The sequence below is a fragment of the Neophocaena asiaeorientalis genome, unplaced genomic scaffold (genome assembly GCF_003031525.2).
Source record: "Neophocaena asiaeorientalis asiaeorientalis breed wild unplaced genomic scaffold, Neophocaena_asiaeorientalis_V1.1 scaffold684, whole genome shotgun sequence".
Classification (NCBI taxonomy): Eukaryota; Metazoa; Chordata; class Mammalia; order Artiodactyla; family Phocoenidae; genus Neophocaena; species Neophocaena asiaeorientalis.
The window spans coordinates 3,116,344-3,188,432 of NW_020174048.1; the positions used below are offsets into that span (position 1 = coordinate 3,116,344).

At 38.9% G+C, this 72,089-nt stretch overlaps 2 protein-coding genes across 6 annotated transcripts; one reads left to right on the top strand and one right to left on the bottom strand.

The window, feature by feature from the left end:
* Nucleotides 1–1,396: 1,396 nt before the first annotated feature.
* ABHD13 (abhydrolase domain containing 13) lies at nt 1,397–20,152 on the bottom strand. Of its 4 annotated transcripts, XR_003004358.1 has the most exons (4): nt 19,900–20,036; nt 17,126–17,357; nt 4,354–6,627; nt 1,398–3,564 (listed from the first exon to the last, which is right to left on the bottom strand). XR_003004358.1 is itself a non-coding variant. In XM_024753996.1 (3 exons), the coding sequence occupies exons 2-3, from the start codon at nt 17,142–17,144 to the stop codon at nt 5,594–5,596; spliced, it is 1,053 nt and encodes a 350-aa protein (XP_024609764.1). In that variant the 5' UTR covers nt 17,145–17,357; nt 19,900–20,036; the 3' UTR covers nt 1,397–5,593. The 4 variants fall into 4 exon arrangements, 3 of the variants coding, with proteins under 3 accessions (XP_024609764.1, XP_024609765.1, XP_024609766.1); XM_024753996.1 differs by having other exon boundaries at nt 1,397–6,627; XM_024753997.1 differs by lacking the exons at nt 17,126–17,357; nt 19,900–20,036 and adding an exon at nt 6,741–7,142 and having other exon boundaries at nt 1,397–6,627.
* A 1,320-nt stretch (nt 20,153–21,472) lies between these two features.
* LIG4 (DNA ligase 4) lies at nt 21,473–29,234 on the top strand. 2 transcript variants are annotated; one of them, XM_024754033.1, is made up of 2 exons: nt 21,473–21,689; nt 25,389–29,234. In XM_024754033.1, the coding sequence occupies exon 2, from the start codon at nt 25,440–25,442 to the stop codon at nt 28,173–28,175; it is 2,736 nt and encodes a 911-aa protein (XP_024609801.1). In that variant the 5' UTR covers nt 21,473–21,689; nt 25,389–25,439; the 3' UTR covers nt 28,176–29,234. The 2 variants fall into 2 exon arrangements, with proteins under 2 accessions (XP_024609801.1, XP_024609800.1); XM_024754032.1 differs by having other exon boundaries at nt 25,412–29,234.
* Nucleotides 29,235–72,089: the final 42,855 nt, after the last annotated feature.

Sequence of the window (72,089 nt, forward strand, 5' to 3'; positions counted from 1 at the left end):
AACATGGAGGAGTGGGGTCAGTGGATTTGGACACCAGATCATAGACTATTCAATTATCAAGAATAAATGACAGGGAATTCCCTGGTGGTCCAGTGGTTGGGACTCCACACTCTCACTGCCATGGACCTGGGTCAATCCCTGGTCAGGGAACTAGAATCCACAAGCCACATAGGGCAGTCAAAAATTTTTTAAAAAAAGAATAAATGACAAAAAGGAGTCAGAACAATACCTGGTACATAACAAGCATTCAATTAAAATGTCAGCTATTATAAAATAATTCCAGGGACTGGTATGGTGATATGGTAATAGAGGAAAGGCTGGGAAAATAAATCTTATTGGAAAAGGAAACAGCAAGATCAGATATATCAGTTTCACTTCACGAGGAAGATGACTCCTAAATTTTTCTATAAAAGGCTGAGGAAAGAGGATGAGAAGTCTTATGAGGTTAATTAACTTCTACATTTTCCTACAGGAACATACATTTAACTACTTTGAAAAAAGTGTAGTTTCTTGTATATTCCTAATTTTCTATACATAGCCACTTTTAATTTCATTTCAATGTCTTAAATCAACTCCAACATGGATAAAAACAAATTGTTTCACTGAGTAAATGAGGGAATGTGCAATTGTCCTAGATTTAGAACTGGAGATACATTCAGATCCCAGCTCCATTCTGGGTAATCTTGAGCACATTACTGAATCACTCTGAGCTCGTTTATTATAAAATGGGAGTTTTATATGTAAATTACTAGACAGTTTGCTGTGAGGGTTCAATGACATTAGCACATTATACACTTGTAGGTATTCAAAAAGTATCTTTTCCCTCCCTTCCCCTTAATAAGACAGGAGTTACAGTCTCTAACCAGATCCAACTGCTCATCATCTTTAGGATGTAAAGCAGGAGTTGAAGAGTGAAATAGGAATGTGAAAAAATTATCACTTGAAAATAAGAACTAGTTATCTAAAGGATTCAGCTTGGTGATCTCTCAGGGAAGTACATGAGGGATGCTTCTTCCCACCAGATCTACCCATGGAAAAATGGTCTCCACTAGGTGAATTCTTCATCTGCACTTACAGGGGGCCATTTAAGGTTTCTCATACATTTCCTATCATCCAGCTGGTTGTGACACTATTTAAGCATGCAAATTTCTGGTTAAGGAAAGCAAGCTACAGCCCCCTAAAGGTCGAATGAATATTAGGCCATTTTTGTAATCATCCCAAATCATTAACACAGTATAATAAGAGAAAAAAAAGCATAATTTCATAAAAGGGCACTTTATGAAATCTCAAGACAACATGACCATGAACAGTTAAAATCTATTTATTCCTAGATTAATGTAACTAATCAAATGCTTTGGGTCTATGCATTCACCAGCAGTTCACATATAGAAAATATTTAATATTAGCCTAAATGAAATGTATGTGAGAGAAAAATACGAGGAAAGGGAAAATAAATCTAACTTCTACTTTTTATTCACACCATTAGTACAATAAAAATTAATTTCAGAACAAATTCAGGAGTTTATTTGATCATTAAGGAAGCTTTAATGTCCTACCATATAATCTAGGTTAATAGAAAAGACTGAATACAAACTATCTTAAGACATTAATCAAACTTTTAATGTATCAATTTATTGCATATGTCAGTACAGAAAAATAGAAAGTGTATTTTAAAAGAAATTTATTGTAAAAACACAAATGTAAATGTTTGCCTTTGCCATGATTAGCACATAATGTACTATAACATTCAGATTTGAGTTATAAAATTTTATCACTGCTTCAAATAAAATATGGCAAATAACAAAAATATGATTTACATTATGAAATGGGATTAACTTATTTTATCCTGAACGTATTTGAAGTTGAAAACAACTTGAATTTTCAGTATATGGAGTACTGACAGAAATTCTGTTATAAATGATGTTAAACAACACACACTCATCCCTGTTACATATGTATATATGACACTTTTCGTAAAAAAAGTGTCTCTTACACACAGTCCTATTGTTAAACTACATTTTTAAGACACAAAATATAAATGGAGGTATATTTGCACCATCTGGCAAAATGTGTTGACTACTATTAGGATGAATGCATTTATTTTGTCATACAAATGAATATACTATTTCTGATTAGCTGAGATGATGTGCGCATATGGCAATATAAGTCAACAGAAGTGCTTTTTATTTTCTACTCCGATTTTAAAAATATGTCTGTGCTCTGTCATTTCCCAACTTTACCTGAGTGATATGAAAATACATAAATTTAAGGATAATCCAAAAGCATTATGACTAATTCTTTTCACATTTCTTTCTCCATAATTGCTGTCAAACATAATAAGAAAAACAGAGAGGGGAGAGGTCAGTGGAGGTTTTCAGTATATCTCAATCATAGTCTAATTTAAAAAGTGACTTCTGCGACACCCTCTTTTAAGGTTTACCTTATTTATTCCTAACCTCAAGGACAGGACTCAGTCAAAAACTACACTTTGGCTGGGCTTGCATGATAGCTTACATAAAATTGAGTATGGCCTTCATTCTTTAATTCCACCAAACAAGCCCATACCCACCTCAAACCAAATCTTATAAACAAAAGAAATGAGTATGAAAGCATCAGGTGGTATGATTCTCAATAAATATTACGGTATCATTAATCTGGTGACGCATTACCAAAGGTAGAATTTGGGTTATTCTCAACTGTCTACAGTCATGAAAAGATAAATTTAAGCTGCCCCATAACAAATTTCAGAACACCATTTTAACGAAACCACCAATTTTACAGTCAAAGTGTTTGCAAAAACATAGGGTAGATGCAGTATCAGGTGCTCCAGTTGCCTTCTCCGTTAGAAACACCTTGAGTTCAAATGATCTGTTTTACATGTTATGCTTCCTTTTCACCAACCTCACCAGCTAATTATTTCCTAGATCTACATTTAAGAACGATGTCACATTTCCCTTTCCAGTTGTTTCTATCCTATTAGTATTCTTTTATCTGTTACAAATGATTTTTTCCTGTATTTTGTAATATCTTTTTTTAGGATCTTTTTTGCCATTTTACCCGCAATAATCCCTTTTAAAATAATGGATTTTGATCTCAACGGATTTTTTCTTGCCATATTTAAAATGACTCTAGGGTTTCCAAATTCCAGCAGCTTAATAACTTAAAAACTCATTCAGAAACTCTTACAGCTGCTCTTACATCAATGAGCCAGAAATTAATAAACAAGATGGACACACACCTATTCCCACTAAGAGATGAGTCCAAAATGAAGGTGTGACTCATGAAGAATTCACGTTTTATTAAGACCAATTGCTTTGGCCACAATATTAGACATGCTTTAAAAAAATGATGCCACAGGCTTCATGGACCCCTGATAATAGGAGTTTGTCTTCTACTCTCTTCCCATCTAAGGAACCAGTCTCAAATACAGAAGGAAACTAGGAAGGAAAGATGTGCTACAACCCTAGACACCTTTTCCTTTTGTTGCAGAAAGAAAGGCTCCTCAACCCAAAGAGGAGAATGAAGGTAGGGATGGGACACATGTACTCCACAACTTCTGAAGTCCTGGGTCAAAAAGAAGAGGGGGGGATTGTTAATAAACCTGGAGTACTAAAAAAAAAAAAAAAGCAGCATAAAACAAAACACTGATGAAGAAAAAGCTTTTTATACTTCATCAGCATAATATTTATAACTAAAGTTGATAAATTCCTCCATAGTGTACTAGACTAAATCATCACATGAAAACATAAGGTACTTTGTAAACTTTAAAGAATGATACAAGTCTAAGGTATGCCACGTAAACTCATGTCTAAACACACTACATTTTGTTGTATTAACGTTCTTGTTAATACATTACTAGTTAGGATAGTCATTCTACATAGCTATGATTGACAAGATGAAAAGTAGCCTTTAATTGTAGTGAATTTATAAATACAAAATACACCTTCCATGATACGCGTTTCCAACTTTTTTTAAAAACGCATGATGTTTTTACAATTTATAGAAAACATTATCCTTTAGAAATCATACTTGCTATAATTTATTTTTTTCTAAATACTGACATAAAGTGAATAAGAATGTTATTTGGCAAAAGTATTTCTAGCCCTATCTCTATGGAAAGAGCTTCAATTAAGGTCAAGATTACTGACCCATTATTTCTCTGCCCTAGCTGCTTGCACAAAGCCAATAAATATAGCTAAAATACTCAGAATATCATATGTTAAAGCTGACATAACATACAGAGCTCAATTACATCTAATTTTTGAGGACTGCTTGAAACAACTTAGCTTATATATCTTAAGGTAAATCCTGTAAGGATTAAGGGGCTCTTTTTTTAAATAAGATTTTTCTTACCTTCTATATGTCGAAATACTACTTCCCACTTACAGCCATTTATTTGTTAAATGTGGTCACAGGTTCTGTGATCAAAAGCTCTAGAGTTCCTTTATCCGCACATTCTCACATGTAGAAAATAAATAAGACTTCCTAAAGCTGTCTTTTGATGCAGTTCTTCTATTTCATAACTGAAACATCAGACCAAAGAATATAGTTTTCATTTACTTTTGTTTTTGTAACTTTTATTTTCAGAAAGTCCAATAAATGATATCCTGGCTTTAGTGGGACAGATATACCTAGATACTTGGACTTAAAAATGAAATGTGGGAATTCTTGTAAAATAGTATGTACAATAATGTAATGATAAGACTTCCTAATTCTTAAACAGATTCTAATCTTCATTATGACTGCTATTAGTGGTTCAGCTGTAGACTTACAAAATCGACAGAAGCTAAAATTCTCTTTGCCACCAAAATTACAAATGTTAAAAAGTTCAAATATGCACATCAAAGCTGCAGTAAAATTCTCAATTTCTATTTTTACATGCCATGATCCAGACTGTACCTAACAAAACACGGTACGTTTATATTGGAAAATGGGGTCCCATTTATTTGTAAGAAAAAGCTGGATCTCAGCATTCACCAGAGCAAAATTCAATGGCAACCTGCACATAGGCCTCAATTTCATTTCTTGCTAAAAACAAAATAGAGTTTACATAAAAATAGATATAACCCAGGTTACCATATACATTGGTATATGACCAGTATTTACATTAAAAACATTGCATTGCATAAGTCAAGGAATAAAATACCATCATGCATTTCATTTTTACGGTGAAAAATGCAATTACAGAACTAAGTTTGCTTACCATGATTGTCCCAATATTTACTAAAGGAATAATACCCAAAGGTTTCTTGTTTACATGTCTCCTTCCACACTTAGTCATTAATCTAAGTGTCATGTAGATTACACAACTTCAGCAACAAGAAACTTCTGAATATGCTATTATGATAGCATACTAAACTAAAGATATGGATACATAACCATATTGAAAGGTTCGATGAAAATGTATGAAATCCCAATAATTATAGTCCTTCAAATGTAAAAAACTATTTGGATCATTTTAAAGGAGCACTGAAGTCCTTTCAAAGTTTAATGTCACTCTTCAGACAAGTACAGATATAACACACTTCTAGAAAGGAACATTCTTTATCGTTCTGCACAAATTAAAATACAGTGCATTAATCAAAAAAAAACATTATATAATTGTTACATTAGATGAAGTTTTTGCCATTTCTTCAGGAGAATGACTCTTTATTACTTCTTTGATGAACTGTTCAAGGGCAGTGAAGTAACCCTGGCATTGCCATGTATCATTATGAGTTCCATCAGGAAAAATGGCTAATCTCTTAGTCCGAGATGGGGAAAGTTCATAAAGTTGCTTCATCATTACTGGTGGGATTAATTGGTCAGAGAGTCCAGAGATGAAAAGAGAAGGCATTCTGCACTGAGAGATTTTTCTGTAGGACAAAAATTTATTTTTGTAGCACCATAAAGGAAGGTAACGCATTGGAAAGAATGAAAATAAAGTGCTGGCCATATGCGGTATGCTTAAAAATGTGTTCTCCACCATAATGGCTGAAATCCTATGTGAATTTTCAGAGGCCAAATGAATAGCTACTGCCCCTCCCAAGGAACGGCCGAAAAGAAAAATTTTTGTTTTGTCAAGGTCAGGTCTGGTCATCACGTAGTCTAGCACAGCCTCAGAATCTAGGTAGAGTCCTTCTTCACTTGCTTCTCCTTCACTTTTTCCATATCCTCGATAATCAACAAGCAAAAGATTAACTTTGAGGTTAACCAACATAAGCAATGCATTCGGTAACCTGTGACCTATGTTGCCTGCATTCCCATGAAAATAAATTATAGTTGGGGAATAGGGCGAATTGTCTCCAGTGTATCTTATCAAAATAAGATTTAGACGCACTCCATCTTTGGTTCTGATGAAAATGTTTTCATGTGGAATACCAGTCGGCATGGGAACATAAAGGCGTGAAGAAGATGGCTGTTCTGGGAAATAAAGCAATACATCCTGGAATTTATAGAGAATACCTGCTATTGATATGAATATTAACAAAAGTAAGATAATGCCTCCATACAGATGGAAAGTCACTATTAAAGGTAAAAGAGAAATACGGCAGAGAGCCCAAGACCATGAAGCCAAAGCTATTAGCCATCTTTCAACAAAGTTCCACAGCATCCAGGACTTTTCCATTGTGGCTCTCCGTAAGCGTCCTGAAGAGAGACAGAGATAGGGAGAATCAGTAATTCAACATATATCTATTATTTTAAAAGTTAGATCCATGATGTAATAAATCATGGTACTAGGTGAATCCTTGGAAACCTACATCAATCCATCCACAAAATCGATTGTTCTAATTTTCTTCATTCCTTCAGTTCTCAAGGTCTCCTTTCTCCCTCCACTGCTGTATATATGAAACACAAATATTCATCAAACTATATTCATTTTCTTAAAAAAAATGCAGGTACTTTCATTCATGTATTCTCCTTGATTTGACAGAAAAATAAGTTGATGCCATGTTCCCAATTTTTTATATGAGGGAACAAACGCTCTGGAGCATAAGTAGATTGGCTGTGTCCCAGCTGTGCAGACAGAAGAGCCTGGAGACCAAGCAGCACGCTTCTAATGCTCCTGGTGCACCCACTGGTCAGCTAGGTAAGGTGAGGGCAACTTTTTAATTTGAGGTAAAACTGACATATACCATATTAATTTCAGGTGTACAACATAATGATTCAATATCTGTATATACTGCAAAATGATCACAATAAATCTAGTTAACATCCATCTCTATACATAGTTACAAAATCTTTTTCTTGTGATGAGAACTTTTAAGATCTACGCTTAGCAACTTTCAAACATTCAATACAGTATTAACTTGTCACCATGCTGTGCATAACATCCCCATGACTTATTTTACAACTGTTAAGTTTATACCTTTTGACCCACTTCTTTTATTTTGCTCACTACCCCCAGCTTCTGGCAACAACCAATATGTTCTCTCTATCTATGAGTATGGGGTTGTTTTGTTTGTTTTCAGAATCTACACATAAGTGAGATCATATAGTATTTGTCCTTCTCTGACTTACTTTACTTAGTATAATGCCCTCAAGATCTATTCATGTTGTTATATATGGCAAAATGTCCTCCTTTTTAATGGATGAATAATACTCCATTGTGTGTGTGTACGCACAGACACATCCCACATTTTCTTTATTCATTCATCCATCAATGAACACCTAGGTTGTCTCTGTATCCTGGCTATATAGTAAATAATGCTACAGTAAACATGGTGGTGCATATATCTTTTTGAGTTAGTGCTAAATTTCACGACTTTAATCCATTTTGAGTTAATTTTTCTGTATGGTGTAAAACAGTAGTCCAGTTTCATTCTTCCACATGTGGCTACCCAGTTTACCCAATATCATTTATTGAAGAAACTGTCCATTCCTCATTGTATATTCTTGGCTCCTTTGTCATAAATTGACATATTATGTGTGGGTTTATTTCTGGGCTCTCTATCCTGTTCCACTGATCTATGTGTTTGTTTTTGTGCCAATACCATACTGTTCTGATTACTATAGCTTTGTAATAGAGTTTGAAATCAGGAAGCATGATGTCTCCACCTTTGTTTTCCTTTCTCAAGAATACTTTGACTATTCAGGGTCTTTTGTAGTTCCATACAAATTTTAGGATTATTTGTTTTATTTCTGAGATAAACGCCACTGGAATTTTGATAGGGATTGTACTGAATCTGTAGACTGCTTTGGGCAGTATGAACAATATTAATTCTTCCAATCCATGAGTACCAAATACCTTTCCACTTTCTTGTGTATCCTTCAATTTCTTTCATTAATGTCTTATAGTGTTCAGTGTTCAATTCTTTTACCTCCTTGGTTAAATTTATTCCTTGGTATTTTACTCTTTCTTTAAATTGAAACATAGTTGACTTACAATGTTTTAGGTGTACAGCAGTGATTCAGTTATATATAGATACATACATACACACACACACACACACACACACATATAACTTTTTCAGATTCTTTTCCATTCTTTTCCATAATGTCATTACAAGATATTGAATGTATCTTGGGCTACATAGTAGGTCCTTGTTTATCTAACAGTGTATACCTGTTAATCCCAAATTCCCAATTTATCTCCCCCTCCTTCCCCTTTGGTAACCATAAGTTTGCCTTCTATATCTGTGAGTCTATTTCTGTTTTGTAAATAAACTCATTTGTATAATTTTTTTATATTCCACATATAAGTGACACCATACGGTGTCTTTCTCTGTCTGACTTACTTCAATTAACATGATAATCTCTAGGTCCATTCATGTTGCTACAAATGGCATTATGTCATTCATTTTGGGGGCTGAGTAATATTCCAGTGTGTGTGTGTGTGTGTGTGTGTGTGTGTGTATGCCACATTTTCTTTATCCATTCATCTGCTGATGTATATTTAGGCTGCTTCCACGTCTTGGCTATTGTAAATAGTGCTGCTATGAACACTGGGGTGCATCCATCTTTTTGAATTACAGTTTTCGTCTTTTCTGGATATATGCCCAGGAATGAGACTGCTCGATCATAGAGTAATTCTATATTTAGTTTTTAAGGAACCTCCATCCTGTTCTCCATAATGGCTGCACCAATTTACATTCTCATCAACAGTTTAGGAGAGCTTCCTTTTCTCCACAACCTCTTCAGTATTTATTATTTGTAGACTTTTTGATGATGGCCATTTTGATTGATCAGTGTGAGGTGGCATCTCATTGTAGTTTTGATTTGCATTTCTCTAATAATTAGTGATGCTGAGCATCTTTTCATGTGCCACTGGCCACCTGTATGTCTTCTTTGGAGAAATGTCTATTTAGGTCTTCTGTCCATTTTTGGATTGGGTTGAGAGTTTTTGGGGGTTTTCTGATATTGAGCAGTATAGACTGTTTGTATATTTTGGAAATTAAGGCCTTGTTGGTCTCATGGTTTGCAAATATTTTCTCCCAGTCCATAGGCTGTCTTTTCGTTTTGTTTATGATTTACTTTGTTGTGCAAAAGCTTTTAAGTTTAATTAAGTCCCATTTGTCTAGTTTTGCTTTTGTTTCCATTTCTCTAGGAGATGGACCCAAAACAACTTTACTGAGCTAGGTAGGTTAAGGGCAAATTTTATTAAAGAGGTAGTTAACAGATTCTAACCTATCAAGACCAATCCAATAGAATTTATTGTCAATTTTCTTTTTCACATTATAGAAGAAAATTATAATTAAACTAAAATATAAAATATGTTCCCTTCTATTTGGAGGTTCTCACAGCTAAATTTAAAAAATAATTTAAATGGAACACTAGTTTCTAATATTGTATTATTTTTAAGAAAAAGTCTAATCATTTGTCTTTCATATCTGATTAAAAAGAGACTTTAGATAGTTAATACTGTGAAATATGCTCAATCTTTTATAGAGCCCTCACTGCAATTTCACACCAGCGGGTCAACAAAGATTGCTACAGTATACTGATAAGGCCATAAACACTTGGGGGATAAGTGTGAAACAAAGACACAGAAATTCTATTTCAGAACCAGAGATAAATGAAGAAAACGACTTACTGGAGAAAAATCTTTTTAAAGTTTGCTAAAAGCTGTAACTGATGTAAAGAAAATACAAAAGAAAAGCTTTCAGAAGTCATTGTTTTTGTTATCAAATAAAGTTTATGTGTGTTGTCTTAAAAAGGCACAAGAGGTGAGATGTTACAATTTTGCTTATGTAGTACTCATTTACTTATATATTTACCATTTTTAAAAATTACATTCTTTTACTCACTAACAAAACTACCATAAAGAAGTTATTCTTAAGTTTAATAAATAATTGTTAATGACTTATCTTTATAAAATTTTATTGTATTTCATAAGCTAATAAATGTGGCATTTTAGTTCATCAAATTAGATTTAAACACTGAAAACCAAGTTAAATTATACTGGCTACAAAGATGAGTTAGACAATTTAATAGATTCCATTTTTCATTATAATCTCACCAAGAATATTTTACTATTCCGCCAAACATGGACCTTCGAATCTGAATTTGCATTCAAATAACTCTCTTTGAACATAAACCAACAGTGTAGCATTTTTCTGAAGTTTCTCTAAAATCAACACTGCCACCCAGTTGCAGCAAGTTTTATTACAATAAGCACTATGTTAAGCCAGAGAAAAGCAGGTATGTGAGGTAAAACAAAGATCCAAGCTTAACAACTAGAGAAGCAATACCTGAGCATTAGGTGTCAGACCTGGATAAGAACCAGATTGAAAGAGGCTACACTACAGCAGCCAAATAAGCCAATTACACTGAATACTGAATAACTGTTCCAGGTCAATAATCAATGCTGTTTACAATCTCTGACCACTATTCATCAACAGCTTAAATTATACAGGGCTACTCTATAATCCTTCACTGTAGTGGATAAGTCTGAACAACACATCTGAGCACTTAAATTTTTCATCTAATGCTTACTTAATTTTATTTCTTTAAGAGAACGATTTTCATTTGTACCCGGAAGTTATATTAGGAAAATTTGAAAACAGACTGGCATTTACTTTATACATCAAAATAAAATAATTTTTGTATAATGATTAGGATTAACAAGGTTTGGGATATAACATACAAATATACTAAGGCACTGTGTCATTTGGAAAATAAGATACCATTTAAGATATTTCTTTAGGGAAAAAATGTACTTTTTTTCATAGTCAAGCCAATCGTTTATGGCAGAAGTATCAGAGAGATGAGTAACTCAAATATCACTTATTTGGTGATATAGTAGGAAAAAAACACTAAAATTCCATCACCCTTAAAGTCTGCTCTACCATATATTTGTTAAATAATCTTGGGTTTATCAGTTATTTCCAGTTTGAATTTCCTTTTCAGTAGAATGAGAATTCTAAAAATGCCTATTTATAAAGGTGGTCAGCATTGTCAAACAAAATTGATAAAAAAGCATTTACAAATGCTACAGATATATTAACTTCATTTGCTTTTGTGACTAGTATTTCTGGCTGTACTACTACATTCTTAACCATGTTCTGCTTGAATTAACATCAAAATTAGAACTTACCAAACACCTATAAGAAAAAAATATATAGGAATTTGATAAGGGCATGGCAAAGCACTCCTACAACCTGGATAATCAGGAGTGAATTGACTCAAGTTTTCACATCAAAGTTCTTATAAAAAACTAGTACAACACTAAATAAAACATAAACCTCATAATACATGGACAGGGCATATTTTGAAATTCAAACCACCTATATAGATTAAACTATATAAAGTTTTCGATTTTCAAACTTTGAAAAAATATCTTTTTTAAAAAAGTAGTCTCTTTTTTTTTTTTTTGCTGCCTCCAAAACAAGACTTCACTCACAGAAAAGGCTCAGTAAACAGCTATTATCATCGTTACCATGACTGTCATCATTACCATCATCTTTGTTTTTACATCATCTTATTTCATTCTGTCCTTCTTGGGAACTGCAACTAGATGTTTAAAGATAAATTTGCTTTTTTAAACACACAGTTGCTTGCATATATTTATCATCATTCATAGGAAATTATGGCAAAACATCTATTTTTTAAAGGTCTTTCTATAATGTACACAGTAAATCTAACCTCATATAATGAGAAATGCCTGAGAACATGAGAAATGCCAGCATCACCTGACAGTCAAATCTTTTGTTGAGAAATTTCCTGAAAACAAGTTTCTGAGCTCTTCCCCAGAAATCACAAGCTCTGTACAGAGATCAGCCTTTTGGTCTCTCGCACCGGGCTCTTCCTTCTCCTCTTTCTTCCAGAGGATGGGAACAGGACAGGATCCATGATCAGTGAGAGCTTCTGAAATAAGTTCTGCTCAAGCATCTCACTGTTGATCCAACCAGCTCTCCCATTTGTAACTACAGAAATATTTAAGGGCATTTTAACCCCGGAATAGGGAATTGTTGATGCTCTAGCTCTCAATATCCAGAGACCTGCTGCCTGGCTGAGATGACATATTTCGAAGTGAAGTGAGGCTGGGACAGAAGTATGGTCTCCCTGTGATAATGGTTAGTGAGTAACAGCAGCCGTCTTCCTGGGCTCCTCTGTCAGGAACCACAGTCCCCAGCATACCTCATGCTCTGGTGGCATCTCTGAGGGCTGTAACAATGTCTGAGCAATTTTCATTAATTTTCAGCTGACTCATTTTTCCAATTTAAGTCATTTAATCCTCACAAATTAAGGAAGCATGCAATGTTATTTCCTTTCTACAGATGAAAAAAAAAAAACAGGTAGAGAGGTGAAGCAACTTGCTAACATTTACAAGGCTGATTAATGCTAGAGACAAGATGAGAAATCAAGTCTTTTTGACCCAAAGCTCTTAATCTCTGATTTCAAAGCATCTAACTATTTCTGAGTCTCTTAGAATCTCATCATGTTCATGGTATGGATGCTTCTCAAATCACTGGTAATTTCCTATAACAGCTGCTTCGTCTTCAGAATCTTTTCAACATACAGTACTGAATTTAAATTTGTAAGGCCAGGAACTGTGTTCTTTTTCACTACTGTATCCCTACGGGTAGTACACCACTTTATATATATTCAAAACTAAAATTTTTTTTTTTTTTTTTTTTTTTTTTTTTTTTGCGGTACGCGGGCCTCTCATTGTTGTGGCCTCTCCTGTTGCGGAGCACAGGCTCCGGACGCGCAGGCTCAGCCGCTCTGCGGCATGTGGGATCTTCCCGGACCGGGGCACGAACCCGTGTCCCCTGCATCGGCAGGCGGACCCCCAACCACCGCGCCACCAGGGAAGCCCTAAAATGTTTTTTTTTAAATGAACAATCCAGTAATGTATCTGAATTATTAGATTTCTAAGAAAACACAACAGCATTCTGAGCATCAGACATATATATTTAAGACTGGACACCAGAAAAATGGCATATCTGAGTCCATTATTGGTTAGGAACAATAGGGATTTAACCTTGCAGTTTTCCACAAAGCATTCCTGAAAAGCTGCCTTAATTAAATGACTTTGTGATAAACAAAGGTAATCTTGCAATGGACTGTTAAACTGTGGAAGTCAATAAAAGTCAATTCATTTTGAGGAATATCAAATGGATGTCAATTTTAAGGACAGGTTAATAAAAACTGTTCTAGAGTGTGTGTCTCTTCTCTATAATACATTACGGCATATTGGCGGTTTAGAAAGAGACCTCCATGCACGAACTGCCTTATTTGTCCTATAACCCAATTAACCAATAATTTCTGCTCCTCCTTCTGTATCACACCACCATGCTCTTAATGGGACTGGATCTATCAAACAATATAAGAAGGATTTTTTTTGGATAAATCTGCTGAAACTATCAACAAAGTACAATTACTAGAGCCATCTGCTGAGATGTAAAAACAACTTCACATAAACCCAGGGGCTACGATGACCAATAAAAATGAACGCTGCCTCCGGTACAGTCCACTGCACAGATCCTAGAGCTAACAGTAAGTTTTCCACTTCTTTTGTCAAAAAATTAGTGTTTTTTGAATAAAGGGTTAACAAAACCTTTTCTCGGACTTCCCTGGTGGCGCAGTGGTTAAGAATCCCCCTGCCACTGCAGGGGACACGGGTTCGAGCCCTGGTCTGGGAAGATCCCACATGTGAGCCATGGCCGCTGAGCCTGCGCGTCCGGAGCCTGTGCTCCGCAACAGGAGAGGCCACAGCAGTGAGAGGCCTGCATACCGCGAAAAAAAAAAAAAGTACATCCTATGAGGAAAATTTATGAAATGTGTTGCCAGAAGAGATGGGTTATTCGCCAGGTTCTTTTGCATGCTGCGATGCACCTGCTGATAACATCTTAGTATCATAAACAATAAAGAGAAATTTGAGTTTAATGTACTCCAAGTGAAATCAATGTTTATACTAATTAAAAAGGGAAAGAACATTAGACCTGTAGAGCATAGAAGCTCGGTCAACCAATATCCTTCATCTGCCATTCTTCTTCTACATTATTACTCTGTTTCTAATCTTATGCCTACGTCTTAAATAAGTGCCTGACTTATTCTCATTTCTCAATTCTACCTTTGCCAAGTTATCACACCAGCTCTCACATATCAAATGTCTCTAAAGCCCATCTATCTATGGCTTCGACCACCCCAGTAACTGCTAACTACTCGCTAGTAGAGGATCTGATGCGTGAGCTCTTGTGATGATCTCTCATAAAAAGCAAACCTCACTTACTAATAAATCCAATGGACTTTTCCCAATCCCCACTGCAACACCGTACCCCTAAGTAGCACCAAACCTGGAATCTTCCTCAGCTTCCAGTATAATCAAATCACTGTGTTTCTCGCTCTGACCCACCCCTAAATGTTGGCATTTTCCAAGGCCCTGTGTATTTACCTTTCTTTCCCTCAGGGATTTCATTCTTTCTCATGGCTCCAACCATCATACTTGTTTATGAATTATTCCCATTCTCCATGTCTACTCCATCGATAATCTCAATTTATCTGTTCCTTGAGTACCTGATGCTTCGTTAACAACACAGACTTACCCAAAACTAAACAAATCCTCCTCATCTGATGTTTTACATGCTTTATGTTAATTATGAACAAAAAAGCATGATGTGTAAACAAATATATTTTTTAAAAAACAACTGATGCTAGGGCTACATATAAAATAACATGCAAAGTAAATTTAACTATGTTACAATATCAATAATAGGTACATTATTATAACATGCACAGGTCTTATATCCGAATGAAAAAATATCAACCTTAAAAACAATTTTTGTGCTTTTTATTTAGATGAAGTGGTTAGAGGTGCCATCTGATATTATGAGCACTCCTCAAGAAACAATCTATTAAAAACATGACTAGGGGCTTCCCTGGTGGCACAGTGGTTGAGAGTCCGCCTGCCGATGCAGGGGACACGGGTTCGTGCCCCGGTCCGGGAAGATCCCACATGCCGCGGAGCGGCTGGGCCCGTGAGCCATGGCCGCTGAGCCTGCGCGTCCAGAGCCTGTGCTCCGCAACGGGAGAGGCCACAACGGTGAGAGGCCCGCGTACCGCAAAAAAAAAAAAAAAAAAAAAAAAAAAAAAAAAAAAAAAGACTAATTTTTATTGTAATGTATAGACAAAGTAAATCTAATTATGATTGTTTTCTTTTTAAAAGAATGGTTCTGAAATATTAGTAGTATCTTTTTATACTCTACAAGTACTTTGAGCAAATGAATGAAAAGAAATCTGATGATGCTCATCTTGAGAATTTTAGTCATTAACTTGTTTTGTTCACCTTTATTGCTCCATATGCTTCCTATCTTTAAATATCAGCCCATATAAGTACACAGTAACCCATTTAAGGCTAAAAATATAAACAATTTATAGCGGTGAAGCTGTCAGAACCACCATGTTGGTTACGGTGTGAGCTGAGTGACCAGTCAACTGAGTGAGTGATGAACATGTGCGTCTGACCTCCTTTAATCACCTTATGTGCTCCCTCACATATGTACTTGGAGGATCGCAAATGGTTCCATTTCTAAGGAAAAATATTTAAATAACTGTTCAGTAAGCTGAGGCTTAAAAAAAAAGAGAGATCAATACCAAACGTATGCTCACCTTCAATCATATGAGTCCTCAGAACACAACTACACGTCCCCCAAGGGAGTTCTCAAACCCAGCCCAGACCACAAAATGGTCCCAGGGTTGGTTTCCCAGCCTCATCAGATTCCATTGCATCTTATCATAGTATTTCAAGATTAAAGACAACGCCACCAATACTTGCAGACACCTGCTATCTGAATCATAGTGCTCAGACACTATAGACTATTTAAAACTTATAAATATGCAGTCCTATTCTTAAGTAGCTCATGATCTACTCAGTAGCCCTTGGTCTACTCAGGGATCATGGGCATATGTAACTGTATATGTCTAACATAAATTTAATTATAGAGGGGCCAAGGAAAATTAGAGAAAGATCACACTGTCCTTACACAGAGCAAAAGAAAACGAAAACCTTAACTATGTGCCCTTCACAACATAATTTTAGTAATCTCTGGATTTCATTATGCTTGAATACTTAAAGAAACCATGGGGAAATTTTTGCCAATTTTTAAAAAACAGGACAAAGTACAACTCTAGGGTGAAGAATTTCTCTTACTTTCCATCAAACAGCTGTCTATGCCACTTATTCATTTAGCAATATTTTATCCAAAAATTTTAAATAAATAAAGATTAACAACTTAGATATATCAAGAACTAAAGCTCAAACTATGGGAATGGATACATTTAATTATGACTGCCCCAATAATACTAGCAGAGTAAACTGAACAAATATGTTACTCTTTCAATCGCATATAAAATTATACTTTAATGAAGCCTGGAACTGTCTCGCAAAAAAAAAAGTAAATGCTAATTATTCTCATTATTTTTTAAATGCAGAAGTTTATATCGTACTGCACAGTATATATTCATTTACTGATTCTGCCAACAGTAAAAGGTCTTTGAAAACTACAGAAGATGTTTTACCTATACATGAATTAAATATGACTTCCCCAAAAAAAATCTGACTGAAGAGTAACCAATTATAAATACAATTTTAAGAAGTCATAAACATACTATTATTTTAAAGGCCTTTATATCCATCTCGATTGATAATTTTAGGAACATCTTGCTTAAAAATAAAAACTGCTCGTACATTAAAGAAACATACCGACAAGTGACAAAACCATGTGCAGGTTCAAGGGAAGACTAAAAAGTGGAAAGCAAATTCATGTGTCACGCCTAACGTCTGCATCACCGGGGGAGAATGGTATCCTCTGGGGGAATTCACAGCTTCCAATCACATTTCAAGTAACAGGGAAAGCAGATTCAGCTCTCCTGCATCAATGGATCTCCTTTTCTGCTAAGCACCGGAAAGTTAAGAAACCATGCCAGCTGCACAGCTGAAATGAAAACACAAACAGCCACTATCAGTGTGCTGGAGACACCACAGGATGAATTATCTATTTCCCTAATGGTTACCCACGTGTCACCAATAATGAAAAAGTGTGTATTAATAGTCCTATGGGACAAATCAACAGTAACTGCCTATGGAGATGCTGGATTTAAACTGGGATTTCAATTGGCTTGAGCAGACATCTGGAACATTATACCAGGCAGCAACTTAGTAGCATTTTTGTGCTTTCCCTTTCGCCTGAAGCACAGAAGACTTCGCAAATCTAGTCAACTCTGAGAGAACAAAGATAACAGATTCTTGTCACTGTGGAAGTCAATCACAATTTATTCTGAGATTATAAATATCAAAGAAAGAAAAGGGTTAAAAAAATAGATCCACAAGGCTAAAAATGCAAACAGTGATGTAAGAATTAAAACTGATAATGAAATTCAGGACGTTTCCAACTTACGACGGGATAGTGTTCTAAATACTATTAACTAAATGGGTGAAACTTGGAATTTATTTTCTTATAAAATCAGTTACAGAAGAAGTAAGATTCTCAGGCTAGCTCATAAACGCACACAGTTCACACCCTGGATATACTAGAGCTTTGTAATTCCAGTACAATATACTGCTGTAGGAGTTGAGACTTATACGAAACAGCAACGTAAAATGTAATAATTTATTATGCAGTCTATCGCTTGAGGGGGAAAAAATCTTAAATAGAAAAACTAGAACCCTTTTTTTTTTTTTTTTAGGTCTGTTCTCAAAAGAGTATATAAGGGCCTCAAACATTCCTGAGGTGACTAACCGATAATTAGAAAGATTTTAGAATCTCTGAGTAACAACCGAGTTCTAAATTAAAGAAAAACAGAGAAACAGAAGTAGATTTTCCTGAGGTAAGCGACCAGAGAGAAGAGATCCCAGAAAAAGGTTAGGTTGGATTGTTTCCTGTACCCACTTCTAAAGTCACAATGTTGACCCAGGACAACTTGGTTAGTAAATGCTCTCGCTCAGGCCTGAGGTGTGGCTGAGAAGCCAGGAGGCTTGCCAAGGTCCGTATGTACAGATATTCATAAGCTGGCTCACTTTCATCATTCCAAAGGACCTATCAATGGCAAGCAGCGTCGTGCTGTGGGAACGAGGGTGTTTTCAGGCTCCGTATGCTGACAGCTGGGTGGCTTTTGCCAACTCACGTAAGCTTTCTAAATATATGTCTCCTGGTGTGTAAAAAGGGGGTCAAACACGTAACTGAAACACAGCCGCGATCAACTGTAACACAGTATGTTAGTACACGCAGCTACTTGTACAAGACAAAAGTTAAAGCATTTTATTATCTACTAGAGCAGAGTAAGTACAACTAGAAGGTCTGCTAGACCTGGATGAAATAATGGTAGGACTCACTGGAGATTACCTGAGTAGGTGCACACAGGAAGGAATTAGGGCGCTGCCTTATTTTTTCCTGTCAAAACCCAGCTCAGGTAGCAGCTCCTTCAGAAAGCCTTCCCTGGTCCTCTACTCCCTACTGCCAACCATTTCACATCCTGTAGTTTGTACAAATTCATGTGGTGGCACTCACTGCCGTAGTGTAATTCATCTGCTTTACAGAGACTGTGAGTTCCTTGATGACAGTGACATCATCTTATGCAAATCCGTATTTTCAGTCGACAGAGCAATGCCTGGCACACAGTAAATCTCTATTAACAGCTACTGAATTGAGCAGTCTAGGACGTAAGCAGGACAATTATGACATACCACTAGATGGTCAACCACGAGTTCTTAGCTCGTGGAATAAAACTTAACCTCTCAGCAAAAGATACGAGATTAACCCACGCTTGCGCACAAGTTCTTAACGCGTGCCGAAAGATACCAGGAGAGGATCCATGAAAAGCCAAGCATCAAAACTTAAAGCCCACATCTTCTTGTGCCTTTCTATGCAGTAACTGTAACATGGTGAACCTAAGTCAAAGAGCTATCGAATAAAAGACTTTGTTTGGGGTTCTGATACCTTGGGCAGTAAGTCTCGTAATGCATTTTGCAGAAAACACATGTTGACAAGACTCTACAGCAAAACTGACTTAATTCTATGGGGTGCTCCCGCCCCGTTTCATAAACACCCCAAAGTTCCTAACATGGAATTCGCAGGTCTAAACCTGTTCTTGACCTGAGTGGGCCAGGACTACTCCATATCTCACACCTGGCAGCTGGGATTTTCGCTGCACTTTTCCTGTGTGCGGGGGAGGGCTGGGCTGGGGATGGATGGTGTCCACGCGCCGGTTTGTACACGTTACTGGAAACAGCGGATTCTAAGACACCTTCTAGGACAGCGTCCCGGCGCCGCACTGGAGGGCGGTCGGGAATCGGCGCGCCTCGGTTCCCACAGCGGCGTCTGTTTGGGCTTCTCCCCCCTCGGCCGGCGAGGCTGCGGAGAGGGCTCCGTCCGGTCCCGCACGGCCCTGGGCGCGTAGCCCCGCGCTCCCGGGAGGCCCCCGCCGGCCGCCCCCCGCGGCCCCGGGACACGGCGGCCCCGAGGCCCGCACCGCACTTACTTAGACCTGCTCGCAGGCTGCGCAGTCGGCCGCGGACTCGGAACCCGGCGCCGCGGAGAAGCGTCCCCCCGCGCCGCTTCCGTCGCTCCTCATCGTCCTCCTCCAGCCGAGGGGCCGCCGCCGTCGCCACAGTGTAGCCCGGAGCTCCTGCGGCGCCGCTCTCGGCTCCTCCACTTCCGGCCCACGCTCTGTGTAGCCGGCAAATACTCCCGCCGGCTCCCACATCACCTGCTCTCGCCTTCCTCCCGGGAGTGGGAAGCGGGCCCGCCCTCCCGAGCATGCGCAGAGACCGCGGCCGGAGGCGTTTCCCCACCCGCGACGGCGGCCCGGACGGACAAGATACCGCGGGAACGGGCCGCCGGCACGCGCATGCTCGCGATGGGCCGGATACCCAGCGGCGGGTTGTCCAGTAGCCTCTCTTCCCTCCGATCACTCGGAGGCCTCTCGCCCCGCCTCCGAGGCCTCCGGGGTGAGAGCTCGGAGCCTGCCGGATCTGCCTGTAGGACGCATGTCTTCCCGAAGAAGCGGTGTGTGCCCCAGTCGGTTGTTAAGGATATAGGAGTGAGTTCCGGCACTTAAATCGCTTCCTTAACTTCGTTTCTCTTTTTGTCTTCTCCCAACCCAGACCGCTCCTACCTTTGTCAGAGTGGACCGTCACGGGCGGATGCATGGTTTATGAGGCCCGAAACTTGTACCATTTAGACGGCCCTTGTAAAGAAAAAGAATGGAACATTACCTTACTTTTGCAAATTTTACAGAAGCACAAGACAGTGAAGACATTGCTAGGGCCCCTCCCAGGTCCTTGGAAGTGACCATACAAATGGGCCCCTGAAGCTGGAGCGTCATTACCTTCACTGACAACCGCCTTGCGCACCAAATTGTACTCAATTGTTTGTTTATCGATGTCTAACCCTACCCCCCGTCATTCCCTATTCTCTGTACCCTGTATTATATATACAGAGGATATGTAACAATGTTTTTTAAAGCTTGGAATCTGCTACCAAATTGAGAGCTCCAGGTCAGAGAGGCTCTTGATAATAATTCCTGTTTTTATCAGAAATTGTTATCTGATAACAATAAAATAATAATAAATAAATAAATAATAAAAATTTTGCAAAAGCATATTTTTCCACCTAAATGAAACCGCAGACGATTTGGGAGGGAAGATGCCCTCCTCTCCCCTGGGTGCTTTCACAACCACGGAAATGAGTGATGGTACCACTCTTTACACATAGGGAGCAGAACTCTGAGAGGTTGTCGCTTGCTAAGAGTAGCCTAAGCAGAGAGGCTCAGGCTCAAAGTCCCAGTAAGGAGCCAGGGGACAAAGTATTTGGGGGTCTCCCTCAGCGACGAAATCCACTCTCGTGGGCCAACCGTTTGCAAAGAGCACCTGCTGCTGAGGCCAACCGGAAATGTGTTGGTAACCACACTGTAAACCCCGTTCCCTCTGGGCCTCTGCAGCCCAGTAAGGTGGGCGGTCCTCCCAGTGCCTCCCGAAAGGTACGGCGCCTGCGCACATCATCTCCCTGACGTCACAGCCTCTGGGCCCGCAGGTGGCGACGGCGCTCGCGTACATCGGCAGCGTGAAGTCAGGGCCGCTCCGTCCGCAGGAAGCGATTGCGCCTGCGCAGGGAGCAGCTGGCGGAACCGGCCTTCGATGCTCCCGCTTCCGGTTTGGCGGCGGCGGAGGCAGCGGCTTCAGGCTTGGTTGGCGGTTTGTGTGACGGCCCGGGAGGGGCCTCGGATTCCACGGAGGATCCAGAGGTGGAGTCTGGGCAGGCGGAGGCTGGGTAGGTGTGGCCGAACAGGAGGGGGCCGTGTAGCGTCTTCTTAGTCCAGGAAATGCTACAGTCTTAAGAGTTCAGGTTTCTTCTTCGTCCTTCGGTTCATCCTCATCGGGTCCCCGGGTGAGAGGCACCGACACCCTGGCGACCCGCCGCGTTAGAAGCCCGGTCCCAGGTTCGGGCTCTTGCTCTGGACCCCCCCTCCTGGGACGTGGGGCGAGGGGACTGTAGTGTCCCCCGCCTTTGACGCTCAGGAGCCGTGTTGGCTGCTTGAATGGCCTGATTCCGGCGCCCGCCCCGCCGGCTGGAGACCCCTGGACTCAGAGGTAACGGTTTGCCCAGGGCCAGGGCTCCCCCGGCATCCGCTGATGAGGGTAGTGTGGACCGTCCAGTGATTTTGCGGAGAGGGAGTATGCTTGTTTCTCTTCTTACACCTTGTCTTTCACTAACTTCCTGCCTCCCACAGCTTTCTGGCTTTTTCTCACCACTAATTTCTTTCTCCTGAGGTTCTCCCAGAATATCACAAAGTGCTGTGGAAGGTGGGCTCCTGTCAACCTTTCTGTCTTGTCGAGGGTTGCACGAAGGAAACTTCACCTGTGCCATTCCTTTCTCTCCAGTAGAAGAGCATTGAATCATCTCCCATATTCACCGAATAAAACCTTGCTAGTGTGTCGTGTTGTATATAGGCAGCAGCTGAATAGATGATGAGTCATTATTGTACCAATTATTTGTATATATTCTCTTGAAAGCTTTGCTTATCCTTGTCAAAATGAATCGTCCCCCTCTCTTCTTACCAGCTTAGTATTTTGTAATATTCATGTGTTCAGTGTCTTTTGGGTCAACAAGCATTATAGTACTAAAATCGATCAGGGGCTTCCTAAATGCCAGGTGCTGTGTTAAGCATCTTATGTGAGTTGTCAGGCATCTTCTACATAGTTATCAACCCCACTTAACACTTAAGGAAACTGAAACTCAGAGAAATTAAGTAGCTGCCCCATATCACACAGCTATGAAGTGTTAGACTCCACATTTAAACTCAGATTTATTGGACTCCAGAGCCTGAGCCCTAACCACAAACTTCTTTGTATTGCTTTTTCACAAATCAAAAGCATCAGCCAAAGTCCTCAGAATCCAGAAAATAAAATGAAAGGAGTATGTAAAAAGCAGTGGAAATGGTAATATTCGACTCTTTTGTACTATTTTAATAAGTAAAAATATTTGAAGTCTATTCATTTTATACTAATTTTGGAATCCTTGTTATCTATGGAGCAGTTTTACGATGCATACATATTTACATCATTACGTGGATTTCAACATTAGTATGAAGTAATTTGAGCCTTTGCCTGAGACTCAAATTTCCCTTTCAGGGAAACTTGGACTTTGAGACTGTAATAGAATCTACAGATAAATCAGAAACCCTACACCAATCTTGAACATTCGAAGAAGTATTTCTTAACATACTTCGTTTGGTATATATTATATATGAATTGTAAGCAGGGCATTATATACTGTAATGCGCTGGGTTGAGGGAGCATGTTTTGAGAGATGAGAGAGTGAACAGACCTAACCAGTTGGTGCAGTCAGTTATTCAAATGAGACACAGCCAGAGGAAGCAGTTCCTGTATTCAGAGATAAAAGACTCAGGATTGTGGTCTCTCCTGGGTTTATCTCGGCCTAATGGACTCTGTAGAAATTGGATTTCCTTTGTCAGGAATTAGACTGAGAGGTGAGGTTTTTTGCCCCATAGGCCCCCAAATGGATTTTGTTAACCTTCCCCAGAGTAGTCATAGCTGCTGGGTGTTTTTAACCAAACTACCCCATCACTCGTGTGTGTGTGTGTGTGTGTGTGTGTGTGTGTGTGAGATCAGCTCCTGGCCTTCCCTAGTGTGCTTTTCCAGGAACTCAACTGTAGGTTTCAGTAATTCATTCAACAAACCAACCTACTATGCGCCAGGAGCTAGTGGCACAGATTACAACATGATTTCTAACCTCCAGAGACTGACAGTTTAGTTAACGTGGTGTTGTAGTTAACCATGTGATTTCTCCTGCTAGATGGTGTAGCCCTCGTGCTGATAATACTGTGTGATTCTCTTTTGTTTGTTGGGGCCGGGAATTTCATGGACTCTGCACCACAAGAGACCTCCCCACTCCCCAGAAGCTGCTCTGACTCCCTGCCCTCTGGGCTACGTGGGGATATGCCAGGAGGTATCTGAAACCACAAGATAAAACACGGCTTAAATTCCTAGAGTACACATTTTACTTGAATCTTTTTTTGGAAAAGTTAGTATATTTTAGTATTCCATAGTTTAAACCATATTAGTTCTGATATTTTATAGATTCTAATAGAACTTGCATGATTATTTAAAACTTCAAAGAAATTTTATGCTTGTGGTGACCACTTTTATGCTTGTGGTGACCACTTTAGTCCAGGGTCTAGGGTCTAGAATAAGGCCCCCATTATTTCCTCTCTGACTTTTAGGAGATATTTCAGTGAAAAGCTCTGTCTCATGACATTTTACTTTTGCTATATTTTTGTTAAAGCACTTTTCATTTTATAGTTGTTCCCATTACATCTCTTTTTCATTGCAAAATGTACTCCTGAGGCAGAAACATACTGTATTTGCCCATAGCACAATGCATGTCCCATATATAGTCAGCAAGTGGTTTGGGGATTACTGGCATGGGATTATCAGCCAAAAAAGTGCACTAATGAATTTAAATTTATAAAACAGTAAGTAACTATGATAATAGAGTTAAGAGATAGGTAAAGCAGGGGCTTCTCTGGTGGCACAGTGGTTGAGAGTCCGCCTGCCGATGCAGTGGACATGGGTTCGTGCCCCGGTCCGGGAAGACCCCACATGCCGCAGAGCGGCTGGGCCCGTGAGCCATGGCTGCTGAGCCTGCGCGTCCAGAGCCTGTGCTCCGCAACTGGAGAGGCCACAACAGTGAGAGGCCCATGTACCGCAAAAAAAAAAAAGAAAAAAAGAGATAGGTAAAGTGAGAATTTCATGGGGAGGATATTTTGATTTGGGTTTTGAATGCTAGAGTGATTTGTCATAGCAGTGAAGAAGTGACAGTAAACATAGTCATAGGCTTTGTCTGGAAGAAGACGGTACTTATTTGGGGGAAAGGACCCTATCTACGTAGAAGTTCAGTTCAGCCAAATTTCAATTCAGTGAGCTAGCAATTTGTTAAAAACATGACTTTAGGAAGGTTTTTTTTTTTTTTACATATAATGGGTAAACAACAAGGTCCTACTGTATAGCACAGAGAACTATCTTCTCTATCCTGTGATAAACCATAATGGAAAAGAATATGAAAAAGAATGTAGATATATGTATAACTGAATCACTTTGCAGCAGAAATTAACACAATATTGTAAATCAACTATACTTCAGTAAAAAATAAAACAATAAAATGGGGAAAATTGTTTGTAAATTGAAAAAAAAAGTTTGTTTCTGGTGCTGTGTGGTGGTGGTCTGAAAGAAAAAGAGGGGAAATATAAGAAAAGACCTCAGGAGCCTAGAAGTGAAATGGGTTTGAAACAAAATAGTTGATTATCATTCAATGTAGAGGTTGAAAAGAGACATCATTTGTAACATTGGTCTGTTTTCATTTAACAAACATTATTAAACATTTGTTATGAGCCAGGCACTTTCTGTGAGGTCTTTACATTAAAATTTAGTTGAATTTTATCCTTTACAGTTATTCTCTTTTTGCTTTATCAGATAAACCAGAAGATTCACCGTCGCTTCCATGGCTGCCTCACAAACTTCACAGACTGTTGCATCTCACGTTCCTTTTGCAGATTTATGTTCAACTTTAGAACGAATACAGAAAAGTAAAGGACGTGCAGAAAAAATCAGACACTTCAAAGAACTTTTAGATTCTTGGAGAAAATTTCATGATGCCCTTCATAAGAACCAAAAAGGTGTCACAGATTCTTTTTATCCAGCCATGAGACTTATTCTTCCTCAGCTGGAAAGAGAGAGAATGGCCTATGGCATCAAAGAAACTATGCTTGCTAAGCTTTATATTGAATTGCTTAACTTACCTCGAGAAGGAAAAGATGCCCTCAAACTTCTAAACTACAGAACACCTACCGCAACTCGTGGAGATGCTGGAGACTTTGCGATGATTGCATACTTTGTGTTGAAACCCAGATGTTTACAGAAGGGAAGTTTAACCATACAGCAAGTAAATGACCTTTTAGACTCCATTGCCAACAATAATTCTGCCCAAAGGAAGGACCTAGTAAAGAAGAGTCTTCTTCAGCTTATAACTCAGAGTTCAGCACTTGAACAAAAGTGGCTGATACGGATGATTTTAAAGGACTTGAAGCTTGGCTTTACTGAGCAAACTGTATTTGCTGTCTTTCATAATGATGCTGCTGAGTTGCATAATGTCACCACAGATCTGGAAAAGGTCTGTAGGCAACTGCATGATCCTTCAGTTGGACTCAGTGACATTTCTATCACTTTATTCTCTGCATTTAAACCCATGCTGGCCTCTATAGCAGATATCGAGCGAATTGAGAAGGACATGAAACACCAGAGTTTCTACATCGAAACCAAGCTGGACGGTGAGCGTATGCAGATGCACAAGGATGGGGACGTGTATCGGTACTTCTCCCGCAACGGCTATAACTATGAGGATCAGTTTGGCTCTTCCCCACAGGAAGGTTCCCTTACACCGTTCATCCATAATGCATTCAAAACAGATGTTCAAAACTGTATCCTCGATGGTGAGATGATGGCCTACAACCCTAATACACAAACTTTTATGCAAAAGGGGAGTAAGTTTGATATTAAAAGAATGGTCGAAGATTCTGATCTGCACACTTGTTACTGTGTTTTTGATGTATTGATGGTTAATGATAAAAAGCTAGGCCAGGAGACACTGAGAAAGAGGTATGAAATTCTTAATAGTGTTTTTACACCAATACCAGGTAGAATAGAAATAGTGCAAAAGACACAAGCTCATACTAAGAAAGAAGTAATTGATGCTCTGAATGAAGCAATAGATAAAAGAGAAGAGGGGATCATGATAAAACATCCTCTGTCCATTTACAAGCCAGATAAGAGAGGTGAAGGGTGGTTAAAAATTAAACCAGAGTATGTAGATGGGCTGGTGGATGAACTGGACATCTTAATCGTGGGGGGCTACTGGGGGAAAGGTTCCCGGGGTGGAATGATGTCTCATTTTTTGTGTGCGGTGTCAGAGAAACCCCCTCCTGGTGAAAAACCATCAGTGTTTCATACTCTCTGTCGCGTTGGCTCAGGTTACACCAAGAAAGAACTGTATGACCTGGGTTTGAAGTTGGCCCAACACTGGAAGCCTTTTCATAGGAAAGCTCCACCAAGTTGCATTTTATGTGGAACAGAGAAGCCAGAGGTCTACATCGAACCTTGGAATTCGGTCATCGTTCAGGTTAAGGCCGCAGAGATTGTCCCCAGTGGTATGTATAAAACTGGCTGCACGTTGCGTTTTCCACGAATTGAGAACATAAGAGAAAACAAAGAATGGCACGAATGTACATCTCTGGAGGACTTAGAACAACTTCGAGGGAAAGCCTCTGGAAAGCTCGCATCTAAACACCTTTATGTGGGTGACGATGATGAACCACAAGAAAAAAAGCGGAAAGCTGCCCCAAAGATGAAGAAAGTTATTGGAATTATTGAGCACCTAAAAGCACCCAACCTCTCTAACATAAACAAAGTTTCTAATATATTTGAAGATGTGGAGTTTTGTGTCATGAGTGGAACCAAGAGCCATCCAAAGCCCGATCTGGAGAACAGAATCGCAGAATTCGGTGGTTACGTAGTCCAAAATCCAGGCCCAGACACATACTGTGTGATCGCAGGGTGTGAGAACATTCGAGTGAAAAACATCATCTCTTCTGATAAACACGACGTCGTCAAGCCCGAGTGGCTGTTAGAGTGTTTAGAGACCAAAAGCTGTGTGCCGTGGCAGCCTCGCTTCATGACTCACATGTGCCCGTCCACAAAACAGCACTTTGCTCGGGAATACGACTGCTACGGGGATAGTTACTTTGTCGATACAGATTGGAACCAACTGAAGGAAGTGTTCTCGGGAATTAAAAATGCTGGTGAACAGACTCCTAGGGAAATGGATCCTGTGATTGCCGATTTGGAACACCGGTATTCCTGGGACAACACTCCTCTTAGCATGTTTCGACACCACACCGTTTTTTTGGACTTGTATACTGTTATTAATGACCTAAGTACTAAAATCGAGGGGGCAAGATTAGCTGTCACAGCCCTGGAGCTTCAATTTCATGGAGCAAAAGTAGTTTCATGCTTAGCTGAGGGAGTGTCTCATGTCATCATTGGGGAGGATCAGAGTCGGCTTGCAGACTTTAAAGCTTTTCGAAGAACTCTGAAGAGAAAGTTTAAAATCCTACAAGAACGTTGGGTAACTGAATCAATAGACAAGAGGGAATTACAGGAGGAAAATCAATATTTGCTTTGAAGCTAGCTTTCCTAGTGAGGGAAGGCCTCTGATCTGGCTGACTCATTAAACCACATTTTATTTTAATCTCTTAAAATCTGTGCTTAAACAGTATTATTAGATATAGAAACACAGTAATCGTAACTTTTGATATAGAAAAGACACCCAATGGCCCAATGTCAAGAAAGAAAATTTTTTAACAGTGTAGTATTTGGTTATTTTTATAACCAAGATGAAATAAAATGTTTAACGTTAACAGTCTCCTTATAGAAATCTAGAATTTTGACTCAGATATTAATAAAATAGATTTAGAAGCTTTTAGAGTCATTAAAAACAGTGACCTAACAGGATTTTCTGAAGTCAAATAAAAATTTTAATAATAGTTTTTGTCTAATAAAAGCATTGCAAGAAAAAACTCAGAATTGTTACAATTGGACTTGTAAATAATATGTCTTATTAAGTTGAAGGCTAAAATTCCTCTTTTAAATGTGAAAAACAAATTTATTTTTTAAGGTTAAGTCAAGCTCATGAATACATACCTTGTTAATGATGTCATTAGCTAAATCAGGGGAAGTTGAATGAGGTTTAATGGTCTAAAAACTTACAGTTGGATCAGTTTGATTTTTAAAATCTCTTGCAAATTTAAAAGTACTTGGCCCACACTTAATGTTTTTTCTAAAATAGAGCATGTTTTAAAGAAAATACTTTTATGTGAATTTGTACTTCAGTATAAATAGTATCCACAAAGAGTGATTTTCTTAAGTGTAACCCATTGAATGTGTCAGAATGGCAGGTGTGTTATAACTTTCTTTACAGAGAAGTACATTGCTTTGACTTTTTTAAGTGACTTTTATTTACCCTTAGGTTATGTAAAGTTTGTATAGTATGTGTATGTATTTATATATATATTATGTCTGGATTTATACACCAAATATATAAATACCAAAATATACTAAATTTTGGAATGCAGCCTGCACATTTTGAAAAATATGTTTTTATGACATCAGTTAAATACTTGGAATTTGGTACCTGAGAAACTGTGTGTAGATTATTTGTAAGTAGTTAAAAATTTTATCGAACCCGTGGAACAAATGTATGTTATTTTGTTATATTTCTTAATTTAAATAAAATATTTAATGTACTATTAAAATAATTTCTTATCTTTATTTTCAAACAATTCATAATAGTTATTTCAGTCAAATAGACATTATGATATTAATATAATTTTTGATTCAAGTCATTCCTATTTCAGGTCCTTTGAATTTCATATTACTGAATGAGCTTCATTAAAATTTTTAAACTTGTATATTTTTATATAATGTCTATTGAGAAAAATTACAAAATACAGGTATGTGTAAATGAGAAGAAAAGTACATAATTTCACCACCGAAGATAACATCTATTTTAGGTTACCGATGGTGAGGAAAGCACAAAATGCATATTTACAGTGTGACAAATAAAATAAGCTGTAATGCTTTCTATGACTAGCTTTTCTCACCTAATAAATTGTGAGAATATTTACAGGTCACTAAACTATATCTACATCATTTTTAATTTCTGCACAATATTCCATTGACTGGTTTGTAATGTATCCAGCTGGTCCTTATTGTCTGGCTTTTAGGTTATGTCACTAAGTCACCCTCACTTCTTTACTGAGCTTTGTAATCAGTTGTTTGCTTTTGTAGAAATGGAATTAGTGATTCATGGTTACGTATTTTCCAGTGACTTGAGACACATTGTAAAATTCTGGCAAGGATGCCTTTCTGGATTTTCTTGGAGAGGTCAGTTTCTTAGTACTAGACCTGTTCTCTCTCCTTTCAATTCATAGGCGTTCTCATCTTGCCCAGTGGCTTTAAATGTGCTAATAACACGCACTTTTTTTAGCCCCGATTTCTTTGCTTAACTCTAGTTCACATATCTAACCATTTACATAACATCTCCTCATGAAGTCACATGGGCCTCTCAAACATAATGTGTCCAACCATAACATTTTTTTAATCATAGAAAAGAATTTAAATGCAACCAGGAGGATAGCATAGTGAACCTGCATGCACATCACCCATTCTCAACAATTATCAATGATTAATCTTTTTTTCATATTTATAGACCTCTGAATTATTTTGAAGTCATCTTAGATCACATGATTTCACCTAAAGATATTTTATAGTAGAATTCCTGACTTCTCAAACAAACATGATCTTTTCTTTTTAATTTTTATTTTCTGTTGGAGTACTGTGGGTTAACAATGTTGTGTTAGTTTCAGGTGTACAGCAAAGTGATTCAGCTAAATACATGCATGTATCTATTCTTTTTCAAATTCTATTCCCATTTAGGAAAATGTGTCTGAGTGTCCTCTTGCGTAAAATAGGGTAATAGTGGTAACTGGTTTATCCAGTGGTTGTAAGGACCCTGTGTGTATATACGTATTATGACTGTGTAGAACACTATCATCAGTTACTATTTTTGTACGTAATGTGAGAAGGAAAAATAATACGTGCAGAGGTTCTGTGATACATGGTAATAATAGAATGTGAATTGGAGAAAAGAACTGTGTTTGTAAGGGAAAACCCTGTAATGGGCATTACCAAACTTTTCTGGCCCTTTCTCCTACGAAGTGGTTCACAGCTGGGGAAGATTTTTGCCTTTCTGGGGTTTGGCAACATCTGGAGACTTTTTGATTGTTAAGACGGGGTGGGGCGGGGGGTGAGGTGTGACTGGCATCGAGTGGGCAGAGGCCAAGTATGCCGTTAAATATCCTACTGCGAACAGAAAAGCTCCTCACAAGTAACAATCCAGACCAAAATGTCAGTAATGGTGAGGCTGACAAAGAGTTACCTGAAATGTAACGAAAGAAGACCTTATATTACTTATGAGTAACTCCAAAAGACCGTACATAATCACAGCTTTGTTGCGAGCCAGTTTTTCATTCATAAAATGAAAGCTAATTCCCGCTTCTTCCTTTAAAAGTGTTAGTAACTGGGTTAATTAGTGTTTGCAAAGTCCTTTGAAGATGTAAAATCGTATGTAAATGCTATGTTATTAATTACCATTCTGGAAGACCGTGCTGTGATCCTTGTTCATGACCACAGCCAAGCCTCAAAGGCCTAAGAGGCACTGCGTGATTATTTAAGCTGGAACATTTATAATGAGAAAGATGGGCATCAGGACCTAAGCCAGTTTTCAATGGCTAGGATGTGACTGTATATAACTTGGCTCATTAAGACTAAGAAAACTATAGGTTTAGCTTTGGGATATGTCTGCTAAACAGGAGTAAGTTTCTTCCAATTTCACAGCACTGTATGCGGGGTGGGGGAGGGGAGTAGCAAGAATCCATAATACAATTTTAATTATTATAAAGAAACAATTAATTTATAGAAAAATTCTACTATTTATATTTATAAACTGGTTTTCTCTGGCCTGGGAGTCACTGTGTAACTCGGACTGGGTCTGATATAATGAAGACAATAAAATGAACTGCAAAGAACTTCTAAAGAAACCAAGAAACTGAGTATAATACAGTATGCTTTTTTCTGTAGGTATGAAGTGTAAATCATGTCCCATAAATATAATTTTATCCTTTGACAGTATAAATGTCTTTAAATTTCAATACGGCTCTTGATTTTACCTAATGTGACCATTTTCCTGTTAGGAGGTAGAATCTAACCTTCAGATTTAAATAACAATGTTGTCTTTAACTCAGCTTCAATCTGGATGAAGTATCTGTAGTGACATACTGGGGTAAATAATTCTGAGCTGTGAGATTTGGCTTTGCCAAATTCTGATGGACGGGAACCTGAAGTCTGAAGTCCGGGAGCCTGACTCCTCAAGCTCCGTTTTTCGTTCTCAAGATTGCTTTGGCTATTCAGGGTCTTTTGTGTTTCCATATAAATTGTGACATTTTTTGTTCTAGCTCTGTGAAAAATGCCATTGGTAATTTGACAGGGACTGCACTGAATCTGTAGATTGCTTTGGGTAGTAGAGTCATTTTCACAATGTTGATTCTTCCAATCCAAGAACATGGTATATCTTTCCATCTGTTTGTATCATCTTTAATTTCTTTCATCAGTGTCTTATAGTTTTCTGCATACAGGTCTTTTGTCTCCTTAGGTAGGTTTATTCCTAGATATTTTATTCTTTTTGTTGCTATGGTAAATGGGAGTGTTTCCTTAATTTCTCTTTCAGAGTTTTCATCATTAGTGTATAGGAATGTAAGAGACTTCTGTGCATTAATTTTGTATCCTGCTACTTTATCCAATTCATTGATTAGCTCTAGTAGTTTTCTGGTAGCATCTTTAGGATTCTTTCTATATATTATCATGTCATCTGAACTATATCATATTTTTGGTTATTAGATACATAGAAATAAAATATTTTAAAATAAAAATGTTTTCATTTATTGAAAAAATGCACACAAATGATACCAGTTTAATCATGGAGAAACATTACTGGAGTTAAGGATGTTATTTCATTGAAACAGCCTAGATGAAGAAGCCTTGACTATTTTCTTGACACATTTTTATAAAGGTTAAATTTACCTGGCATTTATGTTTGGCATGATAGCCAAGCTAAATTCAAACTATACTTTGTGTTTGTTTTTCAAGAATAAGTGCTAATTCTAAGAGCCTTGTCTAATTACAACAGAGACCCACTGTTTTCTTTCCTTGTTTTATTGCGCCGACAATGAACACCCTTAGATATTGGTCCTTGTATTGTAAATACAGATAAAAAGATAAGATCTGACTTGTTCAAAATGGATACTCTGTAATTTCAGATGATGAGATGGAAAATTAAAGGGCACAGTAGGCGCCAAATGGATTTCGTCTCCACTCAGCAGTGTTGTTGCTTGGAGAAGATACAGTTTTCTCCTCCGAAAGGTATCTCAAAATGGCTGTTCCCCAGAGTTTCCTGGTTTTCCTTCAATGTAAACTTATTAATTGAAGGAGTTTCTCCTTTTGTGTAGGAAATCCTCATGTAAAATCAGCTTACACTTTTTTCAGTAGAGAAATCTGGTTATGTATTTCTTATACTATTGTCTCCAAAGAATAAGTTCGTTAGAAGATAATCAGCAAAATACTTTTGCAGGCAGTCTGTTAACAACCAGGCCCAAACGCCAGCCTCGGGAGGAGCAGCTGACAGACTCATGGTTCGCTGAACAGGACAATAGGTTTCAACCTTATTTGATTTTGTTATTAGTGTAAATGAGATCACTGTAGGAGCAGTTGCTAATTAGCGGTTACCATCAAATACCTGATGGGAGATGTAGGCATGATATGCATGATTGTAACCATACTCATTTATTCGAACATAGTGAGAATGGAGGTTACATTTTTCATGATCTAATTCTTGGTTAGCATCGCTCTTCAATATGGAATTCCATAGATATGGAGAGACGTATGTGCAAGGGTGCTTATCACAATACTATCGGTAATAGAAAAATTGGGGAACGATCTAAATGGGTAAGTAAAATAAAGTACTTCATATAATGGTATGATAGACAGACATTAAATTATTGAGGAAGATTTCATAGCATGCAATGTGGACAAAATGATATAAACAGTATGCAATTAAAAATACTTAATTGCATAGAAAAAATATAACCTGTGGATCATATATCAAAATATGAGCATCAATTATATGTAAATGCGAAAATTATGAGTACTTCCTTTTCTTTGTGTTTTCCTAAATCTTTTAGTACTTTTGCACTGAGGGAAAAGTTCCAGGGAAATGAAATTGTTATGAACTTTAAAAAAATGAGACACTGAACACTGAAATCAGAAATCTTATTTTTCTCTCCTGGTGGAATTCATAAGATAGGTCCTTTTTTTTTAAAATTTTGGCTGATTTAATTTTTCAGATTCCTTTCTAATGATTCCTTTATTCTTTCACAAGTTTTTTACTAATGGGAAAGCAGGAGTTATGTTTTATTCTAATTGTAAGTTGCTAGGTATAATCTGGTTCTAATTCATTGGTAGTATTGCTGATACCAAATAGGGCCTGTAGTATCACAGACCCTCACTCCAGTCCTTCTGCTAATGTGGAAAGAGTGACTGGGCCCAGACTATAGAACAGAATAGAATAGAATAGAATTGAATTGAATAGAATAGAATCACTAGAATATTATGAGAATGAACCTTACATACACATTTTTCTGCGTTCTTTAAACAACTGATTTCGTAGCACAGTATATCAGAATAAAGTAAGATAAGAAGTAAAAATTCACCAGGTGTCCTTTGTGTGAATAATAGGAAGTATAAATTATGAAGCTAGAAACATACATCAAATGCATCGTACCAGAGTCATAGGATTCTTGGTTTCCTCAGTCCTCTCTCAGGAACTTTTACTATGAGCTTAATGACAAGTACAGTTTAGCATTTCTGTGTTAATCAAAAATCTAGCTTGAAGATTGTGCCTCGTAAGGACAACAAATAAAAATTAGAAGGGAGAGGGCAACTAGAAAAAATAACGTCCTGGGACTGAGAAACCATAGAATGCCATGTCCCGTCATTCTATGGAAGAAAGAACCTTCACTGGAACCTTCATTCTTTATTTATCAATAATCTCCATCATCTCTTCACCATAGCCTCCTCTTTAATGCTCAAATTACGCTTCAATTTCTCAACATGAAATCTTTGTTCTCATCAACAGACTTCCCAGTGGCCCATCAGTCTATAATAAATCATTTCTGTAAAAAACCAGGAAAGATCTATGTATCATTATATACACCCTTCCTTATGTTCACAGAGATGTTAGAGCACCCTTGACCCCCCTCTCTGCCTGGAAACACCCATCGTGTTTTCTGTGGCTCACTCCTACTCTGACCTGCTCCATACACCATCGGCTGAAGAAGAAAAACACAGCCTAAAAGCTGCAAATTATGTTTTATTCAGCAGACTTTCTGAGGACTTAAGCCCGGGAGGCAGCCTCCTAGATAGTTCTGGGGGACGGCTCCAAAGAGGTAAGGAAGGAACCAGGATATATAGGGGTTTTTGCAACACGGACCAGGTAGTCGGAACATCAAAAGATTGCTGTTAATTAAAGAAAACCAGACATCTCAAGTAAAGGAATTCAGTGCTTTTCTGTGTATGAGAAGATGCAAGAGTCTGGGCTCATTGAAATCATTCCTTTCGTATGCACCTTAGCTCTCTGGGGTTAGTGTCCCGTGTTTTCTCATCCCGAATCCCCTCAGGGCTCACCATAGGGGCCGCTGCAGTGACCTGACGGCTGCAACATTCTTTGTTTACTGATACGGCAGGTGAGATTCTCATTCACAACAGCCTTCTCTAATCTTTCCTTTTCTCTGAACACTTACTGTATTTCTAGCCTAAGGGAAAAAAAAAAAAGTTACTTAAGCACTCTGTTTTATCTAGAGCTGTAGTAGTCTTAATAGTTCTTTCAGGGAAATTTAATCTTTTACCCCTATTTTGGGGGGAATTTTCAGTTATAATTTATATAGCAAACTCCTATCATTAGTTAATTAGATATTATGTGCTATTATACTCTTAAATTTGTAGTTTTATCTTAGTAGTGTTAGAATGAAAAACAGTAAGAGTGTCCAAAAGGTGCTAAGTAAATATTCCATAAGGTTGCTGGTGAGTACCTGATGGAACTTTTACCAGTGGAAGAGGAAAACAAGGGATGATAAAAAAAAAAAAAAAAAGCTATTTATTATTTTCCAGACTTTTGAATAGAAGTGGCCACAAGATTTACCGGGGAGAGTATGGTAGACTTTTGTACCGTTGAAGACTGTATTAAGTGATGGCTGTTACGACTCAAGATTTCTTTGACGTAGAAAACGAGGAGAGGTATTAAAGGGGATGGAATCTGAGATTGGGGGCTGCAGCTCATGAGGAATGGGCTGGAAGAGAGAGCTTTAGATGACACTTGTTGGCTTTGGACCCGGCGTGGGTTGGGGGGCAGGGGTGTGTGTGTGTGAAATCTGCGTGCACAGGCAGCTCCCCTGTCCTGCTCAAGGTAAGTGTAGAGTAGATGCCGCTCGGGTCCATCACTAGAATGAAAACATCATTTCACAGAATTGCTTCCAAAACAGTGGGAGGGGGTTTCGTCCATATTTTACAACAGTAAGAAACAGGTTCAGGGTGGTTGAAATGTTTCCTCACTGTGTACACAGAAGGAAAAGCGTAATGTTATGGTGGAGACACCTGGGAGACACTACCTCAGCCAGACAGATAATCGAGGTCCTCAGGTGGTCTTTCCTGGGTGCCTATATCCTTCCTATCTGTGTATCCTCTCCAGATGAGAATGCCAGTATGATTGGATTAGACCCACCCTTAGGGCCTCGGTTTGACTTAATCACCTCCTTAAAGGCCCTTCTTTAAGTAGCGATAGTCACATTCTAAGGTACCTTCAACGTATGAATTGGCATGGGGCTGGGGGGGGGGGCACAATTCAGTCCATAACAACTACTTTCTAAATGCGGAGATAAAACCATGTATACTTAAGAACTCTCTTTCAAGTGTTTCCATTTTACATCTAAAATGGGATGGACAATAGTTTGGGCACATCAACTGCAAGTCTCTGCTTTTCCTGAGCATTTGCATTTCCTGAAGGGCACCTGCGGGCCCCTGGCTGGCATCAGCCTTGAATCTTCAGACCCTGTACTGCCTCCTTTCCCTCTGCACCTTGGCTTCTCCATCTTGACCTTTCATCTCTTATTTTGTATTGTATTCTCATCAGGCATCTCGGTCTTTGCCTGAACCTAACGCATCTGCAGATGTTTGGTTCTCCTTAATCCCAGCCCTTTTCTTTTTCTGCCGTGAGTTACAAACATGTTTTTTCATTCTCTAGAAAAGTCACTACATACCAGCAGTTTTAAAGAAACATCTAGAAAATTCTGTGATACTTTATGATAATGTGACCTTCTTTTTCTTCCTTTTTCTAGGTTTGAATGTCAATCCAAAGATTCACTATCACTCAGTTTTAGAGGGAGCTAGAGGTTGTAGTAAATGGGTGCAATTTTTTTTTATGCTTTAACTTTTTTTTGGAAATTATAGCTGTGAGAATATGTTTAATACGAAATAGAAAAAGGTCGAAAGATTTAAAACAGTCAATCATAATTTGAACTGAGGAAGGTTTTAGTTAAGCTTTAAAATTATGTTATATAGATAAATTATATGGGCTTGAATGAGCTGTAAGATTTCCCTAAACATCTAAAGGATTTTCAAAGAGGGAGGATGCTATAATTAAAGTGGTAAATCTTTAAGTAAGCAATACTTAAATTATGCAGAAGCTCTTGAAGAACTTGCCAGAAATAAAGATGAGGCAGAGACTTAGGATATAAATAGGTAATTATATATATATTTCATATACATACAATTTATATATATAGGTAATTATATATAATATTTATAATAATATATATAATATAGTATTAATACTATTATATATAATTATATAAGTACATACTTTTTTGTTTGGATTGGTATAATTTTGAGACATTAAATATATTAAATATTTTTAAAAACTACTATAAGTATATTACACGAGATGACAAAAGAGATTAAAATCTTGGAATCATGGAGTTCCAAGGAGGCTTAGCAGTTTAACTCAGTTTAACAAGAAGAAAATTGAGACCAAGAGAGAGATACATACCTCAACACTAACAAATGTATTTGCAAGCGTAAATGTGTTCCATCTTATGACAGTCAAGTGAAATGAAGAGAGATGCAAAGAAATTCAATTTGAATATATGACCAATTATAAGGAGGAAAAAAACAGTATAAATATTCCAGTTCCTCCTACCACTTAACACAAACACACAGATGTGCCCTGGTTCCATGGTGTCCATCTGTTCTCTGAGAGTAGGCAGCTGTGGGAGAGTCCAGATGGGTGCACGTTCCTTGACACTCGTCCTGTCCAGGGGAAAGCCTATTGCTCCTTCCCTGGAGCCTGGACTGGCCTGTCATGGTCTTGACTGACAGAGCACGGTAGAAGTGATGCCCTGACAGGCCACGACTTGCTTTTAAGAGGACTGGCACTTTCCACCTTGATCCTGAAGCCTGAACCATCGTGTAAGATGTCCAGTTGCCCTGCTGAACAGACCATCTAGAGATGTCCTGTCCTGGGGGACAGCAGAGGGGCGCAGAGGAGCTCAGCCTTCTAGCCATGGCTCTAAAGGCACCAGACTTGGAAATAAAGACATCTGGGACCTTGGAGACCAAACTAACCGAATGTTCAGGCAATGCGTGCCTGAATTCCTGGTGCACAAAATTGTGAGGTACAATGAGATTACTGTCGTTTAAAGCCTCTGAGTTTGGGGAGAGTTTGTTATGCGTTAGTAGAATATTGCAGGTTGGATTAATTTAGGAAGAGATTTAACATTAATTTCAGGGAATGACTGTCTCTGAATAATAAAATAATCAACATAAGAGCTAAGTGTATTAAGTCAAATATAACTAAGAAGGATTCATACCTTAAGATTCAGCCTGAGGCCATCAGATACCCTAACATACAGGCACAGGCTATTCTTGTCCTGGAAGTGCTGGAAATAATTGTGCTGGCTGCTGAGATTGTGGTCCATGGTCCAGGACCTTCAGCCTGACCTGGGAGCTTGTTAGAAATGCAGGACCTCTGGCCCTACCCCAGACTCCCTGCATCATTTTTTTTTTTCTTGGTCATATGGCTGGCCAGGCTGTTGTGGGGTTTTTTTCTAAACATCTTTATAGGAGTATAATTGCTTTACAATGGTGTGTTAGTTTCTGCTGTATTACAAAGTGATTCAGCCATACATATACATATATCCCCATATCCCCTCCCTCTTGTGTCTCCCTCCCACCCTCCCTCTCCCACCCCTCTTGGGGATCACAGAGCACTGAGCTGATCTCCCTGTGCTATGCAGCTGCTTCCCACTAGCTATCAATTTTACATTTGGGAGTGTATATATGTCCATGCCACTCTCTTCGTCCCAGCTTACCCTTCCCTGCATCATTTTAACAAAATCTCTGAGTGACTTATTTGCACTGTAAAAGAAGCACTAGTCTGAATAGTTTGATTAGAAGGATGGGAATTTATGTAAATAAATGTGAGAGGAACATTCTTTCTTAATTTTATTGCAGCGTGCCCCTTCTTCTAGAATGTTTGGACCGTGGTTAAACCTAAAGGGAAAACTGTTCATATTCATTTCTGCTTCCGTGTTCAGTAATAATGGTTTCTTGTTTTGGGTAACTTCATCTTCCTCCAATATCAGGTTGTTATTAAAGGCAGAATTTCTCCAAATCCACAAATATTCAGGAATAGGAAGGTATACTTTCAAATCGGGACATGTATCATATATGTATTCAAATTATAGCTTAATTAGATAAGAAAAATATATAAACACTTTTATCAGTTCTTTGAAAATAAATATTTTACAAGTTAGGCTACTGGGAAAAGAAGTCCAGCAAAAATATTATTACAAATGGAATAATTAAACCAGTTCAGATTTCTGGAGCTGGAAAAAGGTACAGCAAATTTGGAAGGCATCTAGACAAGAGCGACTACATTTATATTAATAAATTTAATATATAAGGTGACTTCCTCTGGCAAAACTGGTAGCCCCACTCAGACCCCACACCAAAGGCTTCCTGGTCACCTCCCAGGGGTCATTCTTTTGACATTTTTCTACTGTTGCCACCTACTGGTCAAGAATGAATTCTGTTGGTCTTACTGTTTTGACATTCATTGATTTGTATGTTTGCCTTTAAATAATTCAGCAGATATAAATTATGGGCCTATTATATGATAGGCACTACTGTTACAAAAATAAGACACTGTCCTTGTCTCAAAGAGTTCATGGTTTTGTTCAACAGAAAGACAAAATGAGGCCTTGACATCAAAGGGGTATATGGAGAGACAAGGGTGCAAAGGAACACATGAGAGACATCTAATCCTGTCTTGGAGGTCAGGGAAGAATTTTCACAAAAAAGTACAAAGAAATGGTTCAAATATGGGGTCCTAATGTCAGAAAGGCTGTGATGTGTGTGAGAAGAAACTCAGGGAGGAAAAATAACTGAAATCTATATGACTTATTAAATTGTTAAAATTGAAGTATGAATCTATTGATTAAGCCATATTATGGTTTGTAGAAAACACACAGAAGAGGTGGTTTCAGTGTGAACCACAGAAAGGATTTTTAAAGAAGAGATTTTTCTTCAGAAGAGTTAATTAAAGATGAATAATTTATATCCTTTAACAAATATTTATCAAGCACCAACTGTGTACCAGGCACGGTGTGGATGCTGAGGATTAAACAGTGATCAAGACAATGAGGGAGGGCTTCCCTGGTGACGCAGTGGTTGAGAGTCTGCCTGCCAATGCAGGGGACGCGGGTTCGAACCCTGGTCTGGGAAGATGCCACATGTCGCGGAGCAACTAGGCCCGTGAGCCACAACTACTGAGCCTGCGTGTCTGGAGCCTGTGCTCCGCAAGAGAGGCCGCGATAGTGAGAGGCCTGCGCACCGCAATGAAAAGTGGCCCCCGCTTGCCACAACTAGAGAGAGCCCTCACACAGAAACGAAGACCCAACACAGCAAAAATTAATTAATTAATTTTTAAAAATTTATATAAAAAATAAAAAGACAATGAGGGAATGTAAACCGATACAGCCACTATGGAGAACAGTATGGAGGTTCCTTAAAAAACTAAAAATAGAATTACCATATGACCCAGCAGTCCCACTACTGGGCATATACCCTGAGAAAACCATAATTCAAAAAGACACATGTACCCCAATGTTCATTGCAGCAATATTTACAATAGCCAGGTCATGGAAGCAACCTAAGTGCCCATCGACAGACAAATGGATAAAGAAGATGTGGTACATATATAAATGGAATATTACTCAGCCATAAAAAGGAACGAAATTGAGTCATTTGTTGAGACGTGGATGGATCTAGAGACTGTCATACAGAGTGAAGTCAGAAAGAGAAAAACAAATATCGTATATTAACGCATGTATGTGGAACCTAGAAAAATGGTACAGATGAACTGGTTTTCAGGGCAGAAGTTGAGACACAGATGTAGAGAACAAACGGACACCAAGGGGGGGAAACCGCTGTGGGGTGGGGATGGTGGTGTCCTGAATTGGGTGATTGGGATTGACGTGTGTACACTGATGTGTATAAAATTGATGAGTAATAAGAACCTGCTGTATAAACAAACAAACTAACAAAAAAACAACTAATACTAAACTTTCTTGGGGTTATTTGTATGGAAATGTTAATATAAATGTTTCAGACGTTTCATGAAATTTCTAAAAATCTTATATGTTCTGGTATAATGTTATAAGGCATAATTCTAGTTATTTGTTATAATGTTATAAGGCATAATTCTAGTTATTTCTTTAAAATGTATATCTCAGAAAAAACTAAAAAAAAATAATAAGTTTGAGCACATCTGGCACTCATTTGTCAGCTACGCCTCCTGACGCTCAGGATAAGTGTCCACTGAGAAGAAGCAGCCCTGCCCGTCCTGGGGTTCCCCTCACTCTCAGTCCATATGTCCTCATGACGATCCAAGTCACCTGCAAATAAACATGGCTATGAACTTGAGGCATCAAACACAAGGAAGGCAGAGTGCTCTTATATGGTAGGATTTAGGAGTCAGGCTCTCCCTCTGTAGACCCTTGGTCTAGAAATACACCCAAAAGGGCCATACGTACAGGGGTGCATTGGGGATTCACAGCAGACCACTAACAGGAGTTTGGGAATAAATGAGGGTCACGTATTTTACAATGAGGCTGTGAAGGATAAGAAGTACCAACTAATACTTAATGACTCAGACAAAGTTGGAATTGTGAGTGGGACAGACGTACTTCCCGACAAACGTGTGTGTTGCCACATTTATGTCTGGGTGCAGGGGGTCCTGCTATGCCCCAGGTAGACGTTGTGAGGCTTCCTGAGGGTATTAGGAAAGGTCTTTCAGTGTGAGTGCCTGTCATTGCAAAACTGCACCTGGTGGGCAAGGAAGAGGGAAACACACACAATGTTTAAGTTGTCTCAGTCTTCCAGTTCCCCAGTTCCAGGAGTGTGGGTTCTCCTCTTACATACCTGTGTGAGTCAGAATTCTCCAGAACACACACATATGTGTATATGACTTATTATAAAGATTATATACACCACCGCGGAGACTGAGAAGTCCTAAGTTCTGAAGTCAGTTCTGAAGCTGGAGACCAAGGAGAGCTGATGGTGTACGTTCCAGTCCTAGTCGAGCCCTAAAGCAGTTGGAGAGCCATGTGGCAGCTGGAAGACATTCAGAGCAAAGTTCCCTCTCACTCATCCTCTTTGTTCTATTCAGGCCTTCAACGGATTGAGTGAGGACCACCCGCCTCAGGGAGGGGCCATCTGCTTTTCCTAGTCTACGGACCCAAATGTTAATCTCGTCCAGAGACACCCTCACAGACGCACCCCAATCACGTGTGACTAAATGTCTGCGTGTCCTGTGGTCCAGTCAAGTTGATACATAAAACATTAGCCATCATGATGCCTACACTTCCTATTTGGACTTTAGTCCTGGAATGTTCCTTACGTATGATATGGATTCTTTACCCTTAAGCAGTCTAAGAAAGAGATCTATTCAGGGATCTGGCAAGGGTGTGTGTGTGTGTGTGTGTGTGTGTGTGTGTGTGTGTGTATGTATGTGAGGGATGGACGTGAGAATTTTTCCAGGAAGAGCTTCATAGCTTTCATCTGACTTTCACTTGTGTTCTTGACACCCAGCATATTAACCACCATGCGGTACAAACCCCACAGGCTATAGGTTAGGTACTGAGCGGAGCAGAGGTGTGCCCAGATGCACACACCTCTTCAGCAGAAAAGCTAGGAGAGGAGCTGTCACATCGTCTCACCTGGTGTTCTTGGCCCTCACCTGTGCTCCTTCTAGACAGAATCCAGTATTTAATGATTTAGTGATTATTAAGGGATATAGGATAATTTGCTATTACTAAGTCTTAGAGATGTCCCAACACTCCACTACTTAGCATTTGTGAGCTTCAAGGGACAGGGACCACATTGTCTTCACGCGCTTACGAGAGATGTCACATGTTCTAAGATTCTGTTTGGTGTTAAGAAATTTAAAATCATGAGATCTTATACTTTCTAAGCTTTATTTATGAAATTCTCCAATATTATTTTCTGCGCTTGCATATGGATTTGTCTCTCACTTTGGCTTATAGCTTAGCCATAGCACATAACAGAAATATTACAGAACCCTGGACTCTGTGAAACAAAAATCTGATGACTACTGGAACTAATGGAAAAAAATTTTTAATGTATTTTATATTCTCCTTAACATTCTGAATAGAGATTATTGATGTTTTATTTCAGTATCTCCTATTTGTTTAATCATTTTCCTCACTTTATACTAAAGTATTTCTAAATAACAAGAGGAAAAGTTTTATGATATCAATAATTTAAATTCACTTAATTTAAAAAATACAATCTTTTAAATGTCACATTTATCTCACATTCCACTTTTCATTAAAATGTCCCCTGAAGAGTGGCTCTTATAGCTAAGAGAGCATTTACCGTCGTTATCATAAATATGAAGATGCTCATAATCACATCGGTGTCTTCTTTTCACAGACTACATGCCTTTCTGAGCGTTTTAAGATCACATTTAGTTATTCACAGAGCCACCCAGTGAGACCAATTGCTCAGATGAATATTAGATGACTGAATGCTTCGAGTAATATATTTTCCTTTATTTTGTGTAAATGTGAAATTCTTTCAAACACCACGGCAAGGTTCACCTCCTCTTGAGGGGAACAATTCCCGAGAGTTCCAGCAGGTGGCAGCATAGAATATCGCAAAAGGGCCGAATCGCCTCAAACAGTCTAAGCACCAGCGCGCTGTTCTTTCACCCTTTACCGTGACTGAGCCCGCCCCGCGCGACCTTTAACGTGAAAGTAACATGCATGTACGTGCTAACAATGAAAACAACTTTTCAGTACGGAGATAACACACCATGCTAAAGACAATCATAATAAAAATAGCTAAACTATATCGAGAGCTAAATCTACGCTTCCCACCGTTCCAAGCACTTTATACGCGGCATTTATGTATTACTCACACCAACCTTTCTGTTGGTATTATTACTGTGTCCATTTTACAGGCCACAAAACCGAGGCAGGGACTTGGCCCAAGTTTTCACAGCTGCTAAGTGGAGGTGGTAGAATTTTAAACCAGGCCATCTGGCTCTAATGGCCAGTCTTTGAACCACTGTCATGCTGCTAATTACTAGGTCATTAAAGAGTGTTTCAGTAAGAAATAAAGAAATGAATGAATAAAACTAGAAGAGAAAATGAGGTTTTAAGGAGGCCTGCCGTTAATGGTCCGAATCAGAGCACTCTGATGTAGGGCAAAGAGAGGTAACACGTAAGGGCAGGAGAGAGGAGAGAACTTCGTGTGGGCACAGAAAATGTCACAGGGGCGCACGGGGCCGTGGAGAAGGCTCTGCATCGGGATGGAGCATTAGCCAGGGAATCAGTCTTTACTGTGTCCTGTGCTTCACCCTGCCCATCTAATTCCAGGATGAGGTCTCCATCACCTCCATCTGTGCTGCGGCCAGAGCACATAACCCCTCGGTGGGGGAATAGGACAGAGCTTACAGAATATCTGTACTTACCCATAATTTTTCCTTTGTGTGATGATTAGGAAGAGTAAGGAGATTTACAGATGACCTTTGATTTAATGTTTTTATTTAGTTAATTACCGTCCTATCTACGAACGTCTCTCTCCCTGAAACCCTACTCACCGTGGGGTACTGGCTATTCTCTGAATACATCCCTCACGTTTATACTTCTGTGGGTTTATCTTGTTTCCCCAGACCTGGAGGAGCCCCATCTCCCAGGCCCCTGTCAATAATGGTTATTGGACTAATGTCAATATTGACCAAAGGAGAGGCAGAATGGATAGGTTGGAGAAAGAGGGGCAGGGGCTTGTCAGAGAGGCTGGGGTAAACAGTGGCTCATGTTTCAAAAGCAATGGGATGAGAAGCCTTCTCGTGGCATTGTCAACTCTGGTGTCACGGTGATTTCTCCAACGGGGTGGTAAATTCCTTTCAGAGGTGGAGCCACCTTTTGTTTACCTTCAAGGTCCTCCCAAACTTAGCTGCTAATACCTCACACTGTACTTTGCATCCAGTAGGAATCAGTGACTAGTCGTAGAGGGTGGAGTGGTGCCAAGTCCAGCTAGTATGGCACCTGTTTTATCTTGGCTGGACCCAAGCACCTCTTACCCAGATATCTTAGCAGCCCTGGGCCAACAGGGAGCTGAAATCAAGCAGAGATCCTTTTTTCTAATTTGGGAGAGAGAATAAACAGCTATAAAATATGGCCACAAAGACGATAACCAGCTTGTCTAAGTCACAGTTGACAAAATGAATATGTTCAGGAAAGCTCTGTAGGAGGTACACTCTTTCACTCCCAGGCTGGAAAGGAAATCACAGCACCCCCAGGTGGGAGGGATCTGTCCATGTGTAGCACAGCCTGTGTCCAGGCTAGAAGAGGAGGCTGAGTGGGTAGATCGTCCTCTTGGAGAAGGGCTGTCAGAAGCTGAGTAGGACTCAGGAGAATCCAGATATTAACTGAAGACCACCTCTTAGTACCATGGCGCTAGGGGCTGGGATCTCAGCATATGCATTTAGGGGGTACATGACATTCCATCCACAATGCTCACCAAGGGTAGTCCCACCCCTTGGAGAGCCATTGCTTTACACTCTTCTTATGTCAGGGTGAGACTTCCGGGGGATGCTTCTTTTACTCTACCCTGTTAAACAGTGTCTTATTTTTTTTCTTTCTACTCATGTGAGTTCTTCTAAGGCAGGTACTGTTTCTCTAACAGTGCTTGAATATTCTGAGATGAATTTACATGTCCCTTAAAACTGAATAAAAGTGCAATTATAACTAAAAGTAAAACACTAAGCAAAATGAAGCCACGGATAATATCACCTAAAGAGAGCCACCGTGATTACAGGGGAGTTACAAAACTGGCGTATACTGTATGTCTATGGCAATGTCTTTTTTCACCTAAAAACGTTTTGTGCTGGTAACACCTGGAACTACTGATCAATGGAAGATATCATTAAGAGTAGGCTTGTAAAACCTTATCTGAGTACTCTGAAGTATTTTTGTTAAAAACCTGATCATAATCAAACCTCTATATCTAACTTTCAATTTACAAATTATACAGGGATTGGAGGATAAGTTAAATGACAGGAATGCAGTCAGCAAAATTCAGAATATGGGAAATTTTATATGAAAATGATTACTTTTTTATTATAAATGAACATGAGATAAAGCAGGGGATTGTTATAGAATAAAAAGAGACATCAACAAAATACAAAGATTGGGCCTCATTTGCATCCAAATTCAAGAGCTAATTTTTTTTGAACATTTGAACCTAGACTTGATATTTAGATTATATTATTTATTGTTATTTTTATAACAGACTCGTGTTAAACTCATTAAACATATCATATCTGCTAATAATACATATTGAAGCAGTTACAGACAAAATGATACTGTAACTGGGAATTGCTTTAAAATATTCTAGCAGATACTTGTGTTTCCAGCTAATGAGGGACTAGATTCCAGCAAAGCAAGCCTTCTGTATCCTCCAAAATTAGAAAAGCAACACCCAAAACAATACTTTTCGCCTACCTCCCCACACCCACCCCCCCAAAAGAAAATCTATTCAGAGACATCAGAAATGAGCCAAGGCAGCCAAAATTGAGGGTCCAAGCTCAGAGAGGGAAGAGAGAGTCGAGCCTGACATTCCTTGCTGCATTTCCCCTGAGGTGTTTGCTGATATGTAAACTAAGTTGGACAGGAACTGAGAAACCAAGGAGAAATCTAAGCAGAGAGCAGCGACGGTGCAGAGCTTGGCTATCTCACGGCAGCAGGAGAAATTCAGGCTACCAAATCAGCTAGGACTGGGGAGGCCGGTTCCTCAGGGGCTGAGGAGTAAGCAGGGGTTCGTAGGTTTCACGAGCCAGAGACAAAACTCTGAGTCTCAGGCCTGCAAGGACAAGGCACCCTATCAGACATCCCATGCTCTTAGCTTGGATGCTGGAATACCAGAAGGACTGCATCCTCAGGAAAATATAAACCAGAAATCACCCATGACCTCTAAAATCTGCAGCCCCAAACCTGCCTCAAAACCAGGAGGTATACCCTTGCAGCCATAAACTGGAGAGAAAATAAAATCATTCAGGTGGGAGACACAGATGCACATGTTGCAAAACTTAATTCCAGGCTGGATTAGGAGGATCTTTCCCTATTCCAACTGCTTGTCAAAAGCTAAGTGTTCACACAGATGCTCTCCAATTATTTATACTAAATATCCAACATTAAATCTATGATTCTCTGGTGAAATTCTCCATGTTGTCATTCTCTTCTTGAACCTGACAAGCACTCTATTTAATAAGTTATTGCAAGGACTCTATCTAATAAGTCCAGTGTCTGGCTCACCTGTAGTTCTGTTTCTATTGTTTGTTTCTCCTTTTCCTGCTTCTTAACAGATTCAATCTAATCCTTATCAAAATTCCAGCTGCCTTTTTTGCAGAAATGGACAAGCTGATTCTAAAGTTCTTTGAGAAAGCAAGATATACAGAAGAGCTAAAACAAATAATATTCTTTGCTTTTCAAAAATAGTTTAGAATATTTATCATATAGGTCTAATAACTTTCTTATTAAATTGACACCTAAGACTTTTTATAATATTTTCTATACTGTCAATTTTTTCTGCTGCATCCTTTTCTAGGTTCTTATCAATGAAATACATAGAATCAATTGATTTTTTGTTGTTATATTGTATATAGCCACCTCCTCAAGTGCTTATTAATTCTAGTTGTTTCATACTAGAATCTTGGACTTTTTTAGCTATGTGATAATGTCATTAGTGAAAAGATACAGTTTAATCAATGTAATTTATAGTTTAATTAATATAATCCACCACATCAGCAGACTAAGGAAGAAAAATCCTATGATCCTATCCATTTTTCTGTGAACAGGCAGGAAAAAAATATTTGAAAAATACCCAGACTGATTCATGATAAAAACTCTCAGCAAATTAGGAATGGAGGGGGCTTCCCCAATATGACAAAGAACAGTTACCCCAAATCCACAGCTAAAATCACACTTGATGAAAAATGATGTGATCTCACTACATACCTATAAGAGTGGATAATGTCCGTAAAACTGACAAGACCAGAGTGAGGACCTTCTTCCTGGCTTGATCAACTGCCTTCTCCCTGTGTGTTCACATGGAGATTCCTCGGTGCGTGTGCACAGAGGGAGAGAAAGCTCTGGTGCTTCTTCCTTTTCTTATAAGGGCACTAATCGCATCATGGGGACTCCACGCTCCTGGCCTCACATAAACCTAATTACCTTCCAAAGGCCCCACCCCAAATACCACCATGCTGGGGATAAGGGCTTCAGCATACTGATTTTAAACGTATACTAATATTAAGTCTGTAACGGTGAATTTGCAAAATAAGTAGCTCAGCATTACTGTTGCATAAATTGCAGGTGGAGAAGAGAGAAAGTAATGCATATTAAAAATTGGACAATACTCTATCTTTAAAGGTCTCACAACAAGGTCCTACTGTATAGTACAGGGAACTATATTCAATATCCTGTAATAAACCATAATGAAAAGGAATATGGAAAAAAAATCTTGCAAGGAAGTTAGATTTTATTGTATAAGTTATGGAAAGCTATTGAAGAGTTTTACATGGAATAGCAACACAATCGGAACAACATTTTAGGCTTAATCAGGTAGTAGTATTGTAGATGGATGGGTGATAAGTAACAATGTCAGGGGGGGACTTTTGAAAAACATATAATGAGAGGCTGACCCAAGGCAACACTTGACAATGGGGATGGAGGGATGAGAATAGCTGTGAGATGTACAATGAAAAATCTGCAAGAAAACTTAGATATGGGAGAGGAAAGAGATGGAGGTTGGACAATGTCCCAGACTTGGAATGTAGAACCACAAACTCAACCTGGCAAGGGAAGAAGAGCAAGGGAAGAAAATTCAGTAGTAGAGGAAGTTGAGCTGATTGAGAAACAGATATTTGGGTTCATTGAGTACGCATAATATATAATTTGGATTTGGAAGACAGCATTTTTTAGGAGAACATTAAAGTGTCAAATTCCATAGAAAAGTCCAATAATATAAGATCAAAACATCAACCATTCAATTTAGCAAATGCATAGCACAATAAATGGGATGCACATGGTCCTTGCCAAAGTTCACACTATTTTAAAACACATGTGAACACATAACCATGAAAAAATTTCAAAATATTTATTCCAAAGTGTTCCATGTGGGGGACAGTTTACTGAGAAGTAAACTGACTACTCTCTACTCAATTAGGTAACATGAAAGAGGCTAGTTATGTGATCTTAGACTCAGTAGTCCCTGCCTCACATCAAAAATTTTAAGTGATTGGATATAGTTCAGTTATCCTTCCCACTATTAGTTTTAGCTTTTAACTTTTAGCTACTGTCATCCCAAAATAGATAAAACCAATGTGACTCCTAAAGGTCATGGCTAATATCTACATGAAGTCTCTAAAACAGTAAAAATTAATTTATTTTACATCTAAGCTTCTTTCCTGTCTACCTTGGAAAAAGATTAAACAAAATAAAATTGCAGTTAATTTAACTATATTCTTGTTGAGATTTCCTGGGTTTCTTATTAAAACTCTAATTGAGTATCTTTGCTTTTTCTTGGAAAATAGTTTTCAGTTGCCAGTTCCCTTGCTGGTTCCATGTGCATTAACAAACAGTGACCAGTGGGACCTCTGAGTAATTTAATATCAAGGTGCCGAGCAATCTGACATGTCAGAGCACCCCACAGGAGCGCAATTATTTCCTCTGAAGAGCTCATCGTTCTCAAACTGGGATGAAGTCTGTACGAGTAGAATTGCCCTTTCCTTGGGAAAATATGACTTTCTTTGCTGTTAATATTCTATGTACTTATGTTCAATTAGAGGAGAAAAATTCTGTTGTGGCTGATCTGAAAACACTTTTGCTAAAAATTACAGGTGGTTTGTCTAGAAAATTAATGTTCATCCATATTTATTCAGTTTTGAGATATTTTAGGGCACAGGTAAATGAAGTGCTGATAACTTTGGCTTAATGTGTGTATACTCCACTTCTGTTTTTCTTTGAGCATCTATGTTCCCCAGGCTAGGTGTGGTCACCAAACTAAGATGGGATTTTGCCTACACACAACCCCAAATCTTGTTTCAACATCTGCTTTATTAATGTCTAAAATATACTTAGGAAAAGTGTTGAAGTCTTAACCTATATGGAAACATTAAAGAGATATTTCCATTTTATTTGGAAGGAACTACACTTTTGAAGCGTGAGAAGTAACTGTCTTTGTTTTTACCACCACTTTCCGTGACCAGGGTAGTTAATTTCCTGCACAAAAAGACTATACAGGTTTAGTTTTCTCAACATCTTTGCTGACCAGCAATACAACTATTTTGTCCCTGGTTTATCTGCGGGATTTCCTTTTGAATTCCAACTTCCTTTTTCACTTGAATTTACTTTTTCAGGCTCAATAAAATAAGAGGCTGAAAGCCAGTTTCCTGGGATGAGAAGTTGTTTATTCTTCCTGATAGGCACCAAGCATTTGCAGAGGGTCTGCTGAGCATTTAACACTGGGTTAACCTGTAAGAACAAAAATTTGAATGAAACAGTTTCTGTCCCCAAGAGGCTCCTCGTCCAAGTGGGGAGTGTGGTAAATCCTTTGACATAGGAATGCCTGAAGAGCTGTGGGTAGGAGAGAAAAAGTGGTTCCAAGTTGAGAGAACACGGGCTAAGGTAGGCGTGAACATATCACATGCTCCATCTGGGGATAGGCAAAGCAAAAATTGCACCAGACAAATGTAGACAGGCAAACATGACTTTATTCCAGGCTATTGTAATAGGAGAGAGAGGCCGGAACTCAGTCTGACCTTAATTCCACTGAAACAGGGCAGAGGGATTTTCAAAGTCAGGATTCATCAGCTTCACCCAAAGAAAAAGCAAACCTTCTTGTACCCTTGTGACAGGAGTTAGTTTTCCAACTTGGAGCAAATCCCACCAATTAATTCCACACTCCAACAGAAACTGGAAAATGGGGTGCTATCTCCCTGAATGTTTATACTTCAAAGAGATGGCTCCAAGCCCTTGGCAAAAACAGTCCTGGGCTGTAAAACTTGCAAGAGTCTCTAAAAAAGATTTGCATTCATCACAAAGAGGCAGAGAAAAAATTTACAAGTTTTCTAAAGTAAATGCTCTAAGAGAAGGGAGGTCAGGGTCTAGAGTAGGAAGAAGCCTGATTAAAGTTTGGTGACACAGAAGGGAACATTCAGGATTCATGCCATCCAGGGCAGGATCTAGATGCTGGAGCACATAGACCCTGGAGTGACCAAGTGACAAAGTGAGAAGGTGGTCCAGGGCCAGGTCAGGGGTAATCTTGGAAGCCCTGATGTGGAGTTTAGGCTTCATTTTTTAGAAACAAGTAATCATTGAAAGATTTTAAGCTTGGGAATAAAATGATCAATTTTAAAAGCAGGGAAATATGCAAAGTTTTATGAACAGAGAATTGAAGAGGGTAAGACAGGTCATAGGAAGAATAAAAGAACATAGAAGGAGTTATCTTGCTTGGTACTCAAAAGTCTATGATGTGGGCACTTATTATTTCCACTTTCATGTGATAAAGCAGTGGCTCAAAGTGTTTAAGTGATTTTTCCAAATGTTGTATGCTTAGTTGTATACTTAGTGCACATGGGCAGTGTGTCTCCCAATAAGCACAGAAGCTTCCCACTTGACAATAGGGCTACTGAACCAGTGACCATCAAACAGAATATGCTGTGTGTCTGCTTTGTGAGAGGTGGGTGACCGGTGAATGATAGGGTGTGGTAATTATGGATGGATGGTACTTGCATGATGATGGAGAACTGAGAAGTGGGTCAGTATCAGTGTCAGAAGGGTTGAGATGGACATCAGCTCTTCCTAAAAGTACCCTCCTGGGATCTTGGCCAACATAAGCTTCTTTGGGTTTCCTAGATTCAGTGAGATAATACACACCAAACAGCTTTAGAAACTGTAAAATCCTAAGAGACGAAGGCTATTACTTTGGGAGGGAGGCTCAAGAGGGAGGGGATATGGGGACATGTGTGTGCATATGGCTGACTCTTTCTGTTGTGCGACAGAAACTAACACAGTGTTGTGAAGCAATTATACTCCAATACAGATCTATTAAAGCAATTTTTTTAAAGCACATTAAAAATTATAATATTGTACCTAAAAAAAATAAGAACATAAAATATTTAGAAGTCAGTTTCTATCTTAAGTGCACTAGGGTGGATCATATTCATTAGAGACCCATCATGAATTTTTTATAAAGTGAGAAATTATTTCCTGTTGTATTCCTGTTGTTTTTCATATGTTTAAGGCTCTCTGTGGATGACTCAAAAACCCTCCTTGAAACTCCAAAAAATGCCTTGAGAAAATGTCTACTTAAATATGCATCATTTGGCATATTTTGTGCGGCACGTTGTAGAAAACCCAACTCAAAATGTTTTAAACGACAAAGTTAATTTACTGGGTTTGCAACTAAAAATCTGGCATCGAGAAAAGAATCTTTATGTAATAACTCAAGCTACATACCCAGGGCCATGATTCATCCTGATTCTTCCCTCTGCCTCACTCAGTGTTGGTTTCATCCTCAGCCTGTAAGGGATGCACCGTCTCCCACCACTCTGCCCTGCAGTCGCACCTCATGTAACAGCAAAAGGGCCTCTACAGTTCCAGACCTCAGTCCTTACACATGTACTTCATAAGAGGAGACAGGATCACTCCTAATAGCTTCTGTGGAGAGAAGAGGAACTGTCCCCTTCCCAGAAGACCTTAGCAAGTATCTCCTCACATCCCATTGTTCTCCTTTGGCTTCTGGATTTTCCCTGAGCCATCTGCTGTGACCAGGGAATGGGGCGTCATCGACTGGTGTAAGGCAATCGGACTCTCCCCTGACCGCCACAGCTGAGCTTGGCTCAGTCCTGCCCCGTGCACATGGGCCCAGTGGTCCCAGAAGGATGGGTAACTGTGCTGGGAAGCCAACAAATCTCACTGTAAACCACCTTTGTGGTTGGCTTGGTGTGTTCTATTGGAAACATCCAAGCTTAAATTCAACCAGTTTCACCAAATTGATCTATTTGGGGGGATCTCTTTTTGAGTTACGTGGAAGTTAATGGGATCCTCCTCCAATAGGTTTATTAAAGACTTACTTATATTTTCCTCAAAGTATTCTATGGATTACTTAATAACTTAGTGTTTTGATTAGTGGAGTCTTACTGGAATTTGTCTGGGATCTGTTTTGGCGTGATGTTTACGTGAGGATCCAAGAAGCCTTTTTTGGGGGGAAAGTTGTTCTAAGATCTCACGGTCTTCCTTCCTGTATCCCTCCTTCACCTGTGGCCACAAGTCCTCTAGGTCTGCAGCATGTTTCTCACTGTACTTACTCATGTGAGCCCAATCCAATGTATTTTATTTTAGGTTTTGGCTAAATAGGCCAGGCCTTATTTTCATAACTGAATTATCTTATTTGCACTCATTTCTTCCCATACCATTGGAAAAATCAAGTACAATTCTGACCAGCAACTTCTCCACACTTTTCAAGATGGAATCTGTGATAATTATTTTTAATTTCTTAACTAACTCCAGGCATTAAAGGAAACTTCCTGAGATAAAATTATATTAATGTCTTCGGAATAAAAAGACATTTAGGGGGCTTCCCTGGTGGCGCAGTGGTTGAGAGTCCGCCTGCTGATGCAGGGGACACGGGTTCGTGTCCCGGTCCGGGAAGATCCCACATGCCGCGGAGCGGCTGAGCCCGTGAGCCATGGCCGCTGAGCCTGCGCGTCCGGAGCCTGTGCTCCGCGACGGGAGAGGCCACAACAGTGAGAGGCCCGCGTACCGCAAAAAAAAAAAAGGCATTTAGGAAAATATATATGAGGTAAGATTATTGTAAAAGAAAACAAAAGAACCTTAGTTCTTTTTTGGGCAGCAATCAGTTCTTCCGAAAAAAATGCTATTAGCTCAGAATTTCCTTTTAATAACTGGTGTACTTTTCCCATAATATACTTTATTCTGCAAAAATTGTCAGAATGACAATTTGAATACTGCTTAGTTCTTTCTGAGTTCATCTTAAAGAAGCTTTAAAACCTCTGATATAATGGACTATTGATATCTTTGGACAGATTATTAAATTTCTGAGGTCAAAGGGAATTTATAAATCATTCTCTTATTCAAAAAGGTTCATACACTTCTCATTTTAGTGGGGCATTTACCCAGCAGAAACTATTGTGTATACACATAGTATACATGTGTTGTATGTATACTCTTGGTGTGAGTACACACCTACACCTTTAATAAGTATGTATGGAACCCACAATGATTTTCTGCTCACCAAGCAATTCTTGATTCCTTTACACTCCTTAAATGTCTTGTTTATTGCTTCTCTTTTGTTGACATTTCTTAAGTCCTTCTCTCTGCTTATTCACTTTTCCCTGCTTCAGGATCATATCTAGAAGTATTAAGTTAGGAAGGTCAGGAATTTCATTATAGATTCGGAAAAAGGGGAAGCTCTAGCTGAGTGTGTGAGGAAGGAGGGTGCCGTAGAGCTGGACTGGACAGGGTGCCGGGCAGAGGTGGACGGGCAGAGCTGCCGTCCCCGGAAAGGAACAGCAGGGGGCACTGTGGTGCGGGGTAGAGCGGCCCCTGCCTTATCAGTTTTGTTTGATTACGGGCAATGGGATCATTCTTTTCCTCCCTCCCTCCCTTTTTTTCTTTCTTTCTTTCTTCTTTCTTTCTTTCTTTCTTTCTTTCTTCCTTCCTTCCTTCCTTCCTTCGTTCCTTCCTTCCTTCCTTCCTTCCTTCCTTTCTTTCTTTCTTTCTTTCTTTCTTTCTTTCTTCCTTCCTTCCTTCCTTCCTTCCTTCCTTCCTTCCTTCCTTCCTTCCTTTCTTTCTTTCTTTCTTTCTTTCTTTCTTTCTTTCTTTCTTTCTCTCTTTCTTTCATAGCAATTAGGCAAAAGTCCTCAGAGCCACTTCAGGGTATAAAACTAACAATACAATTACCTTTTATTTTAACAGTTGGATTTTAAAAATGGTCTATAGTAACAACAGCCATTTCTGTCCTGTGAAGTTTTACACAAAAATATCTAATCTTTTCAACAGCCCTACAAATCTTATTATTGGGTCCATTTAACAGATGAGGAAAGAGAGGCTCAGAGAATATGAATATGTATTCCAAGACTCACACAGTGGTGGAGGATGTACTCTCATCCAGGTCTTCTGATTCTAAATTGTGTTCTCTTAATAACCCCACTCACTAGCAACCATTCTATTTGAACAGTAAAACTTCATAAATTATTAGGAAACCAAGGGAAGTTCCCTTTGAACTAGCATAATACTTCAATAATAGAGCATCTAAAAGAAGAATGGAGTCGTGTCATGTGAAAACTTTTCACAAAAGCATCAACGGGTAGTTATTTTTAGGTTACTTGCTCTATTGAAATGTTAGAGTGCTATTAAATTAGCAAGAATTCATCTAAAATATTTATGTAATTTAAATACTACTCTTATATTTTAATTTTATGATTTAGATCACTGCACATGTATGAATCGTTTATTTATATTTATTTAGTGTTTCAATTAGTTTATGTTTATTCCCATATATGCTTACTCCACAGATTTTCTACAAGATGTTCTACAAGGTGTTCTATCTACCTGGCTAATTTGGTTATTTTAATGCTGATCCTCTTTTACTGTAGGGGGGCCTGTCTGTGGGGCTATTACTAAAAGCCTTATAAAGGAATTTGTCGGGGAAGACAGATCTAGAGCATGTAGCTCAGAGCCACACAGAGAAAAGTCTGAGAGATCATGGTAATGGCTTTTACTAAATTACCAACTGCCAGTCAGCCTGCCAGGCACTGCTCCTTTCTCTTGATGATGGTGATATTTCAAACCAACCCACTGTAATACGTGCAGATGTCAAAAACTGAACCCACCTTGATGCAGTATTGTAGATATCTGAGAAGGTTTACTTTCCTGAGCTAGAAATTACAGATATTAATTGTATAATGAACTTACACAGGCCACTGTCCAAGAATGCTCTGTATTGTTGAAAGATTCCACTGAAAGCTTCATGTAAAAGGTTAAATAATTTCTGAAGACCGAGATCCGAACAAATCCTTACCCAAACACCATGTATTTTTTTGCCTTGCAATTTAATGAGTGCCTTTGTAGATGGGATATCAAAACAGATGAGGGATTTTAATCAAAGTATATGCTCAATACCATATTCTCTCTTTGAGCAGGAAGCATTTTCCTCGACAGGCTTATGGGAGACCGAATGTACAGTGTGCGTCTGAGTGGGGGCCTGTCCATCGGCAGCTTCTGGGAAATATGTCTCCTTGAGGAGCAAAACGAGCAGGAATTGCAGAGTGAGAGACACCAGCAGTGAAACCAATCCTGTGCCTGATTAGTCATCTAATCATCACCTACCCTCGATAGAACCATGTCCTCACAGTGGGGTCTCTGCAAAGGAATTTTGAGTTCTATAAGTTACATTTCACTCACAAGAGAGCGGGTAGGATCCTGCTGCGTGGAAACAACAGACAGCAGGGAAATAACATGTGTTGCCACCTTGGTGACTTGGTTTCAAACCTATTTCTTTCTCTTAAACTTTTTATTGAAATATAGTTTATTTACAATGTTGTGTTAGTTTCAGGTGTACAGCAAAGTGATTCTGTTATACATTACATATATATATATATATATATATCCTTTTTTAGATTTTTTTTTCCATTATATAAAACCCATTTCTTTTTTTCTGGCCGTGCAGCTTGTGGGATCCCCAACCAGGGATCGAACCCACGCCCCCTGTAGTGGAAGCGCGGGAGTCTTAACCACCGGACCGCCAGGGAATTCCCTATAAAATCTATTTCTAACAGTTGTTCTTTTTATGGTCACATTCATCATTTCACCCATGATTAACATGACTTTAGATATCTTTAAGAGATTATTTCCCTATTTGACTATTTCTGTTAAATGTATGTTACGTATCCTTTAACTCAGGTTTCTTCCCTCAAGTATGCATACATTTTATTTGATGTATAGATGCTCTGTTGTATTCCTTGTTCTTTTGTTACAGGATTATGCTGTTTTAGAGAAGGAATCGTATGTTCCCAAAGCTCCATATTTGCTCTTATTTTTCTCCGATGGTCACCCGACAAATAAGCATCAAAAAAAGTGGAAAATTGAATTTCATAGGGCTGATACGTCGAGTCCTAAAGTGACATAGCATTAAAAATAGGAGGCATCATAGATAAATGTTAATGATTGCACATTTTCTGCAATATTAATAAGCCTTTAATCTTGTCATTTTCAAGGGCTTGGTGCCCTTTCTAGGGTGAATTAAGCCTTGTTCTTTATCACAGGATTTGAGTAAAACTTTAATTATTGATATAATACAACCCTATTATAACATAGCTCATTATTCAAGTCAGATCTACTAATATATATTAAGCACCCATTTTCTATTGGAACTATGCAAGGTGATTGGGGACACAAATTTAGAAGCAAAAGACAAAATGTCACACTCTTTGGGGTTTTTAAAGTATCCCTATATATGGTAGCCCAAAGGCTACCCCTTGAGATATTATAATCACATATTACAAAAATCTGAAATAATATAAAGAGCTTATAACCTGATAGAAGAGAAAGGTGTAGAAAGAGATAATTTTAACATTGTAGAGTTTTTTTTCTCAGTTGGTGACTTTCTCAGGTGATGTGAAATGGCACTCAATCCGTTCTAAGGTTCAGGAAGTCATCACTGATCAAGTGATGTCATATCTGTATCGTGAGAGAGTTTGTGTAAACAATGAAAGTTCGGAAGACTTCCGGGGAACAATGCCACATGAGCAAGATGGGTATAGCGTGCCCATGGATGCAGAACTCTAATTGTTCAAGATAGAAGGAAGGTGAAAGAGTTGCAGGTGAGGATGGAAATCTGAGGCTGACCTTCTGAGCATTCATTGAATTTAACTGGGCTTTGTTGTGGTAACACTTCCAAATATCGGTCACTTGACCTACTACTACAAGTTAATTTCTCCATCAGGTAAAGTCTGCTAGATACTGTGGCAAATCACCAGCATTGTTACAAAATACAGACCATCACACTGCCGTTCCAGGCTTATAATGCAAAGGATAGACACCAGAATATAGGACCTTAAGAAAGAAATAGATTTTTCTAATGGAGACTCATCCTTACGGGAGAGCACATTGTCCAGGACACACAGATTGAACTGCACACTGGACCAAAGGAGAGCCCAGTTGCCAAGGCTATCACAAGGGCTTGCAGTGAGAAGGCTTATGAAGCTGTAAATCGCCCCTCTTCTACCTCTCCAGTCCCGCCAAATATCAGTGGAATCGCAGGTAAAACTCCTTAGGAATTTGAAATGGGTTTTAAGTCGATTTAACCTGAATTTCAGGGACGACTGGGTTACTATTAACACAATGCCATGCTTGAAGAATGGTCTCAATCGGTGTTAGTTTTCCCTCATGCTTGACCCAATCATGGTTGGAGAAAAGAACACTTGCTAGGGGCAACCTAAAATGACAGTGACTCCAAGGCACAAGCAAACTGTGTGTTTGATAATCTAGGTTTTAGGGAAGTGAGTAGCAATTTTGTGCATTCCATGTCAGCCTGAAGGTATTCTTTTCTTTTTTACAGAGGACCTCAATAATTTTTATTTTTAAAATTCATTAAGTGACTAATCGTATCTATACTATTAAAGTCAACTGTTTACATACTTCATGATTAGGGCTTATATTTTAATGTCTTATTTCTAACTGTGGTTGTAACTTTTTCAAATTCAAGAGTCTTGTTTTATATCCATATCTTTGCCATAATGCAGAGACGTTAGTCATACTCCGTAAATCTTTGGGCATGGTGATGATGATTTGTGAACAAGAGTCTCGTTTTGCCTTATCTATCACTTTAGGTGCTATAATTGTTTTCCTGTTCACTTTAGCCCTCTTCTGAATTATCATCAACAAGAACTTGTCCTTGAAATTAAGACTATCTGGGGACACACGTGAATCATCTTCTGGTTTGAGCTGTAAGGGAGTGGGACACAGTTCAGTGTACTTTAATGGCATTATGTGTTTAAAAGATAGGGGAAAATAACAAGGAAATTTTTATCCTAATCATGAATGACCCTTAATCAGAACCCTACCTTCCGTGGCATGTTAACATTGGGTAGATGGAACAAAGAATTCAAAAGTCAGACCTCGACCTCATTAGAGAATAAAAGCAAGAGGAAATGATGTCAGTAGCCAACTGTGGGATGCAGGATGAGAAAGCTCATGAAAATGAAGCTGGAGGGAATGTTGAGAAAAGGGGCACCACACACTCGAGGCCCCTCAGCAGGACCAGCGCTAACAGAATGAAGAAAGCGCCTTGATGTCCGCTGCCTCTCCACATGTGCTGATTAATTTCATAAGCTTCCGGTTTCATAGAATGGAAGCACATTTAACTGGAGATAGTTAAGGAAAGAATAATAACGTTAAATAGGTTAAGAATTTGTTTCCTTTTTCAGATGCACGAGCTGTAGTCACTTTTAATCACCTCACATCTTTTAGCTGGGGAATATAATGGACACTTAGCTTCTTCATGTTTTAAGAGTAGCAAAATGGTGAAGTGAATTACTCATTCGTTTCCCTAAGCTTTCGTGTTTCTGCACTCCTTCCTGCCATGTCTTTTCTCTAGGTCTCAGTTGAAATGTCTCATCTCTTCTGGATCATTCTTTGATCTGCCCAGAGTCCACAAGTAGCCGGCCCTTCCTATTCATACGCACACAAGTGTCTCTATTGTAGTCCTGGTCATCTAACACCAGAGGTACTCATTTATGTTTCTCTTCTTTCTGTGAGGCCCACCAGGGTAAGGGTGATGTTCTGTAGTTGTTCTGACTTCCCAGGTATTAGTACAGTGTATAAACAAACTTAAGAAATATGTGAGAAACGTAAACGAGAGAAAGTTAAGGTCTTGAACACCAGAGGGGCCTTCAGTCAGCGCTACAGAGGATCAGCTTCATTTTGTGACTCTCATTTGTCTGCTGATCGGATTGATAAATCCTGAGGTTGTGATTTAACACCATCAGGCTCCTTTCCCTTAAATTCCCGGAGTCTGAGAGAAGGAGAACCTACTTTGGGCTCAGAAATGCAGGTCTTGTGGTGAGGGGGAAGTGGATAGAGAGACTTTGGTTTGTCCTTAATTGAGGCGGGGGATGGATTTAGGCACAGAAAAAATCCACCCTTTATTCGAACGTGTTCCCTCCTCATCTTGGTCCTCAGATGACCCCTTCCGGTTTTGCTGACCTTGCCAGAAAGACTGTCCTAACGGTTATGATCACAGCCCGAGAGAGTATGTCATAAAATAGACGTTGGTTCAATTATGAATAAAGAGTAAGAACCACAAATGAAACACAGACAGCAAATGAAACCAAATACTGGGCGAAACAAAGAAACAAATTTTAAACAATAATTGATAACATCGCAGTATGTAAGAAGATTGGAACAGCCCTATAGATATTTATGTAATATTATTCTCCCACAATTTCTCAAACAAGAGCAAAATGCTTTTGTTATTTGTCCACAAAACCACCTTTGGCTTCCTTTGCATTAACATGTAGGATAAATGTTTGCGTGATCTTTTAAGGCTTAAATGAGATTTTTGCCAATACCAACAGTGTGTTCCAGTCACAGTTAGTTTCCCTTCATCTCATGAACTTCCAGAGCTGCAGAAAATTACTGTTTGAAGCCAGGTTGTATTTCACATAGAGGGTTGAAAATGCACGCACAAAAAAGACATAATCTCTAGGTGAACTGCTTCCTGGTGCTAGTAAAGTTATCCATTCTGTTAAATAAGCCCCCGAGAACTTGCATTTGCCTGGGTCCTAAATTTAATAAATATTCAAATGTTACTGATTGATCAGACGCAAAAGGCTTACTCTGTGATTCCAATTATATGTCCTTCTAGAAGAAGCAAAACTCTAGTGATGGAAAGCAGAACAGTAATTCCCGGGGTGGGGGGGGCAGGATTGGTTGCAAAAGGGCACGAAGGAACTTTTTGAGGTGATAGAAATGTCCAATATCATGATTGTGATGGTGGTTAAATGACTACACATTTGGAAAATTCATCAGATTGTGCATTTATAATTGGTCATTTTCACTGTAGGTCAACCATACTTGGATAAAGCTGATAAAATTGATTGACCAAGTTGAGGGCATTATAACCTGTGATTCTTCTAAGTCATCACTGCAATTTTCTTACGTTTCAGAGTTATGTTCTGAAGAAATTTAGAAAATTCAAGTGTTTCTCACTCTATTGCAGGCAATATTATGGGCTACAATTGGGCTAAAACCAAGTCAGTTTCTAGATTAAGCAATTGATGGTGGGGCATAGACGGGATCAAGGAAGTGGGAATTAGTATGGTCCCTGCCTCATGTTCTGGGATAAGGGTTGATGGTACTATTAGTACGTTACCCTCCGGGGTTACTGACTTTCAAAGCTTTGTTTATTGTATTGGTTGATTCATTCTTAATCAATCATGTTGTGTGTGTGTGTGTGTGTGTGTGTTCACACACGCACATGCTCAAGCATTGTGTGGTGGAAAAAAAATTAAAATGAGCGTTCCAGTTCTATCACTTACTAGCTGTGTGACCTTGAATAAATCACTTACTTTAATGCAATTAAAAATAAAACGCTAATATTCAATATGGTAAGGGGTTCAAAAGATATTGTTACTTTAACTATCAAAAGTAGTCACGAAATCAACCAAATTCCATGAGAAATGATTGCCTTGACATAGAGGTAGCTGTTGAAGAGTTTGCAAGTTCAGTACCTGCCACCTTCATGAGGACAGGTGGGAGGTAAACCCATGCGGTGACATTGCCACTGTCTGTCTGATTGTTCTCACAGCTAGTGACACATTTTACTAATCTGTCTAATGACTTCAGGTATTGATCTTCACGAAATTATACTTCTATCACTCTTATTCTCTTCAAATAAACAATTAGCAGTATACAAGATTGTTAAAGAATGTGCCAGTTTTGAACTCATATGAACAGAATCACCAACAGAAAAATCTTTATTTCTCAGAGGTTAATATTTCAGTTTGCAGAATAAAAGCAAATATAAGAATAAATATAAATAGGAAATGTATATATATTTTCAGTTTCTCAATCTAATATCACAATTCATTCGATGTTTTGCCCTGTCTTCCTTCCCTTTTAAATGGCCCATGTTTCAGATAACTTACTGGAGTTACGATTTCTCATCCTGATCTGATACAGAGAGCAAGTTTATGCTGTCCACGTCTCGGGTCGGGAGGGGCCCTGAGGACGGGCTTCCTGACAGGTGATCGATTATCCTGGATTTTGAGGGTAATGAGGAATGCCGAATTTATTCTTTGCACAAGTTTTCCAAAGGTAGCGCAAACTCAGAATTTTAGAACCAAAGGGACATGATCGATCCTCATTTCTCAGAAGAGAAACTTGAGACTCAGGTCAACAGATGTGCTGCAAGTCGTACAGTGACATAATGCCAGATCTGGATGGAGCTGAGACATGAAGCAGGATCTGAATGCTGCAAATCATGCATTTGGTCTAGATTCTGCACTGGCCCTTGTAAACATTATGCCAGGCATAGCGTGCTTTTTCATGATTTTTTTTCTCCCTTTATCATCCACCTACCTGGTGTGCGGCCCCCATCTCCTCCCTCTCCATCCCCATTTCCTCATCTTATATGGCCATTGGCTGAAAGTGACAGGATTAATTGAGGATTGAGGTACCTGCTGAGGAGATAATCCTGGAAACTTAATGTGGGGTTTTAGAGACAAAAATCTCTCTTGTATTCAATGAACGGAGATATGATCTGAAATGGCAAGGGTGACACCATCACCTGTAGGTATATGGAAGGTAGAAAATACACCTAATTTACCAGGTGATTTATCCCAGGGGGTTTTCGACCAGGGTGTATCAAGTGTTACCTGATTGCTCCCATCGCCTATTAAAAAAACGCGTGAGGACAAGAATAAGCAAAGACTCTCAAAACTACAGCGTGACTTGCTAGTTTGGAAGGCTCCCAGCCCTCCAGATGCTAAAATTAAAAATGGCTTCTGAGTAAGTATCTAATCCAGAGCACTGTCAGGAAAGCTGGCATAGAGATGACGTCGAGAATATCACTGTGAAACGTTTAGTGACGCCTTGGAAAGATCGACCTTCCGTCAGACCAAGGGCCCTCTAAGGCCATGTGGCAGGGGTTGGTTCCTCACAGTTCTCTACATCACATCAAACGTTGGACTTCTAGGAAACTTAAAGGGGGTGTTTCTCAAGCTGGTCAGCAGGGCTCATTTTTACGCGATCTGGGTGGAGTGTTGCAGGATTCCATGACTTGGTTCCTAGCAAGGGTGTTAATCAATGGTTAACCTGTGCAGACTCCCCGGCAGCCCTGGAATGTGTTTCTCTCTCCTAGAGACTCTGGCAGAGACAAGGAAGAGCCTGAAAGGAGTGAGTCCTGGGCTCCATCTCATTCTGTCAATGGTCTGTAAATAGTCTCCCCGTAGTTTTCTTTAGATTCAGGGGAGCTCAGCCCCTCTGCCCTCCTTCAAAAGCCAGCACCTTATCTTTATTCTCTGTTGTTGTTTAACCTCCTCCACGCCTGGTGTAGAGTGGATCCCTATCTTCCCAGTTTGCACGGATGCTCTAAAGATTTCTCTGCCAAACTATCTGGACAAAGAGGCAGAGAAAACAAACACAAACAGTATGGGACAGTGACAACATTGTACACATTCACATCCACACATAGACTTCTTTCAGTGTCTGATATCCATGAGTCCCAGAACAACAAGTCTCAAAGAGGATTCCAGGACTTTGAAAACTTTTGTGGACAAGTTCTGTGTTAAAGTTTAAAAAGGTTTCTTTTTAGTAACATGCCTTGAAGTTTTTAAAGGCAAGTGTTCGTAATGTATTTACTATTTTTAAAAAATTTTTTAAAAGTTAAAAACACTGTGTATATATAACCTGGTTTAAAAATATGAGTGTATATATACATATATATTTGTATACACACACACATTATATATATATAAAACAAACCCTTCTCAAGTGCAACATAAAGCATTTATAAAAATTGTGGCAGGGCTTCCCTGGTGGCATAGTGGTTGAGGGTCCACCTGCCGATGCAGGGGACACGGGTTCGTGTCCCGGTCAGGGAAGATCCCAAGTTACAGGCTAGTAAAATGGGATTATGACTGACCTGGAAAAGGAAAGGACGTCATCCAGAGATGTGTCCAGTGACTGACAGGACTATGGGCTTCCCTTCTAAGGGAGTGTAAACGGGATGATGCTGTTTGAAAGCACAAATGTCCATGGGAGAGCATGTATAGCTGTGGAGGACCACAGGACTGGCCTTCTTCTAGTGAGTTCCTTTGCAAAGACTTGAAATCTAAAAGCTGCATTTCCCAGCCATTCTCATCGATAGGGGTTCTGCAAGTGAATTAAATTCCTTCAATTACATAAACTTAATGAGGTCTGATAGGTGGAAGTTAGGTGGAAGCTATACTTCTGGATGTTTTGGAAAGTCAAGTCAGGAGAGAGAGAGAGAGAGAGAGAGAGAGAGATAATATAAATAATATATAAATATAATATACTACTTTATAAAAATAATATATTATATAAAATAATATATAAATTATATATATTATACTTATAATATAAATATATATATATTTTCCTGGATGAACACTCAAGATTCCACTACTGCATCGTTTTCAAATATTTTATCAGTACTCAACACTCAATAGAGTGTTTTTATGCTTAAAATAATTGGAGTGGTTCCATTTCCTGTAACTGAACACTTACTGGCATAATTTTTTTTTTTTTTTGCGGCATGTGGTCCTCTCACTGTTTTGGCCTCTCCCGTTGCAGAGCACAGGCTCTGGACGCGCAGGCTCAGCGGCCATGGCTCACGGGCCCAGGCGCTCCGCAGCATGTGGGATTGTAGCAAACCAGGGCACGAACCCGTGTCCCCTGCATTGGCAGGCGGACTCTCAACCACTGCGCCACCAGGGAAGCCCACTTACTGGCATAATTTTTAATGAAGAAATGTTAGAAGAATTCCCCTTAAAGTAAGAAAGGAGACAAACATGACTATGCTTGCTAATTCTATTCACTGTAAAGAGTGGAGAAAGACAGGAAATAAAATTTAGAAAAGAAGAAATAAAACTCAGATGCTGCTGATAGGAGAACCAACTGGAAATACCTGCTGTTGAGTCAGCGTGCATCTTCTCTTATCCCCTGAGGAATCCCTAATACTCACACAATACTGTCTGCCATGACACAGACTTGATTTTAAAAGTCAGAGATGTCCTGGAGTTAAAAATGCCAATCTTTTTCTTACCTATCAGCATATTGAACAAAATATCTCACCAATAGGCACGTTTGATTGGTGTGTACATGTTGCCCGAGGGAGGCCTTTCCAGTTTCGTTCGGACAGCTGTGCTACTGGAGAAAAGGGCAAAGGTCTGCATTTCGACAGAGTGTAAACTCTCCAACCTCAAATTATTGTTTCAGCTTCACAAATTCTAGGGTTAGTCCCTCTTCCATATTTAAATGGTGCCATAATGATTCATGGTTTTCTCTTTTCTGGCTAAAAATTAAGCCTGCATTTATATAGTATAGTTTGTGGTTATCTTGAATTCTGGCTATTAACCTCCTTCCAATAGGTTCATGTGTCTTGCTCCATCTTAACTTTCACGCTGAAAACATAATATGATATTCTTGGTGTGTACATGACAGTTCAAAAGTAGAGTATTAATCACATATTTTATTCTAGATAATACATGTCTATGAATTTACTCTTATTCATGAAGACTGGGGTTGAGGGTTAGCCCATAGTGGCCACGTTGCACTGCTGATCCTATGTTCTTTTTTTCTTCCTTAACCTCGCTCTGCCTAGCTAACACAGCCAATAACACATGAATCACTTCCACCTATGAGAAGATAATTTTGCTGTTTAAGTTTGGCATCTTGTTCTTAGTGGGGATTTTTCCTCTGTTCTCCACTCCGCTATATCTCTAAGCACCCAACAGCCACTCACCCTCATACCCCATTCTATAATTTCCCAGCCCAGTAACTGACCTCCCCAGACCCTGATTTGTACTTTGTACCTCGCTGGAGATAGGACCTCCATGAACTCCTTTGGTTGTGGCTCTAGTAACCTGTCTATCCTTTGCAAATCTTTCTCCATGTGGACTGAAGTATGGCCTGAATTGTAGACCTTGTAAGGATGCTAGTTAATACCACTGGGAGCCCATGAAACTAGGAAATTTTACCTGCTTGATCAATACACCTCATCACTTCAATCAGCCTCTTTGGATAGTGACACCATCCCAGGACTCACCTTCTGTGGTCTGGTGGACTTTGCCATATTTCTTTCCCATCTTGCTTCTCCATGAAGGAAGCCTGCTTCCCTGCAGAAGAAAAAAGCTCTGTGGCTATTCTAGTGCCCCAGAACGAATCACCTTACTCCCGAGTCCCCATCTTTTCTCTGCACCTAGTTATTTTTCCTTTTTTTATACATAATCATTGATATCTTAACTCGTTAGAGGACAGCCTGGGCAACTACGTACTCCTCTTCAAACAGATCATTTTTCCTTAGTAAGGTCGTGTGTTAATACATCTTCACAATTTTGCCATGAGAGCCCCCATCCTGCCTGAGTCATTCTCCCTTTTAAAATCTCCTGTTGTTGGACTCACATTTGCTCTTTGAAGTTTAGAGAGACCCTGAATCTTTCAATCCATTTGATTCGACCAAATATGCTATGGATGCAAAAGCAAATAAAACACTCTGCCTCTGAAGACTCAAGTCCAGTTAGGTTAACAGGCAATGCCTCACTATATGAATTGGGCAGGACTCTAGTCCGTGGTCTTAGCAAGTATGTGAGGGCACAGAGGATAGAACAGGATAATCTGTAGAGGTTTAGAAAAGTGAATAGGAATTTGCCAAGTACAAAAAAATGATGGAGCATTTCTGACAAATAGGGCAGTATATGTAAAAGCCCTGCTGTGTGAAAAGGCATATGTGTCCAGGGAAAAGGGAAGACATTGTTATGGCTGAAAGATGGTGTAGGACAGGGGAGGGATTTTAGGACAACAGGAGCAAGATGACGAAGAATATGTTTTCCTGTTAGAGTATGAATCTCATACGGTAAGATCCACAGAAGTGTCTTCAACAAGGGAATGCGAAAATCCATGTTCTTGAAAAAAAAACCTAAGATATAGCTAATTTGGGGGAATTCTAGTATTTCACTTTTATAGGCTAGGAGAACTGAAACAACTGTTTTCAGAAAGCACTTAAGCCCATTGCAGAGGCTGTTGGGCAACACTCGAATATGTAGCAAATTGCAGTGTATATGGTTAACAACTTCTAGGCATTTATCATCCCCTACGTCTACCTGGGTATTTCCCACGTCCATATTCACATTCCAAGTTCTGCCACAAGTAGCAGTTTGATGGACAGCAGCTGAAATTGCATTTTCAAACTTATTTTTGGATTGTGGAAGAGACTGGGTTGAACATTTTCTTTACTTCATAAGAGTCTAGAGGATCCCAGCTTATCTTCCTGTGTTCCTTGGAGCCTACACAAAGGCGTGTTGTCTGTAAGTAAGGTCTGAGCGTAGGCGGTATCTTGCTCACTGTTGAATCACAAAGAGCTGTCACAGGGCCTAGAAACCAGCAAACTTTCAATAACGTATTAAACGAATGAAAGAAACAAACAGAACGGTCTCCTTGAACCACAGTACCTCCTTAGCAGCAGTTGAAGAGGAGTCAAATATGGAATTATAAAAGTGATATGAGATTCTAACAGGTTTGTGTCAGGCTGGTATGTTGTGAGCCCTAATAGTCCCCAAAACCTGATCTGGAAATATTCAGTTTCTTCTTCCCGCGGGTAGCATCAGAGACTCAGAGGGTTAGCATTACTGGGAGAGAAATGTCTAAACTCATCAACTGATTAAAAGTTCAAACACAAGTATAAAGATTTTAAAAGGTTGTAGGAAAAAGTGACTTTCTACTACTTGTGTTTTTCATTCCTTCTTTCTTGTTGTATTTTACTTTGTGTATTATATACATATATTTATCTGAGGCATGGATGCATAAACACTCACAATGACTGAGGCTATAAGAGTAACATGTCTAAATGAAATGTAGTACAGGACAGAGAGACAGGAAGTATTGACACTTTCTCCTTGTTTTTGGAGTCTTAGCCATTTTTGAAACATTTAACGTTCAGTCTCCTTTTCTTTTATTTATATACTAAGCAAGAATTTAGCACTTGATATTTGACATAAATCATGCTTAGGATTGAATGAAAATAGTTTTCTTCTTATATGTATGTTTGCCTTCTCAAATTCAGATCTCCCCCAGGACCCATCTTCTTACCTCATCACAATTGTCATACAGTAATTTTTTTGGATTGATTCTGTTACAGGTCAACAGAAAATGTATAGGAAACAGCAAAGGTAAGAATCTTCTATTAGTGGCTACAGCATTGTGTCAACCCAAGAGCAACCTCTTCACCTACCTCCAATAAAGATGTAAGCCATCTACATCTCATTCAGAGACTGGGAATGCAGACAAAATTAGGTAATGATATAATTTTACCTCTTAAGAAAGGCACTTAAAGGATATGTAGGCTAACCCTGTGTTTTAATTAGGAGAAACAAAGATTGAGAGAAGTTACAGAGATGTGCCCCAAATCACAGGTCAAGTTGATATCAAAGTCAAGACAAGAACACAGGTATCTTGTTATCCAGTGTTCTTTCTGCAATAGTTTGTAATGGTTAGTGTTATATGGGGGTCCTGGAGAACATGTTTTCCATGGCATATACCATCGTAGAATAGCAATTAATCACACGACTGCAAGCATTAATAAAGCTGCCATTTATTAGGCACTTTTCTTATGAAGAGAACTTTATGCTCATACCTGGCCTAATATCTTTGTGGCAACCTCATATGATAGATACTATCATTCATATTATTTTATGAATAAGGACAATGACACTTAGGAAAAGTAATATCTTTATATGTGGCCATGCTACAGTTAATCATGAAACTAGCACCCTAACCCGAATTTTATCTAACAAAAATTCCCGTGTCCCTGACTACTAAGCTATACTCTGAGTCAAGCTTAGCTCTGAAAGAAAGAGATCAGATTAGCCCATGCCTATCCTTCCTACTTTAATAATCAACAGTTTGATTCCAGATACATTCATGGAAGTTTGTGTCTTAAAAAACAATCATTAAGAAACTCTAAGTGAAAAATACTGGGAATTCAGTGTTCTTAAAGGGTTACTGACTTCCCCTCCGCCCCAGACTACAGTGAACTGATCTCAAGGCTCCTACATATAAATAGATCTTTGTAGTTGTCACACAGAGAACAGAGGGCTGCTCTAATGGGAATGGCCTGCAGTTGAACCCTGATCATTTGTCCATTAACATTTTTACCTGTTTTCAATTGAAAGGATGGTACACCTACAATTTTCCTTTTAAATCATACAAGTCTCATGCTGACAAACACTGATCTTTTCCAAAATACCAAAAATGTGTAATTTAAAAAAATATTCTGTCCTATTATTTAACTTGTTTATTTTTTACATCTTTATTGGAGTATAATTGTTTTACAATGGTGTGTTAATTTCCGCTTTATAACAAAGTGAATCAGCTATACATATATCCCCACATCTCCTCCCTCTTGTGTCTCCCTCCCACCCTCCCTATCCCACCCCTCTAGGTGGTCACAAAGCACCGAGCTGATCTCCCTGTGCTATTATTTTAGAGGTACAGCCAGAACTCTTTGCCAGGGAACAGGTTATCCAGTTAGCTCATTTTCCGTGCCCTGGGGTTTCTCTGTCTCCTTGTTCTGTTCTCTTTGAAAGCATTGTACCCATTAGCATCACCATTGCAAGCTGAGGAGAGGCAGGCCTGAGAGAGGCTATGCCTTCTTCAAAGCAGTTGAGTAGATAAATAAGCTGAGTACAACAAGGATCTGAGAGAGTATCTGACGTCTCTCTATATTTTTACTATTTCTCATCTACATCAATATTGGAAATCTCTAGTTGAAAGTTTAGCTTCACCTGCTGCAGGCTCTAATTTCTGTAAGAAAAGCATGGCAATAGATAATAGGATTAGTTAGAACCTTGATAAAGTATTAAGCTTCTTCCACTAGTTTCTTGATTTTAAATTTATCAGTTAAAAAAATGCATTCTGAGTATTTATAAGAGAACCTTAACGTTTTTATCAGCTATAATGCTCAGAATCGTATTTCTCAAACTGCGACCCCCTACGAGCCCAGGAAAAATCCCATATGAGCCCAGAAAACATTCTTAGAGGCTTTGAGGTCTTCTATATTATCACATTAAGTGTTTATCTTTAATGAAACATTCAATATAAGTATATTCTGGGTCATCAGCACTGCTGCCTGGAACTGACTCCCAGCTCTTTATTTCTGCTGCCATAATTACTTTTGTGTTTAACTTCACTCCAGGTAAAGACCATAAGTAAACATTTGCAGTACACTGTAGGAAGGAGGGTTTTGCAATCACTGGAGAAAAGTAATAGAGGAACTGAGCCGTGACACATGTCTCCCTGGCAGAGGCTGGGTAAGTTCAGAACTACCTCTACCATCACACATTTCCCATCTCTGTGTTGTGAGTTGACTTATTTGTCAATTTCCAACAGTTCATTGTCAAGATTTCCTCTGCTCCTGATAGCGGCAGTGATTACGATATATACTCACGCAGTGAAGGATTCGGGAATGCAGCTATGCAGACTTTACGTTCACGCAGACCACAGTACAGAATTAGCAAGTGAACCCTAATTAGACTTGGCATTAGAGAACTTCTTATGCAGCATTTCATTGAAGTGAGAAGCCTTATTAGCTTAAGTAGTCAAGTCTTAAAATTATTAATACTTTCTAAAACACATCAGTGCGAATATGCATTTTCTATATTAATATATTTAAGTCAACATGGGAGAAACTGTTAAAACAGAAAGAAACTCAGGGCAAAATCTTCTTTGTTATTAAATACAAATTCTTTATTATTGAAGTCATCATTTGTAACTTAATTTCAAGAAAATAATCTAGTTGAATAAATAGTAATTTGAAATAAATTCACATTGTTAGTTTTGTTTTTATTTATTTTGTAATTTCTTTTGGTTCTATAGATACATAGGAATATTAAGAGCGAGGGATTTACACTAGGTTGTGCAGATTTAAGTTACTATGTGATCAAAATACGGTACCGGGAAATTTTTATTCCCTGCAAAAAGGAGACAATACATTGTAAGAGTCTGAGAATATACTGTGATATGCTCTATAAATGGTAAACACTTGGTAGAATGTTTTCAATATATTGGAATTACAGAACTGGAAGAGAGCTTAGGTATCATTTACTCTAGTCCCCTTGTTTAGGCAAAACATGGACTCAGGTAGTTAGAACCCTCCTCCAAGATCACTTAGAAAGTGAAGTCATTCAATCAAGAAATAATTCTGAGCACTTACTCCTAAGTGCTAAGAATATAATGTACACATGTGGTTAACGGCAGAGCCCCACCTAGAAGCTACACCTTTTATGGCCAAGCCCAGTCTGTTTTTATTTCTCCATGGGTCTTTCTAAGCCTGAACACCAGCCAGGAAGAAGCCTGATGTCTTAAGCAGGAATCAAACAAATCACAGTGGCTTCTTCCATTCTGGGTTCTGCTTCCATTAGCATCACGATTCATTTTGAATTTAGTTGATAAGGTTGAGATTTTAG

Coding starts and splice junctions, on each gene's coding strand:
- LIG4 (XM_024754033.1), top strand. CDS start 25,440: ATGGCTGCCTCACAAACTTCACAGACTGTTGCATCTCACGTTCCTTTT.